Source organism: Sus scrofa, chromosome 2 (assembly GCF_000003025.6).
Source record: "Sus scrofa isolate TJ Tabasco breed Duroc chromosome 2, Sscrofa11.1, whole genome shotgun sequence".
NCBI classification, from domain to species: Eukaryota; Metazoa; Chordata; class Mammalia; order Artiodactyla; family Suidae; genus Sus; species Sus scrofa.
Window position 1 is genome coordinate 22,629,965 of NC_010444.4, and position 72,089 is coordinate 22,702,053.

Genomic DNA, 72,089 nt, shown 5'->3' on the forward strand with positions numbered 1-72,089 from the left:
TCATGATCACTGGTTTTGTTTGTTTGTTTGTTTATGATCACTGTTTTTGACAACTTATTTGTATCTTCATGTATTACACAAAATGTTAGTTAAGCATTTTCTTTGTCTTGAGATTTTAAAGAAAGCACTTACTTTATATTAGCAAACAGCTATATGGAAATATTTGCTTAAACTTTATACCTTATTTATTGGGTACCCAGATATGTAGAATATAACTCAGGGAAAATTACTTTAATAACGGTATAGAGTTTGGAGGAAAAAAAAGATAACCATTAGACATTTAGTTCCCTTGCCAGTTAAGACTCTTAGGAATAGCTGTGCGATAAGCTGTGTTTAAAGACTCAAAGCACAGAGGAGTTCATTGGTCGGTGCCTCAGGAGTGAAATGGAATGAGGGGTTACAGCGTCCTGATCCCATGCTTCCTTACCACGAAGAAGAAAATACCATCCTGAGTTCCCGCTGTGGCGCAACAGAAACAAATCCAAGGAACCATGAGGTTGCAGGTTAGATCCCTGGCCTTGCTCAGTGGGTCAAGGATCCGGCATTTCCGTGAACTGTGGTGTAGGTCGCAGACGTGGCTCGGATCCTGCGCTGCTGTGGCTGTAGTGTAAGCTGAGAACTGTAGCTCTGATTAGACCCCTAGCCTGGGAGCCTCCACATCCCGAGAGCGTGGCTCTGAAAAGCAAAAAAAAAAAAAAAAAAAAGGAAAGAAAAAAATACTATATTAAGCAATCTTGTAGAATCCCCAACTTTTTAAAGCTACACATATATTACCATGAATTTAAAGATCAAAGAGTCACAGTTCCCTTAACACCTTTTCTTAATATAAGGACTCATAGTTTTGAATTCACTATAGATTAGCACCTTGACAAATGTTTCCAGGTAGGTGTGCACAGAGGTTCTACATCCAAGAACCATATTTTCGCTATTAATTTCTTTAAGTTGTACCCCGAACCAAAGTTTTCTAAAAGTTTGAGGAGAATCTCTCAAAATAAATTATGACTGATAGAAAAAATAGTACACGAAAGTCAAAACTGTTGGACAAATTTCTTCTGAGATAATGTTGTAGAATTAATATACATATGTATCTGTCAATATATTTAAAATTATATATAATACATTATAAAAACATATTCTAAAATGATCCCATGGAACTGTGTTTTTTAAGGCTAAACAACAGTTCCATAAGGCTATTTTTTTATGAGATAGGGGAAGTTGGAAAAGCGTATGCAATAACAAATTTATATTAAGAAAGTAAACCATAACAAAAGAGTGATAACACTCCCCAAACATACATATACATACAGAACACACGCACTAAGTAAATCTCTACAAAATCTTTTTGGCTGATGGAGAATTTAGTATTCAGTAGTATTAAAATATTTAGTATTTATACTTTTGTGCGACATATTTGTTTACTTAAATATTAAAGTGTGACTTTCCTATGTATGCAATATCTTTATGTAGTACAAGATAAATCACTATTTCTTTATCATATCATATGTAATAAGCATTTCTTAATGATTTTAGGTGACTATATTTTAAAGGACATCTTGACATTCTAAATATTATTAGTATTATAAACCAAAATTACTTTTTTCATCTCCAAACTTGTTATTCTTTCTATTTTCAATATTGCATAGTGAGTATTTATTCTGGTTCTGAAATCTAGAAGTGAGAGATTTGTTAAAGTAAGATTGTTTCTATGTGACCTGAGATCCTCAGATATCATTACATGTTGCTCAGAATTAGGCTGCAGATGTAACTTTATGTAAACAAATATATATTTCAAATTTCCATGCAAGTATGCCTCAGAGAATTCTGCTATCTACCAATCTCCATCAAAATCCTTCATTTCTCTGCAAATGTAGCCACAGAAAGTAGGTAGAATATGTAAATACACACATGGCAAGTATAAGGCCTGAGTTTCCTCATAGAATCACTAGAAACTTCTAGATAATGAGACCACATATAGGTCTGGACCTGACCAAAGTTGAGAAAAATCATGCAGTTTATTGAATGAAGACAAAAGAAAAGAATAATAGAGTTTGGAAACAATATAATGCTGCCTTAAAACATATAGAGGATAAATATTAAGACATTATCAAGATTTAAGTGTAAAACAAAAAAATAAATAAATTGTCTCATTATTTAAAAATATTTAAAGCCTAACCTCACAGGAGAAACTCATGAAACATTTCATTTCTGATGGTCATAGGTATTCACTTAAGAAAAAACTAGAAGTAATTTTAGATATTGTAAAGTGCCATATTAATAATTTTGATAAGGATGTCAAGTATCAAGTTTTTCCAAATAGAAAATCATTGCATTTTTATATTTTAGGTTTCATTTCTGGTATTGGTAGTGAATTACTCATAAAATAATTTCCCCTCAGTTCCTTTTTTTTTCATGTGGATCACATGACTAAATATCTCATTGAAGTATCAGCATTATTTAAAAAGAGATCAAGACTACCATAAAAGCTCAAGAATTCTTTGCATCACATGGGCCATACTTGGCATGAGGGAGCGGTATACAAAACTGAACACTAATGGTACTTTAAAATGTTGGATTAGCGACTGACATTTTTCTTCATATCAAATTAAGACAAAAAATAACCTGTTTTCAGGATGAAATGTGTCTTTTACCACCAACTGTCAGTTTTAAAAATTGCATGTTTTATAAGATCTAAGAGAAAATCTGAATTTTCTAATCACACAGCACAATTATATTGGAGAAAAAAAGAAAAGATATTAAATACAGAACCTTTTCCTTTCTTTTCAAATGTTGTAATGCAAAATAAAAGTCTTTTATTTCCTGCTTAGGTTCATGGGTTTTTCAAAAGAAATATGCTCAAATATGTAATTACCCTATTTTTAGACTGCCAGTGTAGGATGAGGGGACTGCTTCAGTTATACAGATTCAGAGTAATATTAATTGGCTAAAACAATGTTAAAAAATGACACCTTGCAAGCAAGCAAGGCAGCAAGTGAGGCAAACTTGATAGCTCTGTGTGAAGATTTAAAAACATTGAAGAACATGAAGCTTCCAGTATCAAACAGAGAGATTACTGAACATTACTTACATTTCAGATTTGTATTGAAAAATACTAAAAAATAAAAGGTAGTGATGGTTATTGTGAGATTTTGTTGAAATAATCTTTACTCAGTGACCTTTTATCTCAAATACATGAAGGCATTGAAAGGTTAGCAATGATGAATATAACATCTATCAGTTGTTATAAAATAGATAATAGATAATAAAATATATTATTCCTGTTACTTATTTTATTTTCTTTCATTGCTGCCTTAATCCAAGTATGTTTTAAAGGGACAGTCACCAAAGCTGGTTTCCTAACCTATAGAGTGTAGTAGCTTACATGAAATAATAAAAAAGCAGGTACCAAGTTTTTTATTCTATATCATAAACAAAATATATAGGCATGTATTTAAAATTAATGGAATAAAGCTAATGCTTCATAGAGCTCTTACTCAGATGGGCGCTAAGGATTTCCCTAAAAATGAGTCCTTACGGTCAGGTGTCTTTATAAAAGGTACACAAGCGGATATTTTATTATTTATTTATTTATTTTTGCTTTTTAGGGCTGCACCCACAGCATATGGAAGTTCCTAGGCTAGGGATGGAATCAGAGCTACAGCTGCCAGCCTACACCACAGTCATAGCAACACAGGATCCGAGCCACATCTGTGAGCTATACCACAGCTCATGGCAACGCTGGATCCTTAACCCACTTAGGGAGGCCAGGGATCAAGCCCACATCCTCATGGATCCCAGTTGGGTTCGTTAACCACTGAGCCATGAAGGGAACTCCCAAAAGCAGGATATTTTAATCACAAAAGTGATTAAGAAGAGTTCCTAAGAAGAATCTGATTCAACTTCCATCTGTCACACTCCCTGTCAGGTGACTGATGTTACAATTAGTATGAAGAGGTAATTAAAGAAAACATCTGAAAGAATATTTTTAAAATAATATATAATTATAATTTATTACATTTGATACTCTTCTAGGGGCTTTGGAGATAATCTCATTTATCTTCCACTAAAATACTGTGTATCACATAGTCTTATAATTAACAGAAATTATTTTTGGAATAAAGGTAATTGTTTAATTTATTAATCAAGGTACAGAAACAGGCTATATTATTTTAAATGTCTGTGATGCTTAGACTTTTGGCTTTGATGGAATTTTTCATGACAAATTACACAGAATTTTTTGTTGTTGTTGTTTTGTTTTTTAGGGCCTCATGTGCAGCATGTGGAAGTTCCTAGGCTGGGGTCAAATTAGAGCTGCAGCTGCTGGCCTACGCCACAGCCACAACAATGCCAGATCCCAGTCATGTCTGTGATCTACACCACGGCTCACAGCAACCCTGGATCCTTAATCCACTGAGCGAGGCTAAGAGTTGAACCCGCATCCTCGTGGATACTAGTCGGGTTCGTTTCCGATGAGCCACAATGGGAACAGAAAATTTATATATCATCTATTTTGCTCTAGCCAAAAAAAAAAAAAAAAAGTGAGAATACCAGAAATACATGTAGGTTGTCAATTCTGAGGAATTTTGAATGGTAGAAAGCAGGCAGGACAGCTCTAAAATATTGTCTATTTTCTATCACTCAAAATTATATAGTACATATATACACATATACATATATGGTATTTATCTATTTATCTATCTCACGTATAAAATAAAACATCAGAAGCAATTATGAGTCTTTCCGGGGAAAAACGGAGACTGCTTATCTGGAGACAGTCCATACGCAGGACAGTGTCTTCCATTAACACTTAAGAACAGTATGGAAACCCCAGATAGAGCTGTGTCCATTTCCCTTTTCTCTGCAGAAGATATCTTAAAAAGTGGGTTTGTGCTGGAAGAAGGTTAATAGTAGTATTAAGGTTAAGGAGAGAAACAGAAAAGAACTTCCTAAGATTCCACGGCAAATGTAGAGCTGGGAAAATTTTTAAAAATTATAGCTCTAGCACCAAATGAAGTACACAAAAGCACGTCATATGCCACAATTTATTTTTAATTTACTTTTATCCAAAGATTTCCCTCCAGCAATTGAGGTCTCCCTACATTTGAGGAAATGAAAGATTAAGTATATGATCGTTGTAACTGTTGAAACACACACACACTCATAGAAGTCAAGACTGCACTCAGCCTGTGGGAATGGCGTGGGGAATGGAAACAGTGGGAAGCTGAGAAGGCTTTTCTTCTTTTTAAAATATCTGGTAATATTTTAAAATGTATCACTCTGTATATTGCTTCTGTTTTGTTCCTTCCAATTTCCTATATTCATATTTGTGTCCATTTAGAAGACTGTCTCCTAAGACGTTGCCTTAGCATATGACCACTAGGGGGCGCCCTCATTGCACATATTGCTGTACAATCAGTACAGCGGTGATCTTGACAGGGAGGGCAGTGAGATAAATTTTACTTTTGACTAATTTCAATTCTAAATTTGTTTTTCTATTATAATGTTTTTAACCTTTGACCTGAGGATTTGATATCAGTACATTCTTCACTGTGAGACATAAAGCCACATTTTCTAAGTGCTGTTAATATTCAGACAGGTTGAAGTGTTTCCTGAAGAGAACAGAAATCTGTGCTTAAGTAGTTCCTTCTAATTTTGCCTCAGTTTTCTGTTCTGTTCAGGAAACATTTAAACCTTCATGGCTATGTTGCATCAATTATTTTCATTTCACATAGTTGTTTACACCTATTTTCTACCAGTTTAAGAAAATACCCAAAATTTATGTAAGCTGATTACAATATATATTACAGTATTTAAAATATTCAAAAATTTAACGTGAAAATAAAATTTGTTAGTCCATTTAATTTAAAATATTAAATTTTACTCTATTATTGCTAGTGTAAAGAACTGATTCTTTTTATCTGTTAATCTTAACTTGCCATTTTATACATTATTAATTGTGCATTGTCATTCAAATTTTATGCTACATTTACACTTGCTAGTGACAAACTGCTTGTCACAATGTTCTAGTATGGCTTTCCTTAACAAAATAATGAAATAACAACTCATTGACATTATATGAAAATACTGAATGTTATATTTCTGTGAGGGCAACGAGATTAAATGAACTCTGTTGCATATATTTAACCACTTATCAATGCAAAAATTTAGAATCATTATTAAGTTATTGATAAAACATCATAGATACAGTCTTTGGTCTTATACAATGTTGGGAAAAAGTTTGAACAACTTTAAAATTCAGAAAATAGTTAGTGGTGTATTGTCTAGATTACCCATTGAAGTGATCTAAATCTCTGACAATCTTTTGAACTGTATTGAAATTTTGTAAGTTGCAGAAAAATGATAAAAGCAAGTGATTCCTGATCATAAAATGAAAATTGTATCCAGTGATATAGCCCTGAGGATAGGCCTTTTTGAAAACCCATTTACAAATTTATTTCAGAATTTGTTTCCTATGTATGTGTGAATCTTGGAATTTTCCTTTGAACTGGTTTTAATGGGTTACACTTTCACTATTGAGTTAACATATTTGGCACATGTTCATATTATATTTTTCTAAGTTATGATCTTGTCATTTTCTAACAATTATCTGTTAATATGTTTATTAATTAAAATAAGAGATGATGATTCAGATTATCAGTATGGTCAGGTTCCATTAAAACACACACTACAACGTTTTAAAATAATTTTTATTAAAAAATGTCAACTAAGATGTTAATTCTTTTAAATATATGAACATATAACCTTAGTTTCACCAAGAAAAACCTTTTAACAAGTCATTTCTCTACTCAGCCATGGGTTTGAGAGCTCAGCTTTGCATAGAAACACTAATACATCACCATGATCAATATATGTCATACACATCATATTTTCAATAATTTAGAAAAAATGCATATAAATTTTAGTTATCAGAATTATACATAGATAAGGAAAGATGTAGACATTTATATTAGTACTATTTCATTGTAATACAATCATATTTCTCCTTTCCCCTCCTTCCCAACTTACTCCCTTCTGAATCCTATTGCAGTAAGTCTAAAGAGTAAATGTTATGGTACAAGTATAGGGGGATTTATTTCCAGATATCCTCATGTTTGTTTTTCTGACACCATAGTTATGTTTTGATGTATGACTGGGCAAAATATAAGCATATCTACAAGAATAGATCCTCAGTGTTAAGGTGTTTTTTTGTGAGTGCCTAAGAGCTTATTCTCCCTAGGGATGGCTTGCATTGCAGAGCCATTTTTGAACTTTCAGCTTCAAAAAAAAGCTATTCCTTCTAAACTGAACTATTCTTGAGCTTTAATATATGACAGCTCTACTGCCAAAGTTAGATCTATATGGCCTGTGGTTGCTGGCTGAGCAGCATTAACGTTCAAGCCAATAGGGCAGTCGCCCATGGCAACAGTCTTTTAGAGAGCACTAAACTATCACTGGGCTGCTAAAACATCACCGGAAGTAGGAACTGATAAAGTGTAGCAATCATCCCAAGAGGATGTTAAAATGGAACTCTTAAAATTTGTCTCTACTGAAGAGAAAACACTTAGTGGCACGTACTCCGCATTCTAAATTAAGTACAAAACCTCTGATATAGGACTTGCAAAGCAGGTGCTGTTCAAATAGCCACTTAGCCCAGTAGTTCTCAATCAAGAGCAGTTTTGTACCCTAGGAGATATTGCTGATGTCTTAGAGACATTTTTGAGGGTCAAAATTTGAGTTTTTTGGAAAGCTGCTACCTGCTACCATCATTTAGCATGTAGAATTGGAGATGTTAAACATTCAGTAATGCCTATGATAGATTTCTATTAAAAAATTAGCAGCGGGAGTTCCCACTGTGTCTCCACGGTAACAAGTCCAACTAGTATTTGTGACGACCCAGGTTCGATCCTGGCCTTGCTCAATGGGTTCAGGATCTGGCATTGCTGTGAGCTGTGGTGCAGGTCTCAGATGCCACTTGGATCCTACGTTGCTGTGGCTGTGGTATAGGCTGGCAGCTACAGCTGCAATTCGACCAACTCCTAGCCTGGGAACCTCCACATGCTGCTAGTGCAGCCTTAAAAAGACAAAAGCAAAAACAGAAAAATTAGCCCAGAGTGTTAGTAGTGCTGATATTTAGAAACCCAGGGTTGGGATAACAATGATCTTTTTATGGACGTATAGTTCACATACAATATTAGATTAGTTTCAGGTGTACAGTGTAGTGGTTTGACATTTACATACATTGTGAAATGATCACCATAATAAGTCTAGCAGCCTTCTGTCACCATATAAAGTTATTACAGAATTGTTAACTATATTCCCTATGCTGTACATTACATCCCCATGACTTATTTTTTATGACTGGAAGTTTGTATCTTTTATTCCCCTTCAACTGTTCTCTTCATTCCCCACCCCATTCCATCTGGCAGCCACTTGTTAGTTCTCTGTATCAGTCTATTTTGTGTTTTATTTTTTATTTCTTTTCATGGCCGCACCTGTGGCATATGGCAAGTTCCCAAGCCAGGGATCGAATCCAAGCCATAGTTGTGACTTACACCACAGCTGTGGCAATACCAGATCCTTTAAGCCACTGCACTTGGCCAGGGATCAAACCTGCAACTCTGCAGCAGTCTGAGCCACTGCATTCAGATTCTTAACCCGCTATGCCACAATGGGAACTCCTGTTTTCTGTTTTACATTGCACCTATAAGTGAAATCATAGGGTAGTTTTCTTCCCCTGTCTGACATATTTCACTTAGCATAACATCCTCTAGATCTATCCATGTTGTTGCAAAATGGCAAGATTTCATTCTTTTTATAGCTTAGTAATATTCCATTGCATATTTATATACCACATCTTCTTTATCCATTTATCTATTAGTGGATACTTAGGTTGATTCCATATCTTGACTATTGTAAATAATGCTGCAGTGAACATAAGGGTGAATATATGTTATCAAATTAGCTTTTTCAGTTTCTTTGAATAAATTCCCAGAAGTAGAATTATTATTAGTGATACTATTTTTAACTTTTTTTTGAGGCGCATCCATACCGTTTTCCATAATGGCTGCACCAACTTATTCCCACCAATAGTGTACAAGGATTCTTTTTTATTCACACCCTCACCAATATCTATCTGCTATCTTTTTGATAATAGTCATTCTGATAGATGTATGGTGATTTGATTTCTCTTTTTGATTCTAATTTGCATTTATTTCCCTAATAATTAGTGATATTGAACATCTTTTCATGTGCCTGTTGGCCATCTTTTTTCTTTGGAAAAATGTCTATTCAGATCTTCAGGTCATTTTTAATTCGGTTTTTTGTTTCTATTGAGTTGTCTGAGTTCTTTTATATTTTGGATTTTAACCTTTTATCAGATGCATCATTTGCAAATATAATTTCCCATTCGGTAGGTTGCCTTTTTGCTTTATTGAAGGCTTCCTTTGCCGTGTTTTCCTTTCCTAGTCAGATATAGTCATATTTGTTCATTTGCTTGTTTTTTTTTTTTTTTTTTTTTTTTTTTTTTTGCTGTTGTTTCCCTCGCCTGAGGAGACAGATACGAAAAGATATTGCTGATATTGATGTCAAAATATGTACTGCCAGAGTTCCCGTCATGGCGCACCGGAGATGAATGACTAGGAACCATGAGGTTGCAGATTCAATCCCTGGCCTCACTCAGTAGGTTAAGGATCTAGTGTTGCCGTGAGCTGTGGTGTAGGTTGAAGATGTGGCTCGAATCTGGCATTGCTGTGGCTGTGGCTGTGGCCGGCAGCAACAGCTCTGATTAGACCCCTAGCCTGGGAACCTCCATATGCCACTGGTGCAGCCCTATAAAAGGACAAAAGACAAAAAAATATATATACATATATATATTTTTAAATATATATATATATGTACAGGCTATGCTTTCTTCTAGATGTTTGATGATTTCAGGTTTTATGTTTAAATCTTTAATCGATTTTAAGTTTAATTTTATAAATAATGTAACAAAGTGATTTGGGTTCTCTTTTATACGTATCTGTACAGTTTTCCTACAGTATTTTCTGAAAAGACTATCTTTTCCCCATTCTATATTCTTGCCTCTTTTGTCATGGATTAAATGGCCATATATGTGTGAGTTCATTCCTGGGTTCTATATCCTGTTCCATTGATCTATGTGTCTGTTTTTGTGCCAGTGCCATACTGTTTTGATTAGATTTGTATACTTTGAAATCAGGAAAAGTGATGCTTCCTGTTTTTTCCTTCTTTCTTAGGATTATTTGGCTATTGGGGTCTTTTGTGATTTAATAGAAATTTTAGAATTATTTTTTATGGTTCTATGAAAAATGCCATTGTTATTTTGATAAGAAATGCATTGAATCTGTAGCTTTCCTTGGGGATTATGGAAATTTTAACAGTATTTATATTTCTAATCCATGAGTACAGTATATTGTTCCACCAAGGTCCATTTGTGTCACCTTCAGTTTCTTCCATTAATATCTTATGGTTTTCAGAGTGCAAGTCTTTCCCTTTCTTGGTTAAATTTATTCCTAGGTATTTTATTCTTTTTGATGTAATTTTAGCTGGAGTTTTTCTTAATTTCTCTCTCTGACAGTGTGTTGTTAGTGCATAGTATGGTAATTTCTAGAAGTTCCTAGTGATACTTTATACTGTCATGAAAATCATTTGAAACTTCCAAATAAGGCATAAAAGTGGGCAGCAAATCCTTTTAATGCCACATGGGGCTAAAGTCAGTTGATAATTATCTAGGGGAATGTAATTAAATCAGCTTATAGCTTACTATTTATTAAAGGTCCCAAATTCCATGTTGACTTGTAGACATTTTGGCCCAGTAGGGACACAAATAATTTCTCTCTGCCTAAACTGATAGCCCTAAAGATTTATGGCCTTTTAGACATACACCAGTTTTGTATCTAATCCAGAAATCTTTTTCTAATATCATGTATATATACCTAAGCCATCAGACTTTCCAGACCAGTTATAATATCTTCTTTTTCCATCTTTAAATGTGAGTTAAGTAAAGCTTTGATGGAGTTTTATATTTATCAGAGTCATGATGTTTACCTTTTTGAAAATTACACTAATGATGTTAAGTTTAAGGAAAATACCTTTTATAGCCACTCGACCAAAAGATTTTTATTTTAATTAGGAATGATTATTAAAATTGTGTCAATTTCTTATTCATAACACCTATCAATGTGGTAATAAAATCATCTTTTTCATATTTTAAATAACTCTTAAATTAGTGAAATATTACCAATAGCTCTTTTAATGTTGAGCCACCCTTATATTTATGATATAAATAATATACTTTAAGGGTATTATTTTAATATACTCCTAGGTTCAATTTGGTAATACTGATTTAGATATTTTTGTGTCTTTATATCTGTGTATGATTCCATCCTAACAGGTATTCATGTGTGTATGTGTGTCTTATTTTACATGGAGGGATAACAGTAAGTATATTTTTCTAGAACCTCCTAGTTTACCTCTCAATTTACGGTAAGCCCCTCAAAACTTTTTTCATTTCAATTTATGTAAATTGACTTTTTTATTTAAAGGTACATGTTTTACATAGAATTTTTTTTTTTTTTTTTTTTTTTTGTCTTTTGTCTTTTGTCTTTTGTCTTCTTAGGGCCACACCTGTGGCATATGGAGATTCCCAGGCTAGGGGTCTAATCGGAACTGTGGCTGCCAGCCTACTCCAGAGCCAAAGCAACACCAGATCCAAGCCGCGTCTGCGACCCACACCACAGCTCATGGCAACGCCAGATCCTTGAACCCGCAACCTCACAGTTCCTAGTAGGATTCATTTCCGCTGCACCACTATGGGAACTCCTAGAAGTTCATTTTTATAATTACTTTCATGAGATGTAATAAACTTTTCTTTAAACTTCTTCAGAGGGTGACTGTCTAGATGGTTAATATTCTGTTTTTCTACTTTACTTTAAAATATTAATTAGATTTAATTTTCCTCCATGTGATATTCTTAAAGTCTATGATATATATATATTTGTGTGTGTGTATTTTTTTTTTTTTTTTTTTGTCACCACAGCAGTGACAATACCATATCCTTAACCCAGGGAACTCCTCCATGTGATATTCTTAATTACATTCTTTCTCACAAATCCTTGCTCTACACAGTTGTAAATATTTAAGGCTTGTAGTGTCTAGTGGACAGAGAAATTAACGTGCTATTTTGCCATTCTCTTTAACTTTATTTGCATTTCTAATGTCTCTGGCCTATCCCTGATATTTTCCATCTTTTTTCTTTTAATTGCTTTGAGTTGGTGTCATTCCCTGGAAAAGTAAAGTGACATAATTCCACAGAAGGATTGCTGACTCCGAAGTCGCATTATGCTTCATATCATCACATTTTAAAAGTAACAATTAGAAGTGATGACAGGATGTTCTACAAAATATGTATCACCTCATAATGAAGCAGACATACTAGAGAAAAGCCTTGACAAAATGCCATCCATATTCCCACAATAACTCCATGCCTAGATTTTTCATGCTAGCCAAAAGAATGTTAACACATAGTTAACACTTGGAATTGACATTTCTGTGTTGAATAATTACCTTGTTTTTAGCCAAGATTATTTTAGTTGTAAGTAACAGAGACTTATTTAAAAAAATAATTACCAAAAAACCCCAAATGCATGGATACGTTATAGATTTCAACTGCAGGAAGCTTCTCCTGGGATCTGTGGTCAGGTACTAGGAAGCCATCAGTAACTGACACATTTCCTCTTCTTTTTTTTCTTCTCTCATTCATGGAAACATATCACTTATCTCACCTGTCTTTTTTTTTTTTTTTTTTTTCCTATATGCTTCACTTATTTTTCTGAAGAATGTTAATTCTCTACTTGTCCATACCAAAAAAAATCCTTTTACAGGTCCTGTGTTCATGAGTGACTAGTATTCATTCATAGGCTTTTTTTTTAAAAAAAGTGCACTGGAAAAGTTGTAGGGGCCAGGGATAGTTTATTCAGGTCTATTGTAAAGGGAAGCCAGATTGACCTCAACTTTAAAGAAACATGGATAGTTTTAAGTGCTGGGGTGAGCTTGTGGAAAAATACTAGAGGATGTTATCAGTAGGAGTATAGGCCTGGAGAATTTGTTGAGCATGAGTTATTCCTGAATTTACAAGTGTTTTTCTCAGTGATTAGGCCCTGTATGTTTGCTAATTGGTGCCCATTGAAATTAAGCTCCTTACCTTGCAAAACAATGGGATATAAAGGTGCTTTCTTCCCTGATGTTTGCATTTCAAGTGGGTAACTCTCAGGTCTTGGAGAAAAATCTTTCCTGGGTTAGAAAACTGGCCGGGGGATTGGGAGGTTACTGTACCTTTCAAGGGGACAGAAAAATAATTTTAAATTACAAGTTTTCTAAAGTAAGTGCTCTGAGGAAAGGGAGATCAGCAGCCCATAGTCTGGGAACAACTTTGCTAATGTTTAGTCAAGCGAGGGAAATATTAAGTCCCTTTTAAGTCCAAAGTTGCAAGCATCTTTCAATCAGGGTTCCGGTTCTCAAGTGAGTAAAATTGATTGGTTCGGGAGAGGTTACATATCTAACCCAGGTCCAGGCAAAATTAGTTGTTCAAGTAATGTAACATGGCTTTCCTAGGAGGACAGTTCTCAGAGGCATGGGTTATAGCTGTGCAGGTCTGCAGAGTCACTACTGCAAACATTTGCTGTGCTATCATCCTGAAATGATCGTTTTTCATTTTTCAAGTTGAAGGATTAAAGTTAAATTTTCCAGGAAGTCCATAGAATAAGAAAGTTTAAGACGGAAAGGTACTAATGTGGCTTAGTGCTCTGCAACCAGTTAATAGAATATGCATGCTAACAGTATGCAGTAAAAGTGGGAAAAAAATACGTAGTTTATGTATAATCTAATGAGTACTTGAGATTCTTTTCCTTCACTTAATTTCTATGAGATCGTATTGTTTCTCTGAGATTTATAGGCCACAGGATGCTAGATGGTGAATATATGAAAATATTGATCAGTCATACTTTCAATAGCTGTATGAATGCATTAAACTAAGAACTGTGTATACACAGATCAGAGGAATCAAACCCCAAAATGGCAATTTTAAAACAGTGTAAAAGAACAAAATAATAGGGATGCCAGTAGTCTGATGGAAATCAAATGGAGAGCTATCCAGTCTAGCTGGGGTGAGAGAAGAGAAGGGCAGTTCCCCTAAGGAGGTGATTCCGAACTGAATAAGAGAAGAGTACTGCTGATGGAGGGTGCAGAGGAGAGACAACAAGAGGTACGTGGGGAATTACAAACTTACTGTGCAACAAAAAATTTAATTCCAAATCAGGAAGTGGTAAGAAATGAGACTGGGAGTTTCCATGGTGGCGCAGTGGTTAATGAATCCGACTAGGAACCATGAGGTTGTGGGTTCAATCCCTGGCCTTGCTCAGTGGGTTAAGGATCCGGAGTTGCTGTGAGCTGTGGTGTAGGTCGCAGACGCGGCTTGGATCCCACGTTGCTGTGGCTCTGGCGTAGGCTGGCAGTTACAGCTCCGATTCAACCCCTAGCCTGGGAACCTCCATATGCCGAAGGAGCGGCCCTTAAAAGACAAAAAAAAAAAAAAAAAAAAAAGAAAAAGAAAGAAATGAGACTGGAGAAATAGGCTAGATCACAGAAGGCTCGTGTGTCTTTGAACTTTTACCTGCAAATCTCCCCATGTAATGTCCATTAGGGAACACCTACTTTAGCACTTACAATTGTTCCAAATGTTATAAAACTTCTCTGAAAATTAGTGTACAAATAATGTAACAAACTTATTTTCAATTTCTGTATTTTTCTAGTCTCCTGGACCCAAAACAAACGATATAGGAACTGGTATAGTTTTGCAGACCACACTTTGAATAGCACTCAATCTGGTGATCTTCGGCCAATCCAAAACCCATTAAACCCAAAGCTGAACTCTGAATATAGTGCCTTTACACTAAGTGTAATGATGACAATGTAGTGCACTGACTACTTTTAAAAGAGATTAATTCATCACTTAGTCAATACAATTTTGAGTGTCTATATGAACAGCAGTTCCTATGATAAATTCTGGATACATAAAAGTGAAGGAAATATACATAGGGCCATAAGGGGTGATTTTTTTTAAGAACATGACCCAGAAACAGATGGGTATAGAGCAGACCTTTAGGTCTAAGACCTTAGGGCAAGTTCATGCTTTTGCCTTTTTACCATGGAAATATACTTAACCCTGATTTCTTCTTCTAGTTACTACCTGCCTACCTAGATCATAGGAGGATGTTTGCAGCTGAGGGCTGATGGAACTTAAAATATTTTGTAATATTTTAAACAATTTCCAAGACTCTTCAATACGATGTGTCAAAATGAATAAAAGCGGGCACACTTGCAGGATTACATACTCCTATCAGTAACCCTATGATGTAATGGGCTGTACTTATTTTGCTAAGTGGAGGGAAAAGTAAGTGGAAGTGATCTCCAAACAAAGGGGCAAAGGTTTGTCTCCCTTAGCTCCCTTCTCCACTGATGGAGATAACTTTCTCACGCAAGTAAGCGAGTGTTTAAAGGATATTTTTTCTTTGTTCATTACTGTCCTCAGCAGGTAACTTAATGCCTGTCGCATATACAGTATAAGTGAATGAGAACAGCTTTCTTAATGAAGAAATACTGAAACCTTCCTCTTAGTGAATCAGACAAGAAATATTTATTTTCTTTTGAAAAAGGAAATAGAAAAAAACATACCAAAGCATAAGGAAAATCTATCTCCCGAGTCAAGATTTGTTTCAAAATAATTACCCATTTAATTTGCAACTGGGTGTATGATGGCTGAACTCTTTCTTTTTACATTTTGCTCTAATGGACATGAACTTTATGAAGTCTAAGGGGGCAAGACAGCTGCCAATCATAGGATAAATGCTTAAAGCTTCTTTTATTATTTTTCAGCTGGTGCCCTTTGCTGAAGGATATCTCCTATTTTCCTCAGTGGCAGAAGTAGAATAAAAACATTTCATTTTATGGAAGCAATTAGATGCACATCTGTTCCAGAACTTACATATTAAATGTTTATCCACATAGTGCATGTGAATTTCAAAATGTCTGTGTGCAGCAAGGGAGGTTTTAAGTCACATTGACATACAAGCCATGTTGTGAGAAGTGGCCTTCTTTCACTTTGCTTCAGTGAAAACACAGCCTTTCAGTCCTTGAGTAACTAAAAACCTGTGGTTATCTCTGTTATAACCAACCTAAGAAGATTATAGTAATTCATTTGACTTCTCACATCTGTTTCACATGTGGTTAAAAGATGTATTTCACCCCTGTATCCCTAGCATGAGCTTCACGAGTATTCAGTAAATCATTGGAGAATGATTAAATGAATGTGTATGTCTGAGAATGGTAAAAAAAAAGAAACACCATCATTGAGATTCTTAAATCCAGATGTAACATTTGAACATTCAGATATTATCTGAGAATGAAACTTGATTCTATTCCCTGTACTAATAATTAAAATAATAAAATTAATAAGATAAAAAGTATTTTTATACGTGCACATGAACATTAAGTCACATGTAGTGCAAATTGCCTATAGCTATTCATTACAAGTTGATTAGGCTTTTGGAAATAAGATTCTAGGCAAAAGATATCATAAAAATATTTTATGCTAAATTTAAATGTTAGAAAACTAAAAATAATACACATACATATACCAATATGATTTTTCAAAAATATGTAACTGAGATCATTATATGTCCCTTTTTAGTGCCGTTTTTATGTTGCTAGATTCCTGTCCCCTCTTTTTCATCTCTGTATTACACTAGTTATGGAATTCATTTTAACAAATGGCTTATATTTTTATTGCCATATTCAGAGTAAGATGTGCTGCTAGCCAGGAATACTTAAGGGAACTTTTTACTCTTCCTTTTTTCTTCTTTGCTTTTCTAGAAGAAATAATTTCTCATCTAGACATGGCAATTCCCCTCCATTGATGTGTTCTATGTTTACTTATTTCTTAATGAAGTACAGTTGATTTACAATATCATGTTAGTTTCCAGCATATAGCACAGTGATTCAGCATTTTTACAGATTATACTCCATTAAAAGTTATTATAAGATAATGGCTATAATTCCTTGTGCTATGTACAATATGTCCTTGTTGCTAATTTATTTTATACATAATAATTTATATATCTTAGTCCCATACAGCTAACCTGCTACTCTTACAGGTTCCCGTTTAATAACTATCAGTTTGTTTTCTATGCCTGTGAGTCTGTGTCTGTTTTGCATATACATTCATTTGTATTATTTTTTAGATCCCACATATATTAATGTCATATATTTATCATTGTCTGACTTAATTCACTAGGTGTAGTATTCTCTTCATCCACATTGCTGAAAATGGCAGAATTTCATTATTTTTTTATGGCTGAGTAGTATTCCATTGATGGGTTTGTTGTGGGTTTTTTTTTGTTTTTGTTTTTTTTTTCCTTTTAGGGCTGTACCCTGGCATATGGAGGTTACCAGGCTACGGCCGAATCATAGTTATAGCTGCTGGCCTGCACCACAGGCACAGCAACGCTAGATCTGAGGTGCATCTGAGACCTACACCTCAGCTCACAGTAACACTGGATCCCCAACCCACTGAACAAAGCCAGGGATCAAACCCACATCCTTATGGATACTAGTCAGATTCTTTTCCACTGTGTCACAATGGAAACTCCATGGGTTCTTTACTGACACACAGTTCTCCCTCCTCCTTCTCTACGTCTCTCCATCCTTACAGTTCAGAGTTTATCCACATCTGCCATTAATAATGTTCCACAGGAGGGCAGGGTGTTCCATTTATTCTTTGAAAGCTCCAATTCTACTACATATTTGAAAATACTCATACTATGATTCAGGTGAAGGAAGATTTTTCATTTTTCATCCCTGAGTTAAAATCCTCATTTTCTGCCCTCTGAATTAAGATAACTCATGTAGTCTCTTTTCCAGCCTTTCCAACTTTTGGACTTCCAATTGTCCTTATTTTAGACTTTTTACTTCTGGAATGTAGACTAGGGCTGTGTCCTAGTCACCTTTTATCTCCAGGTCCTGGTTTAGTGATTTATATGTTATGAATTTCAAAAACAGTTTCTAAGTAAATGGGGTAATAAATGAACCAGTGAAAACTCCAGATTATATTGGACTACTTTAAATGCATATAGAAAGGGTGATTTTTAGACTTTGACAAAAGAATCTCTAATCTCCTTTTTCTTTTTCAAAATGTATGCTTGTACATAAGATGGATGTGGATTTAAGTAAATTTTAAGAAACTATAAATAATGGCCATGAGTAAAATCAGTAACTCAGTGACCATATTTTTCAGAAAAAGCTATTTTATTTGCTTCAAAATGAAGCTTTAAAATGATTTGGTTTGTTTATGTAGTTCCTGTCATGGCACAGTAGTTAACGAATCCGACTAGGAACCATGAGGTTGCGGGTTTGATCCCTGGCTTCACTCAGTGGGTTAAGGATCCAGTGTTGCTGTGAGCTGTGGTGTAGGTTGCAGACATGGCTCAGATCCCATGTTGCTGTGGCTCTGGTGTAGGCCAGTGGCTACAGCTCCGATTCAACCCTTAGCCTGGGAACTCCATGTGCCACGGGAGCGGCCCTAGAAAAGTCAAACAGACAAAAAATAAAAATAAAAAATAAAATAAAATAAAATGATTTGGTTTGTTTAATTATAATATATTTAGTGATAATTAGAAACTTTACTGGAATTAATATAAATTGTTAAATAATTAAAAACTATAAATTCTTAAATAATTAAAAATATAAAATATTAATAAAATAGAGGTGTATGTCACATACAGAAATATATGACATATCACATTTAATATTTAATTTTTTTAATATTAGTATCTATTGCCCATAACTGTTTGCTATACTCCATATCCCTATCTTTCTATCCATGAGTTTTATATTTCCTTGTACACTTTATTGCTCTTATAATAAAATAATCAATAGGGAATTGAAATTTTCCTTTTAAGGATATTAGAATCTGTTACCCACTCATAAATCATTTATTCATAATTAATATATGTTAGATCTAACCAAACAGGTGTTTAAAACATTTGTGTGAAGTGAATTAATGAAACTTTTTTAAATTCTAAAATAAACTTTAACAATTTTAATTTTACTTTTCGTATCTAATTTATTATGTAATGACCACCAGTCTCTTGGTGCTTTGCAACTCACAGTCTTTTTGAAATCAAGGAAGCTCTCACTCTCTCTGTTTATGGAACTTAGCACACTCTTCATTCTCTACTGTGCCCTTTAGTTAAGCTTATTGTTAATTAACGGCAACTAAATTGGAGACCATTTGGGGATGTGTTTGTTAATCTTAATAAAGTTTATAATAAATGAGCATGGGCTTTAGTAAAGATTTTAAGCCATACAATTATAAGCATAGCATCAGAGTCTCTTGACAGAAATGAGAACTAAGAATCTATTAGATGATGAGATGAGATATGAGGAGGTCTTCTAGTAATTGAAAGTGTCCCCTGGGTTTTTCAGATGTCACCTAACATCATATTTGTGACTACTTTAAAAGCCACTTTTTTCAGGCTCTGTGAAAAATCTTGCTTGATTTGTTAACCTCTGAACATCACTGCCTGAAGTGGAGAACAATTAGGTTCATTAATTTGTTTCCCTTCTCACTTGATTTAATACATCCTCAGTAATAAAGCTCACTAACAATTGTAGTCTTGACTTTACTACTTACTAGCAAATTATACTTTAAACTGAATATTAAATTATCATTGAGAAATTTGAATAAAGAGCATTTCAAAGCTGGAAAAAGAAATAAAAACCTATTTCTGGTATATACTTTCTGAGGCGTAGGATTTTGTATACTCAGAATTGCTTAGGAGATACAAAATCCTGCGGCATAACTTTATCACATTGTATTTTTACCAAGTTAAAGATAGTTTGTATAGTGAAGAAAGGTATTTTCTTGAGTATAAATTATTAATAATTATACCCTCCCCTAAGGATACTTCATATAATTGATGGATATTGATGAGCACTTCCAACACATTAAATGTGTCTCTAAAGAGTCTTGGTGAAAAGAATCTCAGTTTACTTTAGTGGACAGCTAGTTTTTAAACCAAACATCCAGCTTAAATAATTCAAATGTTGGATTAACAAACACATATTGAAGAACCAAAAAGAGAGCAGGAAACATGCAGGCCGAGTTTTGTCTCAAAGGCTAACAACAGAAGTAGATGGAGTAACAAAAACAAACTTAGCTTTTATTCTGAACACACCTATCTGCACAAGACACATTTGAGAGCCAGAAGGCAGATATCATAACCTGATATCTAAGTACGTCAAATATTGTTCTGGGAGACCTTTGCTGCTTTCATATGAAAACCCAGAAAATTGCACATTTTAGGTAATGGCAAACCAGCTTCAGACTTGTTTTCCACATTCCACCTTCAATTGTGTGAAACTTCTATAAACACTGCTGTGACTTCATACAGAATAGAATGGAAAGGGAAGGAAAATTTTAAAAAAGGAAAAAAACCTTTCCTCAGACTACCGTCACATGGATTGGTTACACAGTTACACATAAAGTAGCTGGGCCAGTGACTGTCAAACCTTGAACTTGATTTCAGTTCATTCCAGCTGCAGAAATATAATTTTTCAAGCAAAGACTAATAGGCAGTTGAATAGCAATAGTCACACCATGAAAAAAACAACTTGAACAAGAACTAGAACCAGTAATAACAAGATGATGGCAGCATTTGACCCACACAGATTTAAAACATTGGCTCTTTTAGCAAATTGACTTTGTCCTCTCTTTTAACAATAGATGACAAACTTTAACATTATCTGATAGGACTATAAAAATATAAAGATTACATTGTAAAATTGAAACATAACCCCAAACAGAACTTCCAGATATGAATACAATGGCAATAATTAAAAATCAGTAGGGCATTCTAGCACCAGCTAAGAGGGAACGGCTCACTACAAAACCATCTCTTCCACTGATCGCAGCTAAAAATTTTTGGCAATTTTCAAAAGCAACTGCATAAGGACACCAAAGAGTAAAGAATGATGAGAGAGAAATCAAAATTTGAATAATGAACTGTACTGTGGTGTATTTTTCTCTTTTTTCCTTTACTTTTTGTTTTTGTTCCTAAGTTGGCCCAAGTAACCAACTATAAATTAAGCACAGACAACCACAAAAACTAAGAAAAAATATTTTCTTTCTAGCTAGAGGACTGGGAAATGAGCCCTTGTGAGCTGGTTCAGTCTGAGGGGAGTCCTTGTTTTATTTTTTTTTTTATCTTTTCTCTCCCAGTTAGTGAAAATCCCAAAACCAAACAAATCAAAAACATTTAACTCACAAATGATGAAAATGAGAGTCTTGTACCTGCAGAGTAAAGGGAAATTCCTGATTGAAGAAAGCAGGAGAAGAGAATCTGCTAACACTGTGTATGATCTAACACAGTCCCAGGTTCACATAGGAGCTGTGCATACATGAAAGAAAACATAACAAACATCAAAAAGGTTATTAGAAGAGAACTACATCAGTAAGCACCACCTATGTCTCAGACTAAATCTGGACTAGAGTATGTGTGCAATGAACACAGGTAGCCTAGTAACAGCTTAGAAAACTGAACTAGGAGTTCCTAATGTGGCTCAGTGGGTTGAACCCTACTGGTATCCATGAGGATGTGGGTTCGAACCCTGGCCTTGCTCAGTGGGTTAAGGATCCTGCGTTGCCCTGAGCTGTGATGTAGGTCACAGATGCAACTCAGATCTGGTGTTGCTGTGGCTGAGGTGAGAGCCTGCAGCTGTAGCTCCATTTCGACTCCTAGCCTGAGAATTTATGTATCCACAAGTGTGGACCTAAAAAGCCAAAAAAAAAAAAAAAAAAAAAAAGAAAAAAGAAAATTGAACTAACATTGGAATCACTGCCCATATTAATTGTGCTTTGAACCCACTGGTTAATCCCTGTTTGGTTGGACAAATCAACATGCTCCAAAAAAAATTAAAATGGACCCCAGTTTCTCACAATATATTTAAAAGTTCCAACATATAATCCAAAAACCACTTGACATACAAAGAATTAGGAACATCGAGCAAATCAAATAAGTCCATCAAATAAGTCTAGTCAGTTGACGGAAATGTCAATCTCCAATGAACATTTTTTTTTTTTTTTTTGTCTTTTTAGGGCCATATTGGTGGCACATGGAAGTTCCCAGGCCAGGGATGGAATCGGAGCTGTAGATGCTGGCCTACACCACAGCTACAGTTATGCCAGATCTGAGCCTTATCTGTGACCTACACCACAGCTCAGGGCAATGCTGGATCCTTAACCCACTGACTAAAGCCAGGGATAGAACCTGGATCCTCATGGATACTACTTGGGTTTGTTTCCCCGAGCCACGGTGGGGAACTCCCTAGATAAATATTTTAAAGTAGCTATTATAACTCTACTTTAAAGGTGAAGTTGAACACTCATGAACTAAATGGAAAAATAAAAACTGATGAAAAGATATTATGCACTTAATAGATATTATACCAGAGGGAAAAAAAAGGAAATTTTAGAATTACAATATATGAAATGTAATATAACTAGGGGCTCAAAGGCAAAATAAAAAATGACAGAGAAGGAAAGATAAATCAATAGAAAGTACCCAATCTGAGGAACAGGGAAAAAATTGAAAAACATTAAACCACAAAGATCTGTAGAATAATATCAAAAGATCTAACATTAATGTCGCATGGGTGCCAGAGGAAAGAAGAAAGAGATTGGTGCAGAAAAAAAATTTGAAGAAATAATAGTTGAAGAAAATCCCAAAATTGGTATAAGACATACATTATAGATTCCAGAAACTCAGTAAACCCCTAAGAGGGTAAACTTGAAATCACACCAAGGTATATCAAACTAAAACATCAGAAAACCAAAGGTAGAGAAAAAGACCTTTTAAGTATCCAGTGGAAAAAAATGTTATAAACAGAGATGATGAGTGAATAATAAGGATTTTACATCAGAAATCATAAAAGAAGATAATAGGGCAATATCTTTAAAGCACTGAAAGAAAAAAAAGTCAACACGTTTTCTACCAAGTGAGTATAAACCTCAGGAGTGAAGAAAAAAACAGAGACATTCTTTCTTATATGAAAGTAAAACCAAAAGAATTTGTCACCAGTCTGCCTGCTTTAAAATAACACGTTAGAGGGAGTTATTCAGGCTGAAAGGAAATAATACCAGAGGGAAACACAGAGTTTTATGAATGAAAGAGGAGCAATTCACCATAAATTTAAAACACTGGATAAATAGAGAAGACTGTCTTTATCTCCTTAAGTTCTTTAAAATACGTATGACTATTGAAAGCAAATATATATACATGACATTTTCTAGTGGAATTCAAAATATAAAATATAGTGTATAAGCAAACTAAAACTACACAGAGAGGGTAAAGTGATTGATATGATTGTAATGTGTCTACATTTTCTTTGATGTGGTAAATGTTAATTCTGAGTAGACTATATGTTAGCTATGCATAATGTAGTACTTAGACTAACAACTAAAAGGAAAATACAAAAACCTGCAACAGAGTAAACAGGGATATTAAATTTGGAATAATAAAAATTAAAATAGTCCAAAAAAGGAACCAGATTGAATGTTGAGGGAAGGACAAGCAGAAAACAGATAACAAAATGGTAGACCTTAGTTCAAACTATGTAAGTTAAGTACATAAAGTATAAATGATCTAATTCCTAATATAAGCAAAAGGAATAGTAAACAAATTTGCAATTATACTGAAAATTTTACCACTTTTTTCTTTGCAATTGATAGAAAAAAAAAAAAACAAACAAACACAACATCAAGAATAAAATGGACCTGAATAATACTATCAGCCAACTTTTAATTATGTGGCATTTTAAAATATTTAACCAAACAACATTTGAATAAATAGTCTTTTCAAAGGCAGGCAGAACATTCACCAAGATAATAATAAAGGTGAAAACAGAAAAGCAAGAGAGAAAAATAATTAAAACCCAAAGAAGTTTCTTTTAAAAGATCAAGGAAACCGATACAACTCTATCCACACTAACCCAGAAAAAGAAAGGAAACAAAAATCACCAGTATTGGAAATATAAGAATTGGTATCACTACAGACACAGAAGACATCAAAAGGAGAATTTAAAAAAATACTACAAACAAAAATATACCCATAAAATTAAAAAGATGAAATATACCAATTTCATGACAAGCATACAGTACTAAATCTTTTTTTTTAAGGGAAAAGTAATTTGAATAGTTGTTTTAGTTTGTATTCCCTTGATGATATATAATGGGCAACATCTTTCCACTTTGTCAGTTCTACATCTTTGATGAGTCATGGACTTCATATATTTTTAGTTGCATACATATTTATAATTTATATCATCTGATTATTTGATCCTTTTGTCAACAATATTCTATTCCTCTTTTCATGTGATTATTAATATAGCCACTCCAGCTTTCTTATGGTTACTATTAAGGTAACATGTAATCTGCCATTAGCTTACTTTCAAGCTCTCTGTGTCCTTATATTTTAAGTGATCCTTAGAGTGATCTTATTGCACTCAGACTTAGGTTTTATTTGTTCGAGTGTTTGACTGTGGTTTCTGTTTTGTTTGGTTTATATCTGATTTTTTAATTAAAGTTTTAAGAACACTTCCAGCTAATGCAATTAGTAATATGGTTGGTTTTCTAGTATACTTTGAGTACACTGTTGTTTGTGCATTATGTGTTTCTTGTTTTTGTTCACTTTCTCTTTCTTTAGATTAAGCCAGTATTTTTTTAGTATGTTTTAATTCTTCTGACTCCTTAAGCTTAACCTTTTAATTTGTATTTTTGAGGCCAATCTAGAAATTAATTTTGAATTATTTTTATGCTACTTCAGGAAGAGTGTAAGGATCTTAAAGTAAGTGTACTTTCATTTACAACTAAGCTCCTCTTTGTTCTATTATGTAATTTATTTTGCTTCTACATATGTTAAGCACCCACAATCCATGTTAATTATATTTGCTTCAAATTTTCAGTCTATTAAAATATTTATACTAGTCTTTCATATGTAATCAGTTTTTTCTTTACTGGCTCTTCATATCTTTTCCTACAGATTCAGTCTTTCATCAAGAGATCATTTGCCACAAGCCAAAAAATCATCTGTACTACTTAATTGTACAGTGGGTCTGCTCAGCTTTAGTTTGAGAATATTTTTCATCTTTAGTATTGTAGAATATTTTCCCTTGATGATTAAATCCAAAGTAACACTTTTTTCTACTTAATATTTAAAACTACTATCTTGCTAGAAATGTTTCTGCAGAGGAGTCAGCTTTATTTTTCATTGCTGTCCCCTTTCATTTACAGCTGGCCCTTGAAAAACATGGGTTTGAACATGCAGCACCTGTTGTAAAATGGATTTTCTTCAGTAAATACAGGACTATACGATCTGTTGTCAGTTGAATCCACAGATGTGGAACTATGGACACGAAAGGGCCAACTATGGGACTTGTACATCTGGTTTTTGCTATGTGTGGTGGGTCCTGGAATCACTCCCCCAGGGATACTGAGAGACACCTGAGATACTCTTTAGATATTTCCAATAGCTGGGTCTCTATCTGTGGTTTGCAGCAATCTGACAGTGATGTGCTTAGATGTAGTTTTCTTTGTGATTATTCTGCTTGCAATTTCCTGAGCTTCTTGGCACTGTTGATATCTTTCATTAGTTTGAGAAATTCCTGGCCATTATGTTTTCAAGTTTTTCTTCTTCTACAGCTGTCCTTTTGAGATTCCAATTACATGTATGTTTGACCATTAATATGTTCCCCATAGGACTCCCTCTGATATTCTTTTTTTTTTTTTCTTCTCTGTTCAGTCCAGGCAACTTCTGTTGACCTGTTTTCAGTCAGACCTTACGTAGTCTTTGTCATTTGTTAATTTCATCACATTAATTCTTCATTGTAGTCATTCTATTTTTTTTTTTTGAGTCCTGTAAATCTAATTTGGCTTACAGTTTAATTTCTCTGATTTATTACTTCATCTTTCCATCCACTTTTTCCATATTTTATTTAAATCATTTAATATGGAGTTCCTCTTGTGGCACAGTGGGATCGATGGCATCTCTATAGCTCCAGGAAGCAGGTTTAATCCCACACTTGGCACAATGGCTTAAAAGGATCCAGTGTTGCCCCGGCTGTGGCTCGGATCTGATCCCAGGCCTGGGAACTTCATATGTCATGGGCAGCCAAAAATGAGAAAAAAATAAACAAACAAAAAACAAAATCATCTAGTATTGGAGTTCCTTTCATTCCTTCATGGATCAAGATATTAAGGACCCAGTGTTTTATCCATAAGGATGCAGGTTCAATCCCTGGCTAGCTCAGTGGGTTATTAGGGATCCTTGCCATAAGCTGCAGCTCAGATCCAGTACTGTGGCTGTAGTCTAGGCCTACAGCTGCAGCTCTGATTCTACTCCTAGCCTGGAAACTTCCATATGTCACAGGTTTAACTGTAAAAAGGAAAAACAAAACAAACAAAAAAAAAAGCCTAGAATATTTAACTATTTAGAGGCTTTGTTTTCTAAATGCAACATGAGCCATTTTAAGATCAGTCAAGCAGATCTTCACATTGACAGTTTTTCTTTTTTTTTTTTTTTTTCTTGTTTTTTGGCCACATCCATGGCATGTGGAAGCTCTCAGGCAGGGGATGGAATGTTAGTCTGAGTCTCAATCAGACTGGGCATCAATAGCACCTCAACAGTGACTTGAGCTGCAGAAGAGAAAATAGCAGATCTTTAACCCACTACACCACAGCAAGGACCCCTTGAGAGTTTTCTTTCAATTATGGGTTACATTTTCCTGCTTATTTGCACATCTCGTAGTTTTTGTAATTTTTCCTGGATATTTTATTTGCAAAGAACAGTAGAGTAATAATTTTCCCTCAGAAAGGACTTGTTCATTCCTATGTCAGGCAGCAAGGGTGATGATTTGTTCACTTCCTCCCCCTAATCAGAATTTGAAGTGGGTCAGACCTCATTGGAACTTTAATTGTTATTAATTCCCCAGTGATTTATAATATCTCATGGGTGGATTCAGGCCATTTCCTCCAGCAGTGCTGTGGGATGTATTCTCTATGAGACTCAAGATCTTTTTCTGTTTTCTGTCCTGATCCTCCACATTCCCTTTTCTCCTCTTAGCGTTAAGTCCCATAAAAATTAGGAAGGGCAGAGATGACTAGCACTACTTAGACATCTCTGGGTCTTCCATGCTAGTCCACATGTGGCCATCATTCATTAAACTGATTTCTCCTAATTACACAAGATTTACCTGCCTAGGGCAAACTTAACTTTTCCGCCGTTTTGTGCCTCAGACCACAAGTCCCTCCAGATTTTTATTTTATTTTATTTTATTTTTTATTTTCCCACTGTACAGCAAGGGGATCAAGTTATCCTTACATGTATACATTACAATTACATTTTTTTCCCAGCCCTTTGTTCTGTTGCGACATGAGTACCTAGACATAGTTCTCAATGCTATTCAGCAGGATCTCCTTGTAAATCTATTCTAAGTTGTGTCTGATAAGCCCAAGCTTCCAATCCCTCCCACTCCCTCCCCCTCCCATCAGGCAGCCACAAGTCTCTTCTCCAAGTCCATGATTTTCTTTTCTGAGGAGATGTTCATTTGTGCTGGATATTAGGTTCCAGTTATAAGTGATATCATATGGTATTTGTCTTTGTCTTTCTGGCTCATTTCACTCAGTTTGAGATTCTCTAGTTCCATCCATGTTGCTGCAAATGGCATTATGTCATTCTTTTTTATAGCTGAGTAGTATTCCATTGTGTATATATACCACATCTTCTGAATCCAATCATCTGTCGATGGACATTTGGGTTGTTTCCATGTCTTGGCTATTGTGAATAGTGCTGCAATGAACATGCAGGTGCATGTGTCCCTCCAGATTTTAAAGTGGCCTCTCATCTCTGCTTACCTAGTAAAAGGCTTACCCTTCTCTGGAATTTATTTGCTTCTACAGCTTTTCTCTCTTTTCCCCTTTTTCTTTTCTCTTTTTTTTCCTCCCTTCTTTCCCTCCTTCCTTCCTATCTCCATTCCTTCCACTCTTCCTCCCTTCTTTTCCCCTCCCTTCCTCTCCCTTTCTTTCTCTCTCTGACTCTCTCTTTTTCTTATGATAATTCAGTTTACCTGGTATTTACTTACTCTTACAGCAAATATACTGGTGTTTTGCAGTCTTTTGTAAGCTATCCAGAAGGAACAAAGTCAAAATCACTTTGATTTTAAAGCTTATTATTTCCACTTATAAATATATGACTTCCCAATGAACATAGTGCTTACAGAAATACTATTTGTTACTTAACCAGTGGAATAAGGGGTGTTTCATGTATCTATACATTTGTAGAGTTATTTATTCTTGAAAACACTTATTTATTTTCCTGTATTCCAAGTCCTCTTCTAGGTATTGAGAATGCAACAGTGAGCAAATCAAAGGTAAAACAATAGTCATAACAAACGTTTTTTTTAAGGAAAAAAAACACATAACAACAAAACACTTATTTTAGTGGGTGATGGGTAAAAAGAAGTTAATTTGGGATATGATCTTGCTACTTCATGGTTCTCAAGATGTATCCTACATATATACTAAGGAAAGCAATGTATATATATATTGCTTTCCTTTATTAGTATTCAAATTTAACCTGAGTTATATCTTTATTGGTTTTGTTTAACATTTTATCCTTGATATTTTGAGTGCTACTATGCTTTCTGTATATTAGTAGTTGTATCACTGTGTAAGTATTTGCTGAATGAATGAATTCAGTCAGGGTAACAACCAAACATCTGGGAGTTTATACTTTTTAAAAAAAAAAACTGATGCAAATAGTCTTAAATAAATATAATGTGAATGTGTGGGCAACACAATAGCATTGTAAAAAAATGTGTTAATGTGTGATTTAGAGTGTGAGATCTGCAGTTTGATTGCCTGAGTTTCAAGACCAATTCTACCACTTATTACATCTGTGTAATAGTAAGTTTACTTAATATTCATGTACCTCAGTTTCTTCATCTATATTTGAAAAAAATAATAGTACCTTTTCTATATATAAGCATTGGTTAATATTTATGAAGTGTTTAGGAGAGCACCTGACATTAAACAAAGCACAGTATGTGTTTTCTGTTCGTAGTAATAGCAGTAGTGTTTCTAAATATTACTTTTCTGTAGCTGCATTGCACATTATCACAAACTTACTGGCTTTAAACAATATCCATTGGATTAGCTCTTGGCTCTGTAGGTCAGAGGTCTTGGTAGTCTTGCTTAGGATTCAGAAAATCAAAATCAAGGTCTTGGGTCAGGCTTGGTTTTTATTGGAAGCTCTCATCTCTGAGGAAGAATCTGCTGTGGAGCTTGTTTAGAGTATTGGCAGACTTCAATTACTTGCCCTTGTGGGGTCGAAGTTCTAATATCTGGCTGGGACTGCTCTCAGATGCTGTGATCTGTTCTCAGATCCTTGCCTCATGGTGTCCTCAAAAAGGAAGAATCCCCTTTCCACCAAATTCCTCATGCTCCACATCTCTAGCTTTATTTTCTGTGCCAAGCCAGAGAATATTACACCTTTAAAATGTTCATGTGAGTAGCTTAAATCTACCCAGATAACCTCTATGTCTTAAGGTCAATTAAGCAACCTCAATTACATCTGCAAAGTACCTTTTTGCTAGGTAGCATGACATAATCAAGGTTGTAATATCATGGGGGCCATCTCAGAAATCTGCCTGCTATATTCTTACACCAGCTATCTCACCAAAAGACTGATTGAGGTGTTACAGTTAGAGAACTGATTGTAGTAACAACTACCCCTCCCCTAACCCTTGTGGTACTTGTTCCATTTGCCCAAGGGGAGAACTGGCAGAGATGAAGTGACCTTTTTACAGAGTGGCATGTTTGTAAGGAAAACTTGTAGTTTCCCTTTACTCATGCCACCGTTCTTCAGAGATTATGTAGTACTTCAGTAGGGTCACTTAGTGAAGTTTGAGCTGGTGCTCTTTCCATAATCAAATTAATGAGCATCTTTCATTTGAGAGTTGGCTGAGCCACTAGAACGGCGGTAAACTGAGGATGCCAGGATCTAAGGATATAGGCAGCAGAGATGAGTAAGCCCAGACATGAACTGCTCGTGATTCGGCCAACAGTTCTCCTGTGTGGTTGGACATTTCTGGCCCAAGAAAAACCTGTATAAATATTTTCCTATATCTAAGTATTGCCACAGTTTTTGATTAAACATCAAAGGCAGTTTTGTTGCTTGGTAGAATTAAGATATATTCATGATAAATCAAACCCAACTCTGTCAATAATAAAATAAATTTATTGACCAAAGTAAGTTAATGGTTACGAGATACCATGTGAAGAACAACACAGGACACAAAGGTAGAAAAACTTAGTTGCAGCCCCTTAAAATATTAGATTATTCCTGTGAAAATAATATGTGATCTGTCAGGAATTCAGATATTTTATGGAACAATATGGAATGACCATAAAATTAGGTGTATTTATAGTAAATATCATTCAAGTTTAGATGAGAGAATTTGGTATGTGCATCAAGATAAGGGAACACGTAATTGGAAATGTTAAACCTTAGAATTTTTTAGTCTTCTCAAGCATTCATTGGAATATTATTGAATACCAACCTGTATAATAGTGCCTTTTATAAGTTGGTATTTAGTAATATTTAATAACTGATTTATTTCCATGTGTCCAGAAGCAAAGAGTTGTGTTTTGTGGGGTTTTTTTTGTTTTTTTTTTTTTTGTTTTTTAATATCAGGATGAGGCATTGAAAGAGAGTAACAGTTCACCTGAAGTGAATGATTTCTGTATGAATATAAGAATGAGGAGTTCCCATCGTGGCGCAGTGGTTAACGAATCCGACTAGGAACCATGAGGTGGCGGGTTCGATCCCTGGCCTTGCTCAGTGGGTTAAGGATCCGGCGTTGCCTTGAGCTGTGGTGTAGGTCGCAGACACGGCTCGGATCCCGTGTTGCTGTGGCTCTGGCGTAGTAGGCTGGTGGCTGCAGCTCCGATTTGACCCCTTGCCTGGGAACCTCCATATGCTGCGGGAGCGGCCCAAGAAATAGCAAAAAGACAAAAAAAAAAAAAAAAAAAAAAAGAATGATCCTATACTTCCAGACATATAAGAGGAGAAAAGGCAAGAAGATCGGATCAGGCTGAGGCTATAGAAGACCACAAGTGTCAGGCACCAAGATTAGATATAAACAATTTATGGAGAAAGTGAGAAGATTAGTGAATTGCAAGGATGAAGCTTTCAGATCAGGGAATTGAAGTTTGGCTCATAGTATAGGATAATAAATCACTCTGTAAATCCATACAGTGTAATATAGGGAAAATAAATGAAAGGATGTTCTTAAAGAAGAGTATTTGAACTGAGTCGATATTAGGTATAAAATAGTAAACGTGATCCTCATTAGAAAAGGAAGTTTATTGCTTTATCCAAGAATATCGTCCTCATCCTAAGTTCCCTATAAGAATCTGTTTAAAATATTTGATTTAGAGATTTAAATGCAGCCCTGTACATGTTTTAACATAACCCTGTTGTTTGGGTTCAGGCTTACCCAATAGAGCTTCCTGTAATTGTGAAAATGTTTCATATCTGCACTGTCCAAGAGGGTGGCAACCCCAAGCCACATATGACTGTTTAGCCCTTAGAATATGACTAGTGTAACTGTATACCTAAACTTTACATTTTATTTAACTTTAAGTAATTTAAATTTAAATGTTATGTGCCACATGCAGTTTGTGGCTAGAAAATAACAAATATAAACTCATATTGTAGGTGTTAATTCTGAAACATTCTCTTTAGTGTACAAACTTAACAGGAGGACTAAATATTTACAGGAGCCTTTCAAATTTCAGAATACTCAAATTTAATGAGATAGAAAACATGAACTATTTCTTTTTTTTTTAAAGTAGTTTATGTTTTATATATATATATATATATTTTATTTTCCCACTGTACAGCAAGGGGGTCAGGTTATCCTTACATGTATACATTACAATTACATTTTTCCCCCACCCTTTCTTCTGTTGCAACATGAGTATCTAGACAAAGTTCTCAATGCTATTCAGCAGGATCTCCTTGTAAATCTATTCTAAGTTGTGTCTGATAAGCCCAAGCTTCCGATCCCTCCCACTCCCTCCCCCTCCCATCAGGCAGCCACAAGTCTCTTCTCCAAGTCCATGATTTTCTTTTCTGAGGAGATGTTCATTTGTGCTGGATATTAGGTTCCAGTTATAAGTGATATCATATGGTATTTGTCTTTGTCTTTCTGGCTCATTTCACTCAGTTTGAGATTCTCTAGTTCCATCCATGTTGCTGCAAATGGCATTATGTCATTCTTTTTTATAGCTGAGTAGTATTCCATTGTGTATATATACCACATCTTCCGAATCCAATCATCTGTCGATGGACATTTGGGTTGTTTCCATGTCTTGGCTATTGTGAATAGTGCTGCAATGAACATGAGGGTGCACGTGTCTCTTTTAAGTAGAGTTTTGTCCGGATAGATGCCCAAGAGTGGGATTGCGGGTTCATATGGAAGTTCTATGTATAGATTTCTAAGGTATCTCCAAACTGTTCTCCATAGTGGCTGTACCAGTTTACATTCCCACCAACAGTGCAGGAGGTGAAGTATTTCTTAATTTATAACAGGTACTGTGGGTTTAACATTTACATTACCTGCCACTTTGCTGTACTGGGTTTTTTGGCTCATAGCTTCATTTTTTTTCCCCCCAATGGCCCCCAGGTCTTTTTCACTGGAGAACCCTGTATCGTACTGAAAGTGGTAGCATACGGATTTCTCTTATAACTAGACTTAGTCCAGCTGCAACTTTAAAAACTTACTCCAGTGCACCAATATTTGCCAGCATTATTTAATTTTTGTTTTTCTTTCTCCAGTTGAAAACCTTTCTCAGAAAATAAACGCAGACTTATTCTCTTACTTTGTCAGTGTTAAAACAGATTGCTGGCTTTCTGAATTGCTTCTCCAACTTTTGGACTATGTCTCTCACTGTTGTCTTTGTCGCAGAATATATTCCCCACAGAGATGTCAACATGCTAATGATGATTATTTTTCATTAAAAAACTTAATTTCTTAATTATGTATAAATTAGTAGTGATAGAAATAGTCAGTAATGGCAACTATGTGAAAAACATGATCACAACAACAACAATTTTTGCACTGGATTTTCAATTCCAACATGCAAAATGAAACTTTCATACAGAGTTTTGCACTTCTATTATACATAAGAAAATCAAAGATAAATGTCTCTAAGTCCCTAATGAATAAGCAGGCCTTGAACTAGTGGATTGATTTCAACATCATACTTTTAAAAATTGATGTCTATGGTTTTTCACTACTTTTCAAAATCTTAAAACCCTATTTTTAGTTTAACAACTTTCCCAAAGGAGTTATCAGGTTGTCTCATAGGTTTAAAAAAATGGCACAGATGGTATAAATAATGTATAAAAAGAACCTGTTAGTGAGACTCTGTGGGAATAGGGAGGAAAAAAAATGAGTAAAATACGTATTAAAGATGTTACCATTCTCAGCATCTTCACTGTTGTACTCTCTTAGTCTGTCCATCAAGCCAAAGGGAATGCTTTGAAGGGTGCAGCACCCATGCCATATCCTTCTCTGTGGCATTTTGTGTGTGTGACTAAAATGTAAGTTGGGAAGCAGAACATCCAAGTACTCCCGCATGTCCATATTAAGGTCATAAAAAATTCGTGTGGCGAGAATTTTTTTCCAATTTAAAAACTCTGTTTTTTCCTTCCTTTTTCATACATAAACACATCCGTTTAGTTATTCAAGGCAATAAGCAAATCTTCATTGAACAATTATCATATGCCAGGCACAGCTGTAGGCATTGGGCTGCGTCAGTAAACAAAAGTGACAAAAAAATCTCTGACCTTGAAAATTCACACTCTAGCGGACTTCAAATATTTTCATTAAGAATGTTTGGAAATACAACTTCTCAGTTTGTGGAGTTTTTAACTTTATAAATGTAGGACATTTGGAGAACGGAAAAAGATGGCCACTTAACTCTTTGCTATCTATGATTGAATACAATTTGCTCATTGATCTTTGAGAAATTGAAACCAACATTTTTAGATGGATAACCATGTGTTAGTGTGAGACAGTGTGGGTCGCTTACCTACCAACTACCATCCTCGTTTTCTTCATTTACGGAATCCCATATTTGGTGGCTATGCAAGCTTTCCCAAGGGATGAATCGAGGTTGATAAAAGAAGATCAAAATAGTCTCATTTTTCTTTCCAGTGAATTATTTAGGAATGGGCATGTGACACACTTCTGTTCAATGCCATATAATGGAAAATTGCTCCAAAAATTTTTCTCCAAAATTTCATTCCCCATTAAAAATTAGGTAGGCAAGCAAAAAGTATTACACTTTTCCTCTTTTCCTACTTGGGATGATCTTATGTAAGAATATAATGCCTGGAGTTCTGGAAGCTATCAGGTTAGAAAAATAATAAACCTAGATTGACCTGGCCACTTAGGCTATTATGGCAAGTGGGGTGGGGTTGAGCAATTGGAACATCTACTTCTTGACCATTTTGTGAAATGATGAATGTATTAGTTCCATTAGGGTGATATTCCATTATTTAAATCCTAAAGTATCATAACTGCTATGGTTAGGACTAGCAGTAGGATTTTGACTTTTTCTGTATAGACTGATCAATAATAAATTCTCAGTTTAATGACCCCATGTTCTTACCTTGTTCACTGTTTTTCTTATTGAAGTATAGTTGATTTAAAATATTATATTAGTTTCAAGTGTACAACATAGTGAGTCAACATTTTTATAGATTATACTCCATTTAAAGCAATTATATAGCCATGGCTATATTTCCCTGTGCTGTCCAGTATATCCTGTACCCTTATTAATTTTATACATAATAGTTTTTATCTCTTAATCCCCTATCTTTCCCCTCCCTACTGGTAACCACTAGTTTCTTCTCGATATCTAAGAGTCTGTTTCTGCTTTGTTAAAGTCATTTGTTTGTTTTATATTTTAGATCCACATATTAGTGATAACATAGAGTATTTGTCTGTCTCTGTCTGGCTTATTTCACTAAGCATGATACCATCTAAGTCCATTAACGTTATTGCAAATGGCAGAATTTCCTTCTTTTATTGTGGAGTAGTATTTTATTGTATGTATGCTTCTACTTCTTTTAAATTTTATATTAGTTTTCAATTCATCTGTTGATGGACAATTAGATTGCTTTCATATCTTAGCTATTGTAAATAGTGCTGCTGTGAACATTGGGGTACATGTATCTTTTTGAATTATTGTTTTCATTTTCTTCAGATATATACCCAGAATTGGAGTTGCTTTATCTTATGGTAGTTCTATTTTTAGTTTTTTGAGAAACTTCCATGCTGTTTTTCCATAGTGGCTGCACCAATTTTTATTCTCACCAACAATGTACAGTGGCTCCCTTTTCTCCATATCCTCATCAACGTTTATTTGTAGACTCTTGGATGATAGCCATTTTGACAGCTGTGATGTGGTTTTGATGTGTATTTCTCATTGTGGTTTGGATTTGTATTTCCCTGTTTATAGCATTATCGAGCTTCTTCTCATGTGCCACTTGGCCATTTGTATACCTTCTTTGGAAAAATGCCTGTTCAGCTCTTCTGCTCATTTTTAAATCAGGTTTTGTTTTTTTTTTAATATTGTGTTGTATGAGCTGTTTATATATTTTGCATATTAACTTCTTTCCAGCCATATCATTTGCAAATATTTTCTCGCTTTGTCTTTTCATTTGCCATGCTCAGTTTGTTTTCTATTTTCAGTTTATTTCCTTAGGAGTAGACTGTCATTTTAAAAGAGTACTTAATGGATATTTCTGAAGATCTTAAGAACCCAGATCAACACAGTTCTATAAATTCTTGTATTTATTCTCCTGTATCCATACATGTAGTGGGTTTTTTTAGTACCCACCAGATATTTAGAATCGGTAAGGGATTTTATTAATTTCATGGATTGACTTTTGTGCTACTCACCCAAGTTTCTATTCATTATGGGTAGAAACATCCGTTTATTTTGGGATGTGAGTATATGCTATATTATGTTAGTTTACAGGGTCCACAAGAACCTCCTTTCATTTCTCTCTGATCCCCAGAAGATGGCTCCTGATCTAAAATAGTCATAATGCCAATTTCTAAAGTTCGTCAGACCTTTCTGCTATCAAATTTTGAGGGTTATCATTTTAAAGCTGTTGTTTTTTTCTTTTGCTAGAATAATTGACCTATTATTTTTCTGGAAAATTGTGTAGCAATTCAGAAACTATGCTTTTTGCCCTCACCATGCATGTGAAAGGCTTATGCATTTCTTAAAGTGTGGAAAATTCAGGAGAATGCTATGTGATTGCTTTTGGAGAAAATAAGAAAGCTGAGAAGTCAGTGAGTACCTGAGAATGAATGGGCAGAGGTAAGCACAAGGATATTCTGGTCACTAAGAAAAATAGAGACAAAGAGCTGAATAACCGAAAGCTATGAAAAAAAAAAAAAAAAAAGAAAAAGAAATAATTGTCCTCCCCCAAGGGTGTAACTGTAAGCATAGCCCATTCTCCATCAAATAGGGAGATTGACCTTCATGTTGGTCTAGTATTTTTATTTTTATTTATTTTTAATTTTTTGTAATGATTTTTATGTTTTCCATTATAGCTGGTTTACACTGTTCTATAATTTTCTACTGTAAAGCAAGGTCTAAATAATGTTATATCATGTATTTATTTTGTTGTTGTTGTTTAATTTCATTAAGATTTGCTGGGCCTACATAATAATATTAGTTGGAAAACAGTGCTCTTTGGTCTCACTGGAGTTTTACATTTAATAATTTTTTTGAAGATTTCTGAGCACCTCTGTCAATATCCAGTTCAGTGATTGAGAGGGAAAAGCTCATTTTTCATAGATTTGACTTATATGCTGACTTTATTTACCAGCCCTTACTACATTGTTCAGTTTTTCACTTTTTTAATCTGTATACCTTTTGCTTCATCTTCCTAAGAGTTGCCAAGAAATTTCCCAGAAAATGTCTGTTTCTCACCTAGTGAACCTTTCTTTCTACAAGCATAGTAGGAAATTAGGCACATATATTTTGTTGTACCTTGTGAGACTAGAGAGAAATAAAATTTCTTTGTAATGAATTCTGTCTCTTCCTCCTTACTTGTGGTATTTCCTTTGCCAGGAAATTGGTAGAGGAGAGGAATGGAAATGGCAGAAGTAGCAGCTTCTCTCCATGCAGTGTTTGCCTTCAAGTGATCCTGCTGCCAAAGGGTCTGGAACCAAACTTGCACTTATTACTGCACTGTAGCAGCTTCAACATCTCCAGGCATGATGTTGGTGCTTTATGTTAGCTGACCTCCTGCATAGAAATGTTCTAGTCAAAAGCAAATGACTAGAGTGATGCAAATGACAAAAAAATATCAGAAGTAAAATCCAAATGTTATTTCTGGAATGTCTTATACTTAAGCACAAAATGAGCCCAGCACACAAATTGGATGACTAAACCTTATTTGAGCGTAGCAGCTATGTTCCAAATGATTTCCTAAATTCAAAGGGAACCACAGCCAGACTCCTTGAATTTTCTCAAGCATTCCAGTTTCAATCGTGAGCTAGTTTAGCTGGAAGTCAGCTACATATTCTTCCCATATTCAACAGAAGACTTCTTGGCTACAATTTTAGGCATTCTGGCCAAAATTTAACCTAAGTAGGCAAGGTGAAATTTCTTCTATGGCTATGTTACCATCTTTGTCACTTATGACTAATGCTTAAACTTGCTGATGAAAATCGTATTACCAGTATTCAAATGAATTTGAGGTATTTTAAAATTCATTTTATTATTTATTATTTCAGTAATTTGTTTTCAGTGAGTTCTATAGTAAGTGACTAAATAGAGTTCCAGAGCCAACTGAGTCCTTCTGATTAATCTCAGTTTAGGTGCTTGATAATTTTGTTTCAACAGAATTGTTAAGAGATTCTTTTCCAAAGAGATCACACCACTAAGATGAATGAAAACATCACATCCACAGACAAAACAATTTACACATATATATCATAACTTTTCCTTCACATACATTATAAAAAATTACTTTTCTGTATAACGGAAATGTATTCATTTGGGGGAAGAAATTTTTAATTTTCTCTTGAATTGTTACTGTTACAAAACTATTTCATATAGTTTCCTATATTCTTTTTTTTTTTTTTGCTTTTTAGGGCCGCACCCACAGCATATGGAGGTTCCCAGGTTAGGAGTTCCAATCAGAGCTCTAGTCATGAGCCTACACCACATCCACAGCAACTTGGGATCTGAGCCACATCTGCAACCTACACCACAGCTCGTGGCAATGCCAGATCCTTAACCCACTGAGCAAGGCCAGGGATCAAACCTGCATTCTCACGGATGCTAGTCAGATTCGTTAACTGCTCAGAAACTCCAGTTTCCTATATTCTTTATCACAAAAAAATCAGCCTGTATTTTACATTTTTGGGCACTGCAGTGTTAGTACCATGTATATCAGTTATCATGAAAATGATATACTTGAAGTTTTTTTGGTACTAATTTTGACATGCTTATTACCTCTTCATTATGTAACAACATTGAATATTCCAGACTTCTAAACTGAAAGGATACATAAATGTATTTTTAATTAATTGAGGCTAAAACCATTGCTGTTCAGCTCCTTGACTTATCTAGTGATCTCACACTGTGAGTAGATACAGATCTGATGGAGATTTTGTACTGCTGCACTTTGGCAACTATCAGGTGTTTTTATATCCTGGTTTCAAGCTAGATATTTAGCACTAGGAATAATACACTAAGGAATATTCAAATGACCACATTGATGGTTGGCAATCATTTGGTCGCTCTACTGCAGTCAAATAAGTTGTTTTTATTCTTTAATTTTTGTCTTCACCTAAATTATGTTTTAACCATCTTGTAAGTGAAAGAGTAAGCAGGATGAGAAAAGAATACTGGACTTGCAGCCAGGCAGAATATTTCAGTGTAATTCCAGATTTCATGGACTTGGTTGATTGAATAAATAAGCTCTTTGAATCTTTTGGACATAATGATAATTTTACATATTAAGTCCTAACAAAATTCAACCCATGTTATTAATAAAAATATCATAATACATACCTGAAAGCATTGATATTTTATAATCCGCATCTAAGTGGTAATTGTCCATATGCCGCAAGAGCATAACCGTTTTATTATTATTGATACCAAAACTGTTAGTAAATCATCGAGCCATTCCTTTAGATGTCTGGAATTTTATATTATATTTATTATAAAAATATTATCTACTTATGACTATGATAAAATTTATGTCCAGAATATTTCCTGTTGTAAACACAAAGAGGGTCTTTCATCAGAGGGTCTCTTACAGTCACAGGGAAAAAAATAAAAGGTGAGACAAACAAGAATTAACAAATGTCTATGTCATGGTTATTGATCTAGGAGCTAGGCAAATATTGGTGGAAAAATTCATGGTTGTCTTTATACCCCTATATCTCCTAGTCTAATGAAAATTAAACCTAATGCGAAATTATATGGAAGGGTTTCATGGTTGCCTACTATGCCATCAAAAATGTTACTTAAAAAATTTGGCCTTTTTTTTTTGTCTTTTCTAGGGCTGCACTCCCAGCATATGTGAGTCTAATATTCCCAGGCTAGGAGTCTAATTGGAGCTGTAGTTCCCAGCCTAGACCAGAGCCACAGCAACAATAGATTCAAGCCGCGTCTGCGACCTACACCACAGCTCAGGGCAACGCCACAGCTCATGGCAACACCAGATCCTTAACCCACTGAGTGAGGCCAGGGATGGAACCTGCAACCTTATGGTTCCTAGTCGGATTCGTTAACCACTGCACCAATGGGCACTCCAATTTGGCCTCTTTATTTTTGTCTTTTTGTAACTTATTACATTTCGAGTATCTTAAAAGATTTATGTGGAATAATATTTTTATACTCTGAAATTGGTACAGGGTTTTATTATTATTTATTTATAGTAAATACTGAATAACTTGGCAACATGTTATATTTACAAAAAATTAACAGTTTAAAAGAACACTTTTCTACAAATAGTCAATCTGTGATACTGCATGAAATAGATTTTGATGGTTTATATATTTTAATTATTATTGAAAAAATGTTATCAGTAAATAGTCAACATAAATGGGTGAAAAAAACAGAAAGAAAATAGCATATCTTGTAGCAATAACCTTAGTTAATGTTTTTTCTATAATCCTTACCATGAAAATAAGTTTATATAAAAATTTCAGGAAAAATGAAATGAATATTTAATGGACACTGAGTAATTTCATTGGGGTTCCACAAATACTACCTATTGTGTTGGAAAAGTCAACGAATAAGTATGCTGGCTTGTTTAAGTGACTGCTTTCCAATTGTGGTTTCCTCCATCCTAGATTTTCCTCTTATTTATTTATTTATTTTTATTTAGAGAAGCCCTTTCAGTATTTCTTTTAGAATGGGTTTTGTGAACTCTGTCTAGTCAATTATGATGGAACATGTAATGTGAGAAAAAAGAATGTATACATGTATGTGTAACTGGGTCACCATGCTGTGCAGTAGGAAAAAAAAAATATATATATATATATATAAAGAAATTAAAAAAAAAAAAAGGCAAGGTCAAGAGAAATGATGGCCAGTTTCAGACAGTGGACCAAGTAGAGGTTTTCAAAGTAAAATAAAATCATTTGAAAGAGATTGAAGATGGACAGGAAGTCAGTTAAAGGTATTGAGAACATATTTTAAAACATTTTCCTTCAGAGAATGCTGTGATTACTGCCTTTGGGAGGTTGAGAACACAAAGACTGCCCTATGATGGCCTTTCAGAACTCATTGATAAAGTTACACAGATGTCTGTTAATACCACCACCAAGAGGCATGGTATTTTGTAGTCTTAGAGGTGGTGGACTTTATCATATTTACTTTTGTAATGCCAGGGATTGGCACAAATTCTGACAGAAACAGTACCTTCAGTAAATGATTGATGAGTGAATGGGGCATTGCTTATTCATACTGGAGCTGGTATTGTCACAGAACTCTTGCTAGTGGAAGGTAGCTATACTATGACCTTGAAATCATTGATGTGCTTTGAACAGACTAGGTTCTAAATGGCAGGACCAAAGGAAGGGCCAGGGTAAATATTTCCCTGAGCCCAGGAGCTCAGGGAGAGCACAAAACTCAGCAAAGAGTCCATCTGAGGCCATGCAGAGCCATTCCTCTGCCACTATGACCCGCCTGAACACCTGCACTTTCTGGGAAGAGAAACACTGTTTTTACAACACGGGTGGGAAAATGTGATTTCTCTAGTGGCCTGAACGTTCTGTTCCAGGAAACCCTAGGTTCGGAAACTGTCCTGTTGGATGAAAGAGGAAAAAAAAGAACAAAGCAAGTTAGAGGGAATAATTGGTAACTATTTAATGGTGGGGCCCAGGAAATAGCCATGTAGGTGATTGCATTTGAACCCTTATAGGGCCAGAAATCCCTATGAGAGTTTGTGCATTTGAATCCACAGGTAACTAGCTTCTTTTTTATAAAATAAAATCTATAAGTAATTAGATAAACCAATAAAAGATTTGGGGTTTTCATTTGGCAAAAACAAATTATTTACTCTAATAAATGAGTGAGGGAGGTATCAATGAATACCTCCCTTTAAAGATTAAAAACAAAATAGGAATGGAATGCTGCATCTAAAACACTGTATTCTATGTTTCCATATATTGTCACTTGCTATGCAAGAGATGAATCAAGAATATTCACAATAGTGGAGATTCTAGTTTCTAAACAGCTAAGTTTTATCTCATAAATTCACTATCTCATTTAATCATCAAAATATTTTATTATTATTATTATTATATTAGATTTATATTAATATAATTTCAACTTTTTGATTAGGAAACTAAATCCCAAGAAACATATGTAACTATCACTATAATGTTTATAAAGACAAAGGAATATATTTTCCATTTCCATTAATCATTCTCAGCACATGGCATGTTTTTTAGTCCCTGGAAGACACCTAGAAGATATTTATTAAATGGATGGACAAAAGAACAGACTTTCTCAGATGATACTGTTAGATTCAAATGTGTGTTTTGAATTTCCCAGTATGCATTTCCAACAGAAAGAAAGCAAGTGATTTTCTTAGTTTGTGGAAAGAACTCAGTTTAGAAAGAATCTTGATAAAATTAACATTCCCATCCTCCAAGAGAGACTTTTTTTTTCTACCAAGGATTTGAGGCAGACCACTGAAGTTCAGGCTCCTGTATACAAATGAAACATATTCACAGAATCCCTATTGGCTTTTCTTTCATTCAGTCATTTAGTTATTCATCAAATATTTATTGAGGTCTTCCTATGTGTCAGTCGCTCTCCTTGTCACTAGGGGTGCAGTGGTGAATGAGAGTCCCTGTCTTCAAATGACTCACATTCCACACTCTATGTACTCTGACCTACTAGATGTGTCATTCAGTATAAATTTATGAATGTCAATTAATAAAACTTCTTTTTCCTCATTTGTAAGGTAGAAATGATAATGTCTCTCACAAAGTTATGTAGATCATATATAAAATGTGTGAGAAACTATAAAAATTGAAACAACGATTGGCAATTGAATTTTAAAGTTTACAGATTGTTGTCTCAGACACTCTCTTGTTAAATTTTTGACTAATAAGTTGGCATTAATATCAAGATTATGAAACAGTATGGTTTTGCAAACCACAGTTGTAGTCTTTGCATCGGTATTATCAACTCTTTGACCTTGAGAAATGTAATAACCTTATTGACATGAGTTTCTTCATCTGTCAAGGAAAAATTGCATTCTGCTTTGCAAGGGTGTTATGAGGATTATGGATAATCTATGCAAATTGCCTACTCACTGAACAATAACTCATATAAGTGCTCAGAAATAATGAGTATGAGAAGTTACACTGAGCAGCCAGAATTCTCATACTCTACTAGGCAGAATATAATTTAGTACAACTATTGTGGAAAAGTGCGTGGAAGAATCTTTTAAAGATGAATCTATGCATTTTTCATGGCATAGAAATTCTGCCACACACATTCACCAGAAGACGTATCCTAGGATGATTTTATTAGCACTGTTTGTAGTAGCCCAAACCTGGAAATTGTCTTAATGACCATCATTAGTTGAATAGCCATTCACACAATGGGATGGAATTCAACAATATGAATAGGTTACAATGCATAATAACATCAACAAATCTCAGAAATAAAACGTTGTGAAAGAAGCCATACCTATAAGAGTATACACTCTATAATGCTATTGAGATAAACTACCAAAACATGTTAAATTATGATTTCAGAAATCAAAACTGTGAATTGTTCACATAAGGGCATGGGCTAGAAGCCACATCTACTGATCCAAAATATATTCTAATATTGACAAGACAATAAAGAATAATTGTGCATGCCAGGTTATTTAATGAAACTTGCCAAGGATGTCACCATGCCTGATTTCTTTTTCTATTGGGCATTCAATGTCTAAAACAATGCCTGGTATATAGTTTGTGCCTAACTATTTATGAAGGAAAGAATGATGTCTTCAGCAAGGATTTATCTATATTTTTTTGAAGTTAATAAACTTCTTTGTTGATATATAGTTAATTTACACTGTTATTAGTTTCAAGTGTATAGCATATCTATCCTTATATATATCCATGTAGATATATTCTTTTTCAGATTCTTTTCAATTATAAGATATTGAGTATAGATCCTTGCGCTATATGGTAGGTCCTTGTTGTTTACATATTTTGTGTAGTAGTGTGTATATGTTAACTCCCAAACTTCTAACTTATCTCCCTTCCCCCCACTATCCCCTTTGGTAATCATATGTTTGTCTTCTATGTCTCTGATTCTATTTCTATTTTTTAAATAAGTTCATTTCTCTCGCTTTTTTAGATTCCGCATTTAAGTGGTAGCATCTGACCAAATATGTGGCCATGATAACATTATAGCCACTGTTCCTACTCTGGGATAATTACACAGTCTTTCAAAAAAAAATCCTTCATAAGCAAATCACAAAAATATACATTGGTGTCTTGAATTTTCCAAGTAGTTTTTTCAACACAGATTTCAACAATACACCCATGAGCTTATACTAACTGTCAAGACTACTTAGTGACCCAACATCAAATGATTTTATTTTGTTCAAGTTGCGTTTCACAGCAAGATTAGTAAAAAAACAAAAAAATTAGTCTCTTGTGAAGAAACCAGTTCAGGTCACTGAGAAGCAATGTCCAGGGAGAAAGAAGTTTTACATAAATACAGAGGCATGTTGTATTACTGGCCTGAAAGACACATATTATAAAGATGAGAGTTTCTCCTAAAAGCAACCTATAGATTTATTACAGAACAATACAATTCTAATGGAATTCTTTTGAAACTTGGGAAAACAGTTTTAAAATTTGGAAAAATAAAAATGCAAGAATAACCAGGAAGACCCTAATACAGAAGAATATTAGGGAGGACTTTGCCAGTTATTTAAACTTCAGTATTTATTGCTGATATACTGCTACAAGAATAGGCAGATGATGAATAAAACAAAATATTGAATAAGAAGTTGGTGTGTGTGGGATTTGATTATATCATAAAATAATGAAAAGAAATGTGTTACTCAGACAACCAGTTTAATCACTTGGAGAAAGAATAGTTGGATCCCTACGTTGAACTTACAGATGGAATAAAGTAAGAAAGAAAAAAAAAGGTCAAAACTGTTGTCACCCTTAATAGTGCTGGGGGGTATAGTGATTGCAAGGGAACAAAAAGAAGGCATTTGGAGTTCTACAAAAGTTGTTTCTTTACTTGGGTCCAATTTTATAGACGTATATGTTCATGTTTATGAAAACTTACAGAGCTGTCCACGGGGACACTTTCAAGCATGTTTATTTTACTTAAATAGAAAGTCAGAAACATAAGTATATTTATATCAACTCTTATTTTTAATAATAAAAAGTCATATTCACAAACTTCTTTAGAAAATTTTTGATCAGTTTATTTTTACTCCAGCCAAAATTTTAGCATAAAAATCTGCGTCTAGGAGACACTCATCTCTCACATGTTTGAAGTCTCCTTCACTTTATTTTTCCAGGCAAATTTGTAATAAGTGCCTTCTAAATCAAAAGACTATGTGATAAAGTCTTTTGAGACAAGGATGCCATTGCTTGACATGGCATGAATACCAAATACCCTGTGTACAATTGAGCTTTTTAAAAAAAGTACATTGGAAAACTGTCACTAGCACCACAATAGCAGGGTTTTTGGGTTTTTTTGTTTGTTTGTTTGTTTGTTTTTAATTTTATCTTTTGCCAATTTTGCAAAAGAGCAAACAAAAGTGATTAATCACATACTGAACGTACTACCTTTATGACCACTCGTATTTCTAGGTCTTAGTAGAGAAAAATGTACGTAACAGCACCAAGTAATTTTATTGTATTTATTTTTCAAGATACTCAATTGTATTTTATTGTACTTATTTTTCAAGATACCCAAGTATTGTATTACAAGATACTCAATATTATTATTCCCACATTTAGTCCAACTCAGATGTTATAGACTGAATTTTTTGTCCCCTTATAATTGTTATGTTGAAGCCCTAAGCCTCCACTGTGCCTGTATTTGGAGATAGGATCTCTAAGGAAGTAATTTAGGTCAAATGAGATCATGGAGTTGAGCCCAAATCCAATAAAATTGAACCCTTTAAGAAAAGACATCACAGTGCTTGCTTGCTTTCACTCTACCATGTGAGGACAAAGCCAGAAGGGGACCATCTGCACATGAGAAAGCGAGCTCTCACCAGAAACCACACTCACCGGCGCCTTGATCCTGGATCCTCAGTCTCCAGAATGAGGAGAAATAAATATCTATTATTTAAGACTCCTAATTGGGTATTTTGTTATGGTCAAGCTGACTAAAACACCACATAAATGAGAGTTTTGACTGTCAGGTGCAAATGAAAGAGAGAGAGAAAGAGGGACTAAGAGATAGGGAGAAGGAAAGAGAAAAAAGGAAGGAAGGTGAGTCACTGGGAGTCTCTGAAATAGGTCATATTCAAGGCCAACCAAAATATTTTTGAAGTTTTCAACTATAAAAACAGTATAATAATGATGCTATACTACTTAATTCAGAGGACTATTATAACAATTATAATAAGTATTGTAGAAAACTACTTTACAATTTAAAATGTTATTCCTACTATATGAGGGATAATATGGAATCAAAACATGAATGAAGAATGATCACTTCTAGTCTAAAGCAAGAGACTGAAACATAGAAATACAAATGCTACATGTTTACAGGTCTAATTATAATTGGAGTTTCTAATAAAGACATATTGGAATATAATACCAGTCTGAAGGTAATTGTATAACAACAGTTATTGAAAAGGCAGTCCACACGTAGCAGGGCACTGGACAGTTCCTAGATGATAGGTACCAGCCTTGCTCACACATAAAATCTATGAGATAGGTGTTTCTTCCTTCCTTTGATGAGAAGTCAGGCTTAGAGAGCTTACCTGTTTCCCTCATGTCACAAAGGTAGCAGTCCAACCCAAGCTGGTCGGTTTCCAACTTTTATGCTCTTAATCCAGCCAAAATAAATCTCAGACTTCAGAGGAAGAAAATTAGGAATATAACATGAGGCTCTCTTGGGATAGTACATGACAAAAGATAGTACGAGAAAAAGAATGTACATATATGTATGGCTGGGTCATTATCTGTACAGCAGAAATTGACACAGCATTGTAAATCAACTATACTCTAATAAAAATAAAATTAATTAAAATATGAAATAAAAGTAATGGGATAGAAGAAAAAACATGAGAATAATTGGAATAAATGAAATTTGCACACTAAAATGAGTAATTGTGTATAAGATAAATATTTAATTTTGGAGTTTAAGACTCCATAGAATATAAGAGAAACTCCTGGGTCTCTTTGGGAGGCTCAAGAATTTTAAGTATGACGTAAAACATATTTATAATTTTTCCGTGCCATACAAGTCACAGTTTGTCTAGTATAAGATGAGGGAAGATAAGTGTATTAGTTTTTTAGGGCTTTCACATCAAAGTGTCACAGACATGGTGTCTTACATAACAGAAGTGTATTTTCTCACAATCCTGGAGGCTAAAAGTCCAAGACCAAAGTGCTTTTAAATTTGAACATTTAAATTAATTGTGTGATATGTGGTTTACAAAGCTTTGTCAATTATTTCTTTTTTAACATAGTAAAACCAAAATGAGAACCAAAATAATAATAATATTATTATATAAGGAATGTATAAATTCCAAGAGCCCATTATTTGAACTCAGCAAAATTAACAGTCCTATTTAGACAATTGTAATCTTATATTTCCTTTAAAAATACCGTAATCTAGGAGTTCCTCTTGTGGCTCAGTGGCAATGAACCCAACTATTATCCATGGGGATGTGGATTCCATCCCTGGCCATGACCAGTGGGTTAAGGATCCAGCATAGCCATGAGCTGTGATAGAAGTTGCAGACGCAGCTCGGACTGGCATTGCTGTGGCTGTGTCGTAGGCTGGTACCTCTGATTCGACCCCTGGCCTGGAAACTTGCATATACCATGGGTGAGGCTCCAAAAAGAAAAAAAACAAAACAAAACAAAACAAAAAAAAACCATAATGCACTTGATCAAAAACTGTCATGAATTGTTATATAGTTTTTGTGACTGGTTTAAAATCAAATATTAACTTTTACCTCTTCTAACAAAGACAAAAAGCTGTTTTCTTTCAGAGTGTACGGGATTGATAACTGACCTTGTATAGAGTGGAAAAACAAATGCATAAGGATAGAATTTTCAATATACTGATCAATTTCTTAGACCAAAACTGACAGGAACTTTCATACCATGGTGATTATTTCTGTCATCAATTAACCAGAGTGAATTTACTAAAATCCCCAGAGTTATATATTTTTGCACTCTATTTTTGAAGAGATATAGGTCATAGGAAGAAAACAAAATACCATCACTTTGACTAACTTCTTAAGGACCAGACATGCATTGCAAATACACAGAGCATGAACTTTGTGAATAGCTCCTGGGTGATATTGTTTAAATTGTGAAATAATTGAAATTTGCAAAGAAAAGAAGAAATACCGAGTATCTTTTTATTGAAGAGCTAGTTATATTATAGACTGTTTTTCTAGTGTTTTTGGTATTATAGGGCCTGAAACTTTCATTGTCATTGAGCTATTTTACAACTTTGTAAGTTGTAGAAATTTGTTAACTATTCAATTTTTCTTTTCCATATAAATGCCATCTTGTGGATATTAACTAGTTGTGCACTCTTTGTAAATTCATTTCAGCATTCCTTAGTGCCTATATATGTGTGGTTCCTAAAATCTTCTTTGAACCCGTGATAGCGTCTTACTGAATCTCATTTTACATAAAGGAGTAAATCAAATCATTAACATATGTCTGCTGAGAACCATAATTTTACCATTTTAAACAATTTTTTCTTTAATAATTTGAATCCCTCTCCAGCCACTGACTATGCTGATTTGTGGCATAATTAATTAACCTTTAAGCCCAGGTTCCTAATCCATAAAGTTGATACAAAAATATCACCTTCACAGGGTTAAGAGCTTTAAATGAGGTATGTACAGTGATCAGCATAGTACTTGTTACCTACTTGTCACTTAAGAGCTACTTTTCTTTGTTTCCTTATATGCCAGCTAACTTCAGTTGTCAGGGATATAAAGAATGTTTAATATCTAGGAGTTCCTGCTGTGGCGCTTCGTGTTAAGGCTCTGACTACAGCACTTGGGTTGCTGTGGAGGCATAGGTTTGATCCCCAGCCTGGTACATTGGATTAAGGATCGAGCTTTGCAACAGCTGTGGCATAGGTCTCAGCTGTATCTTAGATTCAGTCTCTGATTCTGTGGGTGGGGCGGAAAAAGAAAAAAAAAAAAAAAAGATGTTCAATATCTGTTTGTATTTTTACTGCTAATGAAGAAAAGTGGAAGGAAATGGATATTTTTTAAAGGCGATAAAAGGAATACATGCACAAGGGTAAAGGGGTGGAGTGAGTAGTTTATATAGATTTTATGTAACATAGTAGGCTTTTTAAAGGCCAAAGCCACTAATGAGTTCAGCCTTTTCTGGTTCCCTCCTTAACCTGAGTTCATAAACATCTGCACATAGCTCTTTCTTATCTGAAATAAAAATGGCCTGGAAAATATGAATCATATTAAATTTGTCTTTTTATTCATTTGTTTTGCCATGAGATAATACTACAGAAAATCTTTCTATATAGAAACAATTATTTTCAATCTTTTAAAATTTTTATAAAGATCATAAGTCCTCGGAGTTCCTGTCATGGCGCAGTGGTTAACGAATCTGACTAGGAACCATGAGCTCGCGGGTTCGATCCCTGGCCTTGTTCACTGGATTAAGGATCCGGCATTGCCGTGAGCTGTGGTGTAGGTTGCAGACGCGGCTCGGATCCCGCGGTGCTGTGGCTCTGGCGTAGGCCGGTGGCTATAGCTCCGATTGGACCCCTAGCCTGGGAACCTCCATATGCCGCGGGAGCGGCCCTAGACAAGACAAAAAAAAAGAAAAAAGAAAAAAAAAAAAGTCCATTGAATTTGATAGAGTAACATGAACCATAAAATATTAAGCATAAATAACCATAGAGCCGGAAGAGCCTGGAGCACATGAAAACACTTTTAGGACCTAGGTTCAAAAAATGTCCCCATTAGTTTGATGGCAGAGTGTCTAACATTCAAAAAATTATGAACATGAGAGATGGAAAACTAGCCCTTCAGCGTTGAATAAAACCAATAGTACAGTTCTAGTCCTCTACAACCTTTCTCGGCAGATTAAGTCCAGGTAGTGAATTATCAGTTCAAATTTAACCTAATTCTTTATGCAATAGTATAAAGTACTGTAACTATCTAGGTTTTGATCTGAAAATAAGTACCGTCAATATATAGATACATCAACAAAAACAAAAGTAAGTGGGATTACATCAAACTAAAATGCTTCTGTATGGCAAAAGAAATCATCAGCAAAATGAAAGGCAACCTATGGAATGAGAGAAAGTTTTTGCCAATCATATTATCAGATAAGGGCTTAATATCCAAAATATTCAAATAATTTCTACAACTCAACAGCAAAAACCCAAACAATTTAATTAAAAAATGGGAATGAACATTTTCTTTCTAAGAAGACATACAGATGGCTGACAGCTACATGAAAAGACACTCAACGTCACTTATCATCAGGGAAATGCAACTCAAAACCAAGAGGAGATATCACCTCCTATCTGTTAGAATGGTTAATATTGAAAATACAAGAAATAGAAAGTATTGGCAAGGAGCTGGAGAAAAGGGAATCCTTGTGCAGTCTTGGTGGAAATGTACATCAACGGAGGCACTCTGAAAAATGATATCGATGTTCTTCGAAATAATTGCCATATAATCCAGCAATTCCACTTCTGGGTATTATCAAAAGAAAATGAGAACACTAACTCAAAAAGATATATACACTACCATGTTCATTACAGCACTATTTAGGATTGCCAAGATATGAAACAACCTAAGTGCCCATCAGTGGATGAATGATAAATATACAGATAAAGGAGTATTATTCAGCCATAAAAAGGAAATATTGCTGTTTGCAACAGCATAGGAAAACCTTAAGAGCATTATAGTAAGCGAAATAAAAAGAAAGACAAACACAGTATGATATCACTTATATGTGGAATGTAAGAAAAGCAGAATCTGATAGATACAGATAACAGATTGGTGGTTGCCACAGGTGGGGTTATAAGGTGTGAGTAAAATGGGTGAAAGAGGTTAAAAGCTACTAACTTCCTGCTGCAAAATAAATAAGTACTGGGGATGTATATAGCATGATGACTATAATTAATGCTACTGTACTGTATATTTGAAAGTTGCTGAGAGAGTAGATCACTAGAAAAAATTGTAACTATGTGTGCTGATGAACATTAGTTAGACTTACTGTGGTGATCTTTTTTGTAATGTATACATACATTAAATCATTATGTTGTACACCTGAAACTAATGTAATGTCATACATTATACATCAATTATATTTCAAAAATAAAATTAATTAAACTTTATATATATATATATATATATTCAATGAGTATTTGCTGCAGACATATCTGGTCTAGGCATGTGCAAATGCATACGTACATCTTTTATCTCATGGTATAGTCAGTTTCCTTGACAAGGAAGGGATGTAAACAAATAATTCTTGCATTATTATGTTGCCAAGAATAGAAATATACATGGTTTAAGGAGAAGAGGTAATGAACGGTTGATTTTCTAAATAAGGTTGGGAAAAGTTTTGGGAAGAAGTGATCCAGGCATAGAGAGCAGGAAAATACAGACATTTTCATTTCAACATCTTCCTTTTCCTTATCCAAAAGTTAAGTATAGTGTTCCTCTGGTTTCTTGTTAGAAAAATATGGTCTTAATTTAGCAGCCGCTCTTCTCAAATCTCATGGGAAAAAACTTCTTGTGGGATCAGCAAACACCAAGGTCAGAATTTTCTAAAAAAGAATTTCAAAGCAGCCCCCATTCAGAAAACAAGTTATTAGGAACAACTTTTAGAATTTTTTTCCCAATGAAATTTTCTGCTCAAGAAACTTAGCAAACAAAAGAAGCAGCAGACAGGTGAATTGAACTGTAAATGTTAATTTGTGACTTTTACCCTGGTGTCTGGCATGTAAAAAAAGCTCTGATGTATGAATTTAGTTGCAGGTAAAAGGAGACTTGTAATGTAGCCTTTAATAATAGGAAAATTATAAAGAACAGTGGATAACCTAGTATGTTTGACATCTAAATCAGACACTTTAAATGCCCTTTGCTCAATATAAAAATCATTTTCTGTTATAAAATGGAGCGCAATGAATAGTAACAATCACGAAAGAAACTAAGAAAGTGAAAATTATCTTTTTTGGGCTTTGTGTGTGTGTGTGTGTGTGTGTGTGTGTGGGTGTGTGTTCCTATAAAGAAAAAAGGAAAAGAAATAAATTTAACAGTACAAAAGAAAGCACCATTCTTTAACATTTGATATGTTAAATTAATAAACATTATTTTTTACAGCAGTTTTAGTTTCACAGCAAAATTTAGTGCAAAGTACAGAGGGTTCTCCTATACCCTCTGTTCCCACACAGGTATAACCACCTCTGCTCTCAGGCCTCTCACACCACAGGAGTAGCGAGCCTACATTGACACATCATCATCTAAATTCTGTAGTTCACATTAGGGCTCATCCTCGGTATTGCATATTCTGTGAGTTCTGACAAGTGTATGACGTGTACCCACCATTACAATGTCCTTCAGAATAATTTCACTGCCCTGAAATTCTTCTCTGCTGTGCCTCTTCATTCCTCATTTCCCACTCATTGCAACCACAGATCTTTCTATTCTCTCCATAGTTTTGCCTTTTTAGTGTCATATGGTTAGAATCACACAGAACAGTCTTTTCCGATTGGCTTCTTTCATTTATCAATATGTGTTTATGTTTCCTCTGTATCTTTTGTTGCTTGATAGCTCATTTCTTTTTAGCACCGAATAGTATTTCATTACATGAACCTATAAAAGTTTATTTATCATTTCATCTAACACAAGACATCTTTGTTGCTCCTAAGTATTGGCAACTATGAATACTGCTGTTATAATCATTGCCATACAGGTTTTTGTGTGGATGTATGTCTTCAGTTCCTTTGAGTAAATATAGTTTTGTAAGAAACTGCCAAACCGTCTTCCAAAGTGGCTGTACCTGATTTCCACTAGCGTGAATGAGAATTATTCTACATCCTAGTCAGCATTCTGATATGCATGTAGTAGAGAGGTTGTTTTAATTTGCAAATGCCTAATGACCTTTGGTGTTGATTATCTTTTCATATCCTTATTTTCCATTTGTATACCTTCTTTGCTGAGGTGTCTGTTAAGCTCTCTTGGCCATTTCTTAATTGGGTTTTTCATTTTGTATTGTTGAACTTTAAAAGATATTTGTATTTTTTAGACAACACTCCTTTATCAGATGTGTCTTTTGCAAATAATTTCTTCCAGTTTGTGGCTTGTCTTGTCATTCTCTTGGCATTGGCTTTTGCAGAGGAGAAAGTTTTAATTTTAATGAAGTCCAGCTCATCAGTTATTTCTATCATGGATTTGCCTTTGGTGATTTATTTAAAAAGACATTGCCATAGTAAGATAAATGCTTTCCCCTTTGTAATTTTCTTTAAATTTGGGTTTATGGACCATTTTGAGTTAGTTTTTATGAAAAGTATAAAGTCTATGTCTAATTCTCCTTTTTTTTTGCTTGCAGATATTCAGTTATTCTAGTACAATTTGTTTAAAAGACTCTTCGCAATTGTATTCTCTGCTCCTTTGTAAAAGATCAGTTGGTTCTATTCACGGGGGTTTACATCTAGGTGATAAATATGTTTTAATACCTAAGATTTTGACCTTTGATTTCTTGAATGTACTTTGGTAAAATGATATTTTATGAAATAATTATCTGGAAATAACTAGATTTAAATAAAGCTGAAATAACTTTAATAGATAAAATTTCGAAACCAGTAAATATACCAGTGATGTAACATTTAATATTCTTAATTCCATCTTTAGTTTTAAAATAATCAAACCATTGAAAAGAATTTCTACTTTATCATTAAATATTTTCAAATCCAGGAAGTTATATCATTTGTGAACTAAAATTGTAATAATATTACAGTTTTAGCAAATAAAAATCCAAGATACCCAATTTAATTTGAATTTCTGACAAATGAATATTTTCTTGTTAGCATGTATCAAATATTGAAGGGACCATATTTATACCAAACAAATTATTGTTTATCCAAATTCAAATCTAATTGGTTATTTTGTATTCTAGCTCTTAGATACTTACCAAACAAAAATATTTCACTTCATTGTTCACACTTCATATAAATGTTTTACATTTTTCACAAATAAAGAGACCTAGCATCAACATAGAATGGCAGAATTTAAATGAGTCATTCTAGTACTTCCTTTTCAAAATCATCGTGTTAGCACTGCTGTCCAAATCTCTATTTAAACACAGGTATATGTAGAATCCTGGTGTTGGAAATATAGACTGTGCCCAAAGTGAGCTTGAAAGACTTAACAATTGCAACCTTATTCTCAAAAGAAATGAGAATTTCTTGACACATGGCTTGAGCCTGCATGTGTCAAGGGGTCAACTGAATAAAAGATATTTGAAATTAATATTTATGCTGAGTTCAGTCTTTGCTAAAAGATAAGTAATAAAGTGTCCTAACATGTAGCTCACATGTATATTACTAACACTCAACCTCAGTGTAACCACAGTCATTGTTTTGAACTTAAATCAACTAAAATCCAGATCCTCTTATCCTTCCAGTGGGTTTGTTTTTGTTTTTGTTTTTGTTTTGTGTGTGTGTTTAAAAAAAACATTGACATTATATAGATTAATAATGCATTTTATAAATGTCTATACCATTGTTGAGATTATTATCAGGGGATAATAAAAAAGATTAACTTTTACTCAGTTTGTTATTTTTAAGTACTATAAAGGTAACCCCCACTTTAGTCCTTCTATGCAAGGTGGACATTCCCACTTGACGGTCCCACTACCCCTACCTTTAGAATGCCACTGGTAAAGACTTTATACTTATGTAATATTTTTAAGTCTAGCTGTGGAAGAATGGATATATTAAATAGTATCCTCAGTTTTTGCTGTGTTCACTGTGGTACAAATCGTGATTTGAAAACAATGTGGGTGATGTGATAATACTTTATTTGAAAAGCCACTTGAAAATGTGATTTTTTAAAAAAATTCTGAGGCTAACCCCACCTCTCCTTTCCATCTTTAATTAAAATTTTAGCACCATTTAATGTTGCTCTCATAGCATCTTCATTATGAATGTTTAGGTTTTTATCATCTAGAGTTGCAAAATTGCATTTAGATTGATGTAAATTCTTCCTTAGAGGTCATCTCTCTAGAATTTCATAAAATTGTAGTGCTGAGAGCATTTTAAATATTACAGGCTTGCTTCTGTGGAAATGAATAAAGGTTACCCAAATTAGAACAAATGAATGCTGTTGCTTCAGAGCTTGCTATAGCAAGGAAGTCACCCACCATTCCCCAGTGTTTGACAGACTCAAAGGTAGTCAAGAGAGCATAAATTTTTACAGTAGAAGAAAGATAAGTCCTAAGGTAAACCCTTATTGGAAGGGATTGCTATAGAGAAGCTGGAGGTGGGCTAAATAGAGGCAAGACATCCTATGTTAAAGAAGCATAATGACTATCTGGTTGGTCCCTGGTGGGAAGAGGAGGCAGAAATTAGGGAAACCGGAAGTTGATTAAGTGTGGACAGTTTGGAGTCAACTGCTATACAGACTGTGGCTTGGCTTCCTTACTAGTTTCTGCAAATTGTGTGTCACAGTTCTGTGTTTTACATACAGTCTGGCTGTTGTCAACCTCTCACTTATCTTTGTCTCTTTCTGTAGGTAAAGATACTGAGACTCTCAAAAGAAATATCATTTAAGATTTATAGAGATCCTTCTTTCTCAGTCTGTGTGTTTGTTTCATTTACTCACTTAAAATTTTTATCCAGTTCTAAAATTAAGTACATGTCTAGGCTGAAAAACAGAGACAGTCTCTACCATCATGAAACTAGCACTCTTTTCACACAAATAAATACACAAAATAATGTAAGTTAACTTCCTTTTTTTTTTTTTTCAACCACACTGCGGTATGCCACCCTGTCTCAGATATATTCATTGTTTTGCGTATTTTTGTTTCTCAAAAAAAATCATATTTTGTTCACAGGACTTTACCTATACAGTATTAAAAGCAGCTGTGTGTCTATTCAATTAGAGCCTCATAGTTGTCATCATTCTTCCCCAGATGTGAGTTAAACATTAACATCAGCTGCTGAGGAAGTGTGCTCACATAGGCACTTCTATTCTTTACCTGTGTTGCTTTTTAAGTGTATCAGATGGAACCACTCAGGGAAATTAATTTGTTGCCTTGCCAGATCTTTTGGCATGTAAGACTCACAAAATGATGATATCTTGGCTGTAAACTAAGCAGAATAAAAATGTCTCTAGATATGTTTTTCATCCTTTGAGATTTTGATGTGTATGTGTTTAATGAAGCTGTCTTTTCTTTAAAGAATGCAGGTGAAAGTGGAGTCAAAGATGTTTCTGTGGGGAAACCACTTTTTATTCTTACAAACCTGAGAAAATTGTAGCATGGATTAATTGAGGGGCTATATGAATACTTTAAAGGCAATATTAGAAATAGTGAGGAAAAAGCCATATAAGCACATTAGTGTATGATGGGGAAGGGTGCTGATTTGCTAAATAAAATAGAGCAGCAGTTATTAAACTCTAGCATGAATCAAAATCATCTTCTGATTCAATAGGTTCAGAGTGGGGTTCTTTTTTGTAATTTATTTTTAACTTTTTTTTAATGGCCATGCCTGAGATAGATAACACAATATCCTTTAACTGACTACACCAGGCCAAGAAATAAAACTGTGCCTCCACCTGTGTTTCCATAGTGACCCAAGTTGCTGCAGTTGGATTCTTAACCCAATGCACCACAGTGGGAACTCCCAGAGTGGGGTTCGTAACTGCATTTATAACATATCAAGAGGTGATGCTGCTGATACTGAGGCTGCTGGTCTGGAAGCCAAACTTTGAGAATCATTAGCGTATAGGACTCGTGTAATATATTCCTGTCTACTTTGGAAGTCCTGCCATTTATAATTGATCCAGTAGCTTAAATCAGTTTAGGACTGGACCAAGTACTGAGGATGAGATTCATTTCTTTGACTTGACATTGTGAAATAAACAGGATTTTATCTTGTGTGGAGAATTAAATTCTCATAAGTTAATATTTAGAATAAATGGGTTTTTGAGGGGAAAACCAGGAGTGTTTTCTTACTAAAGAGACTTAATACCATGTTTATAGAGGTAGAATTCATAAACATAAGGCTACTGAGGTCTTAAATTTTAGGTGAATTTCCGTAAGCCTAATGGGTTCATTTTATAGCTTGAGTATATCCAAATTCTTACAACATTTAAACAAATAAAACTTTTCATATTAAATATATTGTAACAAATGCAATTTCTAAAATAGATGTCTTTTTGTGGGTAAAAGAAGATTAAAAGAAACAAACTCTTGAGAGTTCAAATAGTAATCTCAGTAAACTATTGCATATTTCAAAGAGTTTCAGTCATTACTTAAGAAACATTGAAAGAGTTGTGAACATGATTATAAGGCAGGGATATAAATTTTAGCTCAACTAAAACCTTTAACCAATCTAACTAATAGTCTTTATTTCTTGAACCCCTGAGGTAATTGAAACATAAATATTACTCAATCATCTTATCTACATTTCAGTAGTATAAATTTCAAAATCCTTTCATCAGCGAGGCTATTCATTTTCAAAATTAAATACCATTGTGACTTGTGGCTTCTATTTTCTTATCATTTCACCCAGAGATAAATCAAGTAATGTGTAGACTTTTTCTGTTTATTTATAAATAAGTATATAGTGAATATAAATGACCAGAGGGAATTTAATTTCTTAGCCCATTTTACTTTGTTGGCTCTATTTATCAAGTTCTATTCAGTAAGGAGTAAGGAGTATTACTTCTTAATCTCAGAATTTCCAAAACCTGAGGAAACCCAATGAATCATAGAGTCTCATGAAAAATTTCAGTGCAGTGGGGGAAAAAATGTGTCCCACAGCTCAGTATAAAAAACAGTCATATTTTTTAGTGTTCTGAATCAAGTGAAAAGTGACTCTAAACTCTTGCTATACAGGATTCAGAGAAATCAGTCTTATCTATACTATTTGTAGCCCTTACACTTACTTTGGGGCTACAAATGCATAGAAAGTTTTCATGTTGCCTGAGCAAAAACAGAGTAAGAATCTCTGGACATCCACACATCTTCACAACTGGGTACTTGTTACACCAATCTAAGCCTCTAGTCAAAGTCAGCCTTCTTTAGATCATGTTCATATATTGGTCTGGGTGTCTTTCCTGTGGCTCCAGGGAATATGAATCCAGTTTAGATTCATCTCTGTTTCTCTACATCAGACATCTTGAGCCTCTTTGTGTACTCTCTGGAAATGGGTTACCATTTATTTTCAGTTGCTGATGTCACCCCTAACACAGTAATTTCTTCTACTACTGTCATAGAGAAGTGCTCTCCATACTGTGGCAACTTTAGTGTGCACACTTAACTGATAACAAAAGTACATTTTAAACGGTTTGATTTTGAATCTCAGCAGGTTCATTTTCCAAAAGAAGAACTTCTTAGAGTCCTGCTTGTTTGCTTTCTGGTTGGGTAAGGTTAATAAGAAATGAGAGTGAGTGGTAAAGAGGGGAAATATAAAACTCTTTTTTGATTTTTCTATAAAGATGCAAAATAATGCATAATAATAAGTCAGCAAATCAATCACCACTCTGTGTGTGTTTGTGTGTATGTGTACTACAGCCTAATGGATGGGAGGAAAGCAGGAGGAAAGAAAAGAAAAAGAAGAGGTTTAAAGACTTAAGTTATTCTACTCAGGGTCTTCTATCTCCCTCTCCTAAAATAAAGGCAGCTTCTCATATCAAATAACTTTTTCATAGAAGAGTTTCCTTTTTGAAGGGATCTTAGGGAGAGGGCAGTTTTCCCACAATATTTCATAGCTAGAGGCCTTTATTCTTCACTTAAATTCAAGTTTCTGTTCTTGTTAACAGGTACCAATAAGTCTTAAGAAGTGGGACTCCCCAGGATTCTGTGTTGGAAGACAAACATTTCCTCCATCTCAGTACCGTGTTACATAGCTCACAGTAATGACATGACTCTTTACAATCTTATTTTGGGAATGGCTGAAAAGATTAAAAGAAAATATGCTTACCCTGCTATTTGATATTTTTAAATGGCTATTATATCTTTTATTTCCTTAAGGTACAAAATACTAGGGTATGTTCCTGATCAGTGAAAATAGGGACATTATCCCTAACAGGTAATGTATCTTCTCTTGTATTTGGAAATATCAATATTAATAATAGAAATTTCACAAACTTTTCTCGAAAACCCAGGTATTCTTTGAAAAGCAATGACCTGATAACCAGAAATGTATTCAATTTACTTTAAAATTCTTATGTTTTAAGAATTTTTGCTTCTTCTGAAGTTACACCCAGTTTCACTGCAGAGCTTAACAAAATGTGTGGAACATTTAATAAATAAACATATTTTATGAATAAAAATTAAATAACCCTGTTTTCAGCTAAACTGAGTGTATTCCAAAACTACCCTCTCATTTCATGGTATCTAGATAGCACAATTATTGATGCAGAGTCCAATTTGTCAGAAATCTTGTCAAGATAACAGTCATGGAATGAAGGAGCAGCAAAAACAAACAAACAAACAAAAACCCTCTTCTTTGCTGGGAGTTACCCTCTCAAGAGAATGGAGTCATTGCAGTTAGGATGAGCATGTCCAGTGTCCAAATTTAAAGCAGATATATTTTCACATTTTCTTGAGGACCAACAATCAAAAGGTGGAGAGAATCCAGGAATGCATCTAGAGAAAGTCCTTATGGAAACCAGAAGTACATAGAAGAGTTTTGTATAACAACTTCTAAGTCTTTGTTCCCTTATAGACTTAGATATACAGATGGTTCTCAACTTAAGATGATTTGACTTAAAATTTCTCAACTTTATGTCAGTGCAAAAGCAACAGGCATTCAGTAGAAACCATGCTTTGAATTTTAAATTTTGATTTTTCCCAGGCTAGTGATATGTGGCCACATGATCTTGAGAGTAAACAACAAATACACTTAAGCATTCTGTTTTTCACTTAACAGGTTAACGTATGTGAGCGTTTACGATATGCTTTAAAAAACAGCCTTAATATTTTTCTTTCTTTCTTTCTTTTCTTTCTTTTTTTGCCTTCTTTTAAGGCCACATGCGTGATACATGGAGATTCCCAGGCTAGGGGTCTAATCGGAGCTGTAGCCACTGGCCTACACCACAGCCACAGCAATGCCAGATCCAAGCCGCATCTGCCACCTACACCACTGCTCACAGCAATGCTGGATCCTTAACCCACTGAGCAAGGCCAGGGATTGAACCTGCAACCTCATGGTTCCTAGTCACATTTGTTTCTGCTGTGCCACTATGGGAACTCCAAAACAGCTTTAATATTAAATAGTTAAAACATGCAAAATGATAAAAATCTTTAATTTCAGAATAATCATAAACTCCTTTATGTTCCTTATTTGATGATTATTTAACTCTTAGGCAATTGATTGTAAGAAATCATCATTGTGTAATTTTCTATTGGACCTGTGCATTGATAGCTCTTAACCCCATTTCACTTAAATCTGAATGCTGGTGGATATGAGTACAATAAAAGCAATCTCTTAAATAAAGAGCCCATTATCATAATACACCTTGAGTTTCTTTTAAGAGGTATTTCTTATGAAGAGTCAATGTTGATTTAACATCACTTTTCTGTTATTTTTTTAACTTGAGTGCTATTTACTATTTTAAGTAAACTTCTTATCCTCAAAACATCTAAGAAACCTTGATTTGAAAGTCAAATTATCATTAAAACTAAATTTGCAACTTATCTTTAAAGTTAAGAAGGAAGACGGCAGAAAAAGGGAGAGTTGAAAGATTCTATTTATAACTATTCCTGTTTTAGAGAGCAGCAAATCACTAAAATCCAGAGTGAGAATAATGGGCATGTACAGTAAAGCTGTTGTAAAATACTGGAGAATTGCCAAAGTTTATGAAGGTAAATGAGTGGAATACTTTAAAAGAAGAGAACAAGGAATTCCTGTTGTGGCACAACAAATATGATTAGGAACCATGAGGTTGCAGGTTCAATCCATGGCCTTGCTCGGTGGGTTAAGGATCCAGCGTTGCCATGAGCTGTGGTGTAGGTGACAGGTGTGGCTCAGATTCCACGTCGCTGTGGCTGTGGCACAGGCTGGCAGCTGTAGCTCCAATTCAACCCCTGGCCTGGGAGCCTCCACATGCCACTAGCGTGGCCCTAAAAAGCAAAATAAATAAATAAGTAAAAACATAAAAAAAATTAAAAAGAGGACAAAAAGGTCAATAAAAATATGAAAGTGATGAAATTATTGGGAGATGAGTGATACAAAAGCAAAAAAAGAGAGATAAGAAGTCACACTCTTCCACATCAATTACTGTAAAACACTCTGCATTCTAAGAAAGAAATAAAAGTAGCATAGATGGTCACATATGACTTAACCCTTCTTCATATAATGTTATATATCTTAGCGAAATATGTCAATTTTTTGTCTCTCAAAGAGAATGGTCTAGAGAATATTTATTTAAATTTGGAAATTGTGTGGTAAGAAATAGGTTTTAATTTCTTAATTGTGAAATAAATATATTATACAATAATCAATTACTAAGGTATCAATAGAGTAAAATGTGTAAATTTAATTTGATGTCCCATTTCTGGATTACCTTAATATCACCCTCCTCCTTATACATTCTTCTCCCATGTAAGCAATGCAATCAGTTTGGTATATATCCTTCCAGTCCTTTCTCTGCGGTTTCTTATTATTCGCTTTTTTTCACCTATCTATAACCACATCTTATATATATGAAAAACTGAAATTATACAGACACGTGTATATAAGTTATGCAATTTTTTTACCGAATATAGTTTTGAAAGCTTTTCACATCAGTGCATATAGGTCTGTCTGACTTTTCAAATGGTTTTTCCAATTTTTTTTCTATTAAAATACCACTATTCATTATGCTTTCTCTTTGTAATACTCATTTAATTATTTTCTGAATTTATACTTATTACATAAATATACACATATTTACATATATATACACATATACTCTTACACATATATTTAAGTATTTTTACAAAGTTGAATTTCAGAAGGAAAATCACTAAATCAAAAAGGGAAGTTCCTTTTCAACTGGAGAAAGAAAATGGTTTCTACCTCTAGCTTCAGATTAAGTCATATTAAGGTAAGAAGTAGTAATGGCAGTGATGGCCTTATACAGCAATATCATGCAAAAGCCATGAAGGATGGTGTAAAAATAATTGATCTTCATTATATTCTGTTAGCCACATTACAGATAACGGCCGTCTTTGTGAGGTCACCAAGGAGATATAAGCACTGCAGAACAAGCCAAGGAAAACGTTTTGATTCTTGCCTTAATTTTGACCTCAAATCCCACAACAGTCTATGAATCAGTATGTCTTATCTCCACGAGAGAGTAAAGGAAGTCTTGAGGGCAAGTCTAAACCTTGCTTTTATGCCTTTCCCTTAAGCCCATACTTTTTTTTTTATGGACGAGTGGTCTCAAAGGGAAACAAGCCTTTGAGAACAGAAAACAGTTTTGTTTTTTTTTTTTTGGAAGAACCAGAATAGAGATCTGCATATTATAGCCTATTGGCAGCCACATCCAGATTTTATCTGGTTTGTTTTTTTTTTTTTTTTTTTTTTGGATGGCTCTGAGCTGAGATTTTTTTGTTTAAACAGATGAATGTTCAAAATCAACTTGATCATAAACAATACTAGTTTTAAAGGGAAATTAAGCAAAATATTATTTTTAAAATGTCCAGTTCTTATTAGTGGACTTTTTTTTTTTTTACAGCAACAAAAATGTGCAATTTTAAATACTTCTAATTCCATCAATTACAGAAATTGTGAACATTTGTTTTCTCTTTTGTTATATGAGTACCTACATGGATAGTATCCTTGATTTTATTTCCTGGCTCACAAAGCCTGTAATATTCACTTTGACTGTATACAGAAAAAAAAAAAAAAAATTGCCGCCTCTTTTTTTTCATTATTCAATGAATTTATTACATTTGTAGTTGTACAATGATCATCACAATCCAGTTTTATAGGATTTCCATCCCACAACCCCAGCACATCCCCCATCCCCCAAACTGTCTCCTTTGAAGACCATAAGTTTTTCAAAGTCTGTGAGTCAGTATCTGTTCTGCAAAGTTCATTCTGTCCTTTTTTCAAATTCTACGTGTCAGTAAAAGCATTTGATGTTGGTGTCTGATTTCACTTAGCATGATAATTTCTAGGTCCATACATGTTGCTAGGAATGCTGGTATTTCATTCCTTTTAATGGCTGAGTAATATTCCATTGTGTATACGTACTACATCTTCTTTATCCACTCCTCTGTTGATGGACATTTACGTTGTTTCCATGTCTTGGCTATTGAAAAGAGTGCTGCAGTGAACATCAGAGTACATGTGTCTTTGCGAGTCATGGTTTTCTCTGGATAGATGCCCAGGAGTGGGATTGCTAGATCAAATGGTAGTTCTATTTTTCTGAGGAATCTCCATACAGTTTTCCACAGTGGTTGCATCAAAAAGTCTACAAACAATAAGTGCTGGATAGGGAGTGGAGAAAAAGGAACCCTATTACACTGTTGGTAAAATTGCCTCCTCTTAAACTAAAGCAATGAGTCAAATTTATTTATTTTACTTATTATTTTCTTCTGACATCCAGCTATATCAAGTAGGAAGGACACTCTTTCTTTGAATTTTCAGAAATAGGAAAGGAATGGTGGCTTCTTCCAGAGAAAGGAGGCCCTGGAATTTCTTTTTGACCAAACCAATCCAAAGAGAGAAGAAAGACTCTGAAGGAAGTGGCTCCCAAATGTGAAAAACTTGAGTAGACCAGAGATCCTAAGAGATGAAATCTAAAGAGACTACACCATTTAAGATTTTAGTCTTCACCCTGGTTGAGTTAGCCTTTACTGCCATTACCTGTTAATATTTCCTGGGAGCTGCTTTGTCCCTGATTCATATTTAGGATTGTCAGAACTGTGACAAGAAGGCACAGGAGGCAGAGGGGCGCTTCTCTTAGTCACTAACATAGATGGACTCAGAAGTGAAAAATATCATAAAGTTGTTTACATACTTTGACCTAGCAACCATGTTTCTAAGAATGTATAACAAGGGAATAATTTGAGAGGATAAAATTTTGTATCGGATAGCTCAATACTGGAATACATATATAATTGTAAACAAGACTGAGAATAAACCAAATGTCTAATAGTTTGAATTAAAATATTTGAATTAAGAGTTCCCATTGTGGTACAGTAGAAACGAATCCAACTAGTATCCACAAGGATGAGGCTTCAGTCCCTGGCCTTGCTCAGCAGGTCGGGAATCCTTTGTGGCTGTGGCTGTGGGGTAGGCCGGCAGCTGTAGCTCTGATTTGACCCTAGCCTGGGAACTTCCATATGCCTTGGGCGCAGCCCTAAAAAAAGCAAAAAAACTATTGAATTAAATAATTCATATAGATAGCATTTTACTTGGCCATTCAGTTTGCACTTAGAAGAATTACCTCCCTCAAATGAAAAATCTTTATGACACGATGCCTTTAAGTGGGAAAAAAGCTGAAGATAAAGTGATTCTATCAGTCAAATATTCCATATATAGGTTATAGTAGAAAAGGTAGCATGAAAGTAAAGTAGCTTTATTTTTAGAAAGGTAGATTTTATTTTTAGAGAGGGGATAACTTTTTTAAATTTCAAATTTTCATTACTGGTACATTAGATCCTTAAAAATAACAAAAGCTGATTGTGAATTAATCACTCATTAAAACCACTTCTTTTAAGAAATTTGTAAATTTCCTTATGTTTCTCAGACAAGTGGACAGGAGAGTTACTATAAAACTGAGACAATTAAACAGCCAGGGACACCATGAGAAAAGAAAGAAAGAAAACAGCAGGAATAGCTTGCCATACCTGATTTATTTAAGAACAACTCAAAAGACTTGATGGTTTATGGTGGTTTTAGTAATGGTCTGGTGAAAATGAAGGCATGGCTGTAAAACAGAAATCCTGAGAACACAAGATGAACTTTAGGAAATGACAGCTACTGATGTTGAGAAGCAAGCCTTCTTAAAGAGTTAATGGCCCGATGTATAGTAGGAATGGAAAAACAGCACCACCACAACCACCCACAGCATAGCAGGTGTTTACCGTCATGTACTCTGACGGTCAAACAGTGTTTCAGGTGATGCATTGCACTTCTGGGAATGTATGAGTCCACTGAATGATGTTCTTAACTTGAGAGATACAGCTCCATGTTCTTATGCTTAATACACTTAAGCTCACTCTGGTAGGTGGCATTTGCTTATAGAGATATTTTTGCCTTTTATAAGTGCGTTGGTTTCAGAAAGCACCAGGCCTATGAAATAAAAGGATATCCAGGTGACACTGCATTTAAATGGTAGGACAACTCTGTAAAATGTTAAACTATGGCCTTAGCAAGTGTGCTTGAGTAAAATAAGTAAAAGCCTTTATGATTAGTAGCACACATAAACTAAGTCCACCTTTTGAAAAGCCTGTCACTTTTGCTCTCTTTTATGTCATATATATGTACACACATATATAAACATATGCATACATGTACACACATATGTGTGTGTGTATATATATCTGAATGAGAGGAGGAGAGAAATGTTAGATGGATTCCAGTGAGCCTGGCATCCATTGATCAATGTCGTTAATGACCCAGATGTCATAAATTGAGCAAACTGTGTTACAAGAGAGTGTGAAGGAGTTGTCAGGTACCATCTCTGTCTTAAAACTTAGTGCACTAAATGGCCTCAAATTCTAGAAGGTCTGAGCTCCTGTAGCTTCTTTTCCCTATATGCCTGCCTGAGATTCAGATATTATCTAAAAGCCAAACAAAATATAGTGAGCATCTGAACTGTGACTCAAGAAATTCCCCCGCTTCAGTTCCTCCACATCTATCAAATATTATTAGACTTCTAACATCAAGCTTTGTCGTCTTCTGGATGGCATGCATTTACAGTAGGAGATCCTCCAAAAATCTTGAGCTTCTAGCCCAAAATGATCTACTAATTTTCCCTTAATACTAGTTATCTCTAAACAACAATTGATACAATATTCTTTTGCCTGCATTGTAGTATCCTCCCCCCCCTAAAACCTGGGGAGAGATGGAGAAGGGAATTTTTGTGTGATTCTATTCAGCCATAACTTGTTAAACTCTCATTTATGAAGTAATACAAGGAAGTCAAGAAAGGAAGTAATAATTGCTTTCAAATAGTCTTTAGTTTGAATTAATTGTGGCATTAGGATAAATGATGATTGCAAAAATTAAATCAATAGTATGATTCTTGAAGGCAAATATTTCACACTAGGATAAGCAGTCTTTATCGATAGAGCTATGTAATTTACGTAATACTGTTACATATTACTTATATATGATTTGTCATATAAACATATTTGGTGTTTTATATTCCTTTCTCACTGATAGTCAAAGTATACCTTCTGCTGTGCATAGGGATCAAAAACCAGATTTAGCTGATTGATATGCTATTTTGATAATACACTATCATCCTCTGTACTTTTATGGGAAAAATAGGTAATGTTAGAAATAGAATGCAGTTTTATGATCATGTTATTTTATTTTTCCCCTGGTGGCTCTGAGAATACTCTATTGCTGGAAAGCTTTTCATAATATATTTATCCTTTTTACAGTTGATAGGCAAGGGAGTACTTCTAGTTTTTGACAATTAGAAAAAAAATTCTTATAGGAACATTTTAATTTGTATATTCTTGGGACATTTGTGTGATTTTCTTGAAGTGGTGTGCCTAAGAGTGTATTTTTCTGGGTCATAAAACAGGGGTATACTAAACTTCATTAGATAATGTCAAAGAGTTGCATGTCTGCTGATAGAATGTTAGAATTTCCGCTATTCTCCATCATTGCTAATACTTGGTATAAACAGGTTTTTAATGCCAGCCAACATTAACTAATCAGTTAATTAATATTAATTTGAATTTACTTTTCTTTGTGCATGTGATTGGGCACTGTTTGATTTTTCTCTTTTGTGAAATCTCTTTCAGTGCTTTTTACCCTTCTTTTTAATTGTGGTTTCTGTTTATGTTTAGTGACTTGTGAGAGGTTGCCCTGTGAAATCCCTTTGTTGTTTCATACATTATTTCCTCAATATGTGTCTTGCTTTTGCATACCCCATATATACTTTGAAAAATAAACTCTATAAATTTTAATATCGTTAAATATAATAATCTTTTTTAACATCACTAGCACTGATATGAAAATACTTGCTTATATTATAGAAACTTTATTGTTTAAAATTTTTGTTTAGGCCTCTGATCCTTCTGGAATTGATTATCATGTGTGGTATGAGGTCAGAGTCCCATTTCATTTTCTTTTTTCCTTTTTTTATTTGGCATGAGTACCAACTGTATTAATTTTGTGGAAAATGTGTTCTTTGTCCAGCATGCTACATGTCAAAAATCAATTGTATGAGTATACATATGCTTCTTATTTCTGTATGCTATTCTGCTGGGCTATTTCTCTATTTCTCACCTTTTTTTTTTTCTGATTTCAGTGCAGTTGCTCCTAATTAAAATTTTAAAAGGGTAGAAAAGCATGAGAGATAAAAAACAGTCACTAGTAACCAGTGCTAATACCTGATATATATCTTTTCTTTACCACAATGTATGTATTCATAATTTTTCAATAAAAAATGAAATGTGAATTTAGCTTATTTAAATTGCTTTTAAATTTATAGTAATTATCTTATTTTTTCCTGTCATTATTCTCTAAATCATAATTTTTAATATCTGATATTTCTCACATAGAGAATACCATCATTTATTTAACTAATTCCTAATTAATGACATTTTAGCTTGCTCTGTAATTTTGATTTTTGAGCTTTACTAAAACCTTTTGACTTGTGCAGTGGATATATTGTTATTATTATCTTATTGCTGGGATGAACCAAGGTAGATTTCACACTCTAAATCCACTCCACTTACTTTCTTCTGCCTCTGATAAAGAACACTAATTATCTTTGTGTTGAAGATGTAGATTCATGAAGTGTCAATTAATAGAAGTTAAATCCTGGTCAAAATCCCGGTAGAGAACAGTATTTCCTGTTTTCATCAATTGAGCTTCTTGCTCTCACTGAAGACTGACTGGTTTAAAGGTTAGAGCCCATCAGCCACCCAATCTAAGTAGGAACCAATCCACAGATCAGCATCAGGTTCATTATTATTCTTGACCAGACATGTCTAATCATTTTTTGTGTCTGACATTAGAATCCCTGCATAGAAATAATTTCAACAATTTTAATTTTCCCCCCATTTAATCCATCACACACTGAGACACTCGATATTCCCGCTGTGATCAACCCGTGAAATTTGTCAGCTTTATCTCTGATTTACAGTGGACTCTGCTAATAATAAATGCCATTGCTGAATGTATTCTAACTTCTCTAGCCCGGCATGATCAAAGCAAGTGTCATTTTCTTTTTTAATCAGTTATTTTTTGTTAGAAAAAGCAGACTAGAGATTCATACCCAGAAAACACTGGGTACAAAAGTATCCAATAGTTCAAAGATGATTCTAATGACATATGCTGCAGAAGTCAGTAGTTTGATGAATGTGTGAGGGAGATGGCAACATGTTATTCTCATATTACAATCACATGTTGGTCTTATCCAGGTCTTGCATACATCCTTTTGTGATAGACTTTTTAAAATTTTTTTTTTTGTTTTTTAGGACTACACCTGTGGCACATGGAAGTTCCTAGGCTAGGCATCAAATCAGAGTTGCAGCTGCTGGCCTACACTACAGCCATAGCCACTTGGGATCTGAGCCACGTCTGTGACCTAAGCCACATCTGTGACCTAAGCCACAGCTCAGATCAACACTGGATCCTTAACCCACTGATCGAGGCCAGGGATCGAACCTACATTCTCAGATACTAGTCTTGTTCGTAACTCACTGAACTCCAATAGACTTTCTTAAGAAAAATATATCAACTTTAAACCTCTTACTATGATCATTCCAGAAAGATTCTAAGTAGATGTCATATCAAACAGATACTTTTTGTTGTTTTCACCGGGGTTTAAACAGCATGCAGTAATAATATATGAAATTTCATGTGTAATATATTTCATATACAATATATATAAATTAGTAATTATGTGATATATGTAAACTAGAAATGGAGAAAGCCTCAAAAAATAAGCAACAGTTGGTTAAATATCAAGGGAGACATTAAGGCCAATTACCCTTGGAAAATTGGCACTTTAAAAAGAATTTTAGGGAGTTCCCATCGTGGCTCAGTGGTTAATGAATCCAACTAGGAACCATGGGGTTGTGGGTTCGATCCTTGGCCTCACTCAGTGGGTTGAGGATCCGGTGTTGCCATGGGTGTGGTGTGAGTTGCAGATGCGGCTCAGATCCAGTGTTGCTGTGGCTCTGCCATAGGCCAGTGGCTGCAGCTCCGATTGGACCCCTAGCCTGGGAGCCCCTATGTGCCGCGAGAGCAGCCTTAGATAAGGCAAAAAGACAACAACAAAGATAAAATAAAATAAAATAAAATAAAATAAAATAAAATAAAATAAAATAAAATAATTTTATGTTTATCCTCTGTGTCCTATATTAAACTGTTTTTCAACTGATGAAGAAAATAATTCCAGCTTATAAATGTGGAAGGAATAATAAATTAGAAAATCCTTACCATGGAATGTGGATTGTTTATTTCGGCCAGCAATCATCATTGAATGAAACTAACAATAGCAGGATTGCTGACAGTCCCTAAACTCACTAAACACTTCTACTGTCACTCAATCAGCGGTATCAGATCTTGTGGGATTCTGATGAAAAACAGCAAGAAGCACACAGAAACAACTGCAGCAGCCTTGTCAAAGTCAGAGTCTGGATCTAAACAAACTTCGTGATTTAACTTTCATTCACAGTACATATTGAGAATAGAAGAACAAGTTTAAATAAAAATACAAAGAGAACAAAAAGGCAAATTCGGAAGACAGGACATTCCACAGGAGATTTTAACCCATCTCCTGTATAACACAGTGGCATAAAGAGTGAGAAGAGGTTCTATCTAGATTTAGAAAGATTTAAGAGATACATAGCTATAAGTTATAATAGATGGATTGTGTTTGGATAGTGAATCAGGCAAACTTACTGCAAGACTACTTTTTTGAAGCAATTGGGAAAATATTTTTGGGCACTGGGTATTAGTTGGTAACAAAAGACTTGTATTAAATTTTCCAGGGACTATAATAGAATGGTTATATAAAAAATGTCCATATTTTCAGAAACGTGTAGTGATTAATGTAGGAGTAAAATGACGTGATCAAAAGAGAATTCTTCCATCTTTTTTATTGTCTACCTGCAAAATATAGGAGGATCATGCAGAATTTTTAAACCTGTGGGTCTGGTGGTGGCTTATCTAATTTCCACCCTCCGTTCCACTGGTCAGGACTTTGTTGCATGGTCCTTAAATAGTCTGCCAAGGAAGATGGAAAATTAATCTTGGATGCTAAAGAAAATAATAAATGTTAAACATATCATTATTTCTACCACTTTGTTTTTCCTTTTCCTCTTATTAGCTAAAATATCTTTTTTCCACAGAACAGGGTGTTATTATAATTATTAAAATGTTAGCTAACTTATACTATGTTTGCTGTAGATCGAGCACTCTAATTCCCTTAATGTGAATTAACCCATTAATTCTATACCTATACCTATTTTAAGATGAGAAGAGTTTAAAATATGTTGTCGTTAGGGGGATTAAACTAGGATTGACATCACACAGTCTGATTTCAAAATATTTCTGGCAGCTATACCTAGGATAATATATCAGAATGTTGCAATAAATTTCTTGTTAAAAGAAACCTAGCCTTTGTGTTAAAATCTAGAGATCTAATCAAAATTCCCAACAAAGTCCTAAAGTTTGGTTTCAATGTTAATGGAAAAAGGAATTTATAAGTATTATTGAGAGGTAATCTTGAAGTAAAGGGCTCAGACATCAAAGTAAGACCAACTTTGGTTTGCAGCCCTGCTTCATAACTTATGAGTAGCTCAATTTCTTGAGCCTTTAAAAAATTCTGTAAAGGGGATAATAAAAGCCATCTTACAAGGCTTCTGTGACAAATATAACATAAGCCAAGTAAATAAGTTGCCAGGGTAAGTGAGAAATATTAATTATAATACATTCAATATTTGATTTGAAATATTAAATGTTAAATATGCATTGTCTTATTTGTTCCTCATAAGAAATTCTATGAAATAACCAGAGCAGTTATTACAGTTTGTGTGAGATAGATAAGAAAACCAAGTCTCTGGGGGCATAAATTATTTCTTTATGATGATACAGCTACAAAGGTTGGGCATAAAGGTCACTCTGTTTTAACTTCTATTCCAGCGACTTTCCTTTTCCACAACATATCCCAGTCCAGTTCTTTCTTGCACATTTTCTCATGCAAGTAAAACCTCCAGCTCTTCTCATGTACCTGAAATATTACTTGGAGAACCTGAGTGAACTGGAAACTTCTAGGAAGTCTTTTATTAGCTGCTCAGTATGTACTCAAAGGAACCTGGTCAATATTCACTAAAGCTGTGGTATAATAAAAGTAACCAAAAACATAATTGTAAATCCTCAAAGTGTTTTGAAGTTAATAGGTTTCAAACCACAAAGAACACATGACAGTCTGAAATCAATCAGCATTCTAAGAACTTTAGGCCAGTGTTTGAATCAGGATCTCTAAAGCATTTGAGAATACTTATAAGCAATTATTAGGACAGATTTAGTTATTTTAATGAAAAAAAATTCCTTTAACAGAATTTTCATATATACATGAAAATATATATGAAATATATATTTTAATGTTTAAATGCATGTGCTTCTAAAAATTTATTACCTTTATTGAGGACTTCCTATGTGGAAAGCCTTTTCCAAGTTGATAATTTAAATTGTCATATTAATTTTATGGGGGTTATTTGTTTTTGTTTTACAGATAAACTAATATTTAGAA